This window comes from Typopeltis vanoorti, chromosome 18 (genome assembly GCF_054136105.1).
Source record: "Typopeltis vanoorti isolate ZY-2024b chromosome 18, IOZ_Tvanoo_1.0, whole genome shotgun sequence".
Classification (NCBI taxonomy): domain Eukaryota; kingdom Metazoa; phylum Arthropoda; class Arachnida; order Uropygi; family Thelyphonidae; genus Typopeltis; species Typopeltis vanoorti.
This window is the reverse complement of record NC_143566.1, coordinates 35,128,331-35,200,419: the sequence shown is the minus strand read 5'-3', so window position 1 is coordinate 35,200,419 and position 72,089 is coordinate 35,128,331.

The following is a 72,089-nucleotide window of genomic DNA, read 5'->3' as shown; positions in this document are numbered from 1 at the left end:
GAATTAATATATCGTGTATTAGCGTACGAACAATTAATAATTAATATTACAAAGGTTATTAAATTTAAACTTTGATCAACATGCGACATATGTACAATTAAGCATATCTGTTTCTATATATGAATCACAGTAATATCCAAGCCTGTGAATTTTTTTTGTGTGTCTTGTAAGTGATGTCACGTGGGCGACTTGACGATGAGATCATCTCAGCACTTAAGATTGACGAATACCAATCATGTCCTATATAAAGGAAATTAATCTGAATATAAATAAAAACAAAAGGAATCATTTCGAAAGTACTCATGTTTATCAAATATTAAAATGTCGACACTCTAAATCCATATAGGGTTTGATTTAAAATTTTACAGATTGCGCTTCCCCTCCCATCTTGCTGTCCATGTTGTCCTGTTCGATATGCGCTTAATTAAAGCTATTCCGGTGTTTGCGATTCCTTCCTCCTCTAATATATTTTGGTAATTGCACTAGCATTGACTTATTAGCACTAGGCTTCACGAAGAAATCCTGCTTTAAATTTGATTATACTTACCGACTAGAGGAACTTTCCTAAATTTCCTTCACCCTATTCCCCAGTAAGTCGATCTCTGGAAAAGCAACTAGTTTTCCCTTCAAAGAAACTTGTTTTAGTTTCATTCTGAAACTCACGGAAATCGATCCTACAACAGACACGATTTCAGAACAATAATATAGCGTTGGGAACTGCGAGATGATAGCAGTTATTTGAAGTAGTCCGGTTGCAATTTAAAATCACGATAGCCTTCCGTCATTTTCATCCACTCTTAGCTAATGAACTAAGAGTGGAGATGGATGCCTCTCCTCCTCCACAAGTTTCCAAAACTTAGTCAGGACAAACGGCCTCATATTTTACAAATAAGAATACTCTGACTGAAACCATAAAACCATTTCGTGGGCATGTCTGGAATAAATACCAAATCTCAAATTTTGTGTAGTTTAATTCAAGTGAGGAATTATTGAAATATAAAATTTTCACCCGTTTTCTCATTTCGTGTCGCTACAAATGGACCGATTGAACTTAAAACTAGAAAGGCTGGAGAATTTTTAAGAATTCAATACACTAAATGTGTCGCTGAATAACATTAGTGTGAAGGGTCAATAAGAATATAATAACTGTTTCGCATTTTGTGAAATGCACTTAAAATGTCGTTGGCTGCTAAGGCCTCAGGAGCAACGAGTGAGGAATAACACGTTTGCCGTATATGACCAGAATTCTTGCCAGAGTAAGAGGAAGCACTGACATGATACTATTCCTTTCCTTCGCGCCATATATGGAGTCATTTCCGGCTCACAGTCTCCCTATTGACGCAGCACAGCATCTGAATCGAAGTGCTGGTTTACTGTTGTTAATTATAGTTTCCCTCTGAAGAGCTGAATTTTATTCGGTGGAAATCGCAAAGTGACAAAACACAATTTCAAAAACGGAATTGTGTGTTATTTCTTAACAAAGCAAACCCCATATCAAAAATATACAGAAATGACCAAGCTGAATTTACTGCACTTGAATTTAGAGGAGAGAAGACCTATTTAAATGCAATAGTGCAAATGACGATAAGGAAGGAAATTTGAAAATGCTGTACTCCTTTCTGTGTGTGCGTGTGTGTGGGGGGGGATTGCCTCTGTAATCGAATTATCAATAAATTCATTGAACTTGAAATTTTTTATTCACTGATGATGAACAATAAGCTTTAATGCACTTTCTGAACCTTCAAAAGTTAGAATTAATTTGGAAGATACCCCTCCCCCTCCCAAGTAACTGATAAATAAATTCTCTAATGGCTTCGCCTTGAACTAAATTTTTGAAGAAATAATTGGACAGCCAGTCTTCACCCTTCAGTCCTTTTCTGATAATGAGTACAAGTTATCAAATCAAAGCTTTTTAAGAGAGAAAGAGAGAGATAGTACTGTAGATAACTGCAGTTATCTCGTTTCCCTAAATTCTAACACTCATGTTGTCACGTATTTTGAATTCCGCGATCAGTTTTCCTAGATACTGAATATATTACTTCAAAGAGTTTTATTAGAATGAAGAAAAATTTAGATTTAGATTTTTAGATTTAAACTATAAACAATCCAGCAATACCCATCTGCCAAATTCTTCGCAGTCGGCTTTATGGTATTGGAGAAGATAATTGTTCGCATCAGTTAACGACTGAGGGTAAGAATCGGTGTTCTCAAAGTTAAAAACAACAAAATGGCCATAACTGAAATTATTTTCTAAATATTATTTCTCTTGAAATACTAGTGCAATTATGGAGCACCCAATATCAGCACCGATGAAAACAACAGTAATGTATCAAAACTGAATTGTGAGATCGACAGTTGAATGAATCTGGATAAGGATTACTAATTAATCTTTGTCTTCCCCCCTTCTGACCAGAATCTGGTGATGATATCTGGAAAGATGTGGAGACTGCAGTTGTTATCATAAGCAAAGCGAAAATATTTTTTATGAGAAAACCAAATATAGATTTAATGATTTTCTTTAGTGTTAATAAAGCGACAATATTATTTGCCCGTATTGCAAAGGATCTGGAGATTGCTATGGAACTATAATGCAACGCTTCGAAAAAGAGAGAGAGAGAGAGACAAAAAAAAAACAAACCCGTAACTATACTGTGATTAGTAACTTAGGACAGAACTTCGTAATCGATGAAAGTAGATTTTGATATTTAGAAAGGACAGAGTTAATGAACTAGCAGAATCTTTATAGCAATTCCATCATTAGTTATTTTTTCTTCAATTACAATCAGTAGTAAATGAAACAAGTCTATATTCTTATCAATTAATGTTTACTAGTCAAGCATTATGAGACAATGTATTTTAAGTACAAAGCAGCAGGGGCTTAGAATACAACGCGAAAAGAGAAATCATTAAAATTTTCTGTGAATTATTTTTAAATTACATAATTAAATTTTTAATCAAATTTTAATTTAAATTTGTTAGAATAATTCCGAAATTTAAATTAACTTAGAATACGATGACGTTTTCTTCACATCGAGAATACTTTTTATAAGTGGGTTACACATATAAATTCCGCTTTGCTTTGTTCATCTTCTTCACTTCATTCTTAGAAGCGATCCCCTCGTCACCAGTTCTTCTTCTTTTTCTTCCTAAATGAAAAAAAAAAAAAATGAAAGCGGTTGAATGTTTATTCATTTTTGTCATGATAATTTATTTTGTTTAACGTAAGTGAAATATCTCGAACAACATAGATAACCCCAGTCACATTATATTTTCTGATTACACATGAATTCGACTAAATAGTTGTCATCATTTTGCTTAGACGTTTGGCTTTCTCTGCTTATATTTTTCCAGAGAGATGATAATTTTAAGGAGGATTCATAATCACGAAATATTGTCCGCTCGTGTGAGTCGCTATATTTGAGTGTGATGTGTGAGTCGCGAAGCACATATTTAAGCATTTTTCAATATTGCTTATTAACGAAAGTAACTTGTATTTCTATCCAATGAGATATCGTTAGATTTTTTCTTTTTTTAAATCTTTTTTATCTTCTTTCTTTTATCTGTTGATCTATAGCTTCTTCGAGGTTGATTCCAGTAAGTTGTTTCCAACATTGTTCAAACTTTTGGATGACTTTTCCTAATTCTGCGTTCAAGTTTTAACCATGTTATCAATAATTCTCTTCCAAAACTATATGTTTTGGTATAGTCTATGAAAGACGTTGAGACCCTCTTCAAAATCGGAGTTTTTTTTAAAAAATAATTATTTTATATTATACATATTTAGTCTACTGGGGACCGACCTCTCTTAAATTCACGTTAGCAGTCGCCAGAAATTTCATTTATGTAATTACGTTAATCAACTAAAGTACAACTCATGAGTCGCAACATGAAGACCTCAAAATTAAATTTGTACAGTGTAAAACAGAAATGGGTATTAAATAAATAATTTTAATTAAATAAATAAATTTTCTAAAATAGAATAAAAATGATAATAACATTAATCTAACCTGTCTTCCAAGTGAATAGCCATCCAATAACAGGAGACTCTTTCTTTGCCTTAGATATTTTGGATGTTTGAAAGTACAGCATAACAATGAGCGATGTCGCCTAAAAAAAACAGAATACATTATCATATTCATAAAAACAGGCAATACTACTACTACTACTACTACTACTAATAATAATAATATCATAACTTTTTTTTTATAAATTTAATAGCACTGTGAAAATGGTATTTGCATTTTGGCTGCTGGAAGAAAGATGTTCTAAGTTCGATTCTGTGCTGACTAGAGGGATTAAGCCGTCTTCGTACGTAGTATTAGCAGAAATGCAGCCAACTGTTGTGATGGTGAAACTTGGAGAAAGAGCAGACTACGGAATTTCAAACCTTACGAGTAAAAGAGTGATATTCTTTTGGAGAATGTTAAGGCCCACGTTATGACTGCATGATCACTCTCCCAAAATGGAAGCAGTATGGCATAGCTATCTTGGCTATCTATTAGCAAATACTCTATCACCAGATCCATTTATTAGCATTAAATATGATAGATAACAATCTCACGAAAGGACCCCGTTATGAGATTAAATCTTGTGGAGGCTCCGAGAGTAAATTCTAAGTAAATTATTAGAGTTGCTAAAGAAGTGCATAAAAGGCTTCCTTTTGACAAAGCTAAATAACAGAAATAGAGGATATTATAAATCCGTTATTATGTCGCTGCCAAACAATAAATATGACTTAGAAAGACACAGGCTTGGTATGGTAATGAAGGAGTTTCTATCTCAAGGTTTCAGCAAATACATGTGCTCTCGGGAAGAGCTCGTGTCTTTTAACAGTGCAAGCCAAGGCAACTCCGATGCAGAGAGTTCTATGCTCATAAATCTGGTTTATTTTTGAAGCTTACTAAATTGTCTTGTGAAACTTTTTGATAATCCTATCTTCCCGTATGTTTTCTAGGAAAATCATTCGAAATGATACACAACCAAAAACCTACATCATAGTGAGATAGAGTTAAATAATTCACCTTCAGCTAAGTTGAACTGTAAAAATTTGAATCCAGGTCTTTCAAACATAGGAAGTCGTTGAGTATGGCCGAAATCTAAGATATTTAAATTTAAACGAGAATTAAGATATTTAAACGTTAAATATTTAACTATTGAAAACATTAAAATAAATTTATTAAAAATTGTGAATATCTTAAGTTATCGAAAATAAGTTTAAATATGTTTAAGATAATTAAAATATATTTAATATTTTTAAAAGAAGGCAAGATACACACAAGATATTCTCACAAGGTCTCTCATTATTTGCTTTGCTTGGTTAAAAAATAAATAAACTAAAGGAGAATTATGAAGGTGCAGTTAAAGAAAAGTAAAGGTGACTTGAAAATTTTCAATTTCGATATACTATTTCTATATTACGAGAAGGTTGATCACATGGTTTAGTAATTTTTATTAATTTCAGTTAAATCTTAGAATACTTTTGCAAGTATCCAAGTCCAATAAAATGCTTGTTTGTGAGTAATGAACTCCACCAACCCATTTTTCAAATGCTTTTGGTTGAAGCTGAACGCTGTGATCAACCCCCCTTTTCAGTGAATTATGTATATTTTGTCCAGATCCAATTGAATTACCTGCAATAATTGGACAACCGCTTGAAATATTGCACATTGCCTAATTATAACATTTCCAAAATACTTCATCAGGGCATCTCTACAACCAGTCTTGTAAACCCTGAAATCCTTTTTGTTGTCATGTCCATAATGATGATCATTGCTTAGCACCTTATAAATAATGCATGGCCAGGAGCCCGAGAGTTACAACAGCTAAATGGCACAGAGTTGGATTGTGTAATGCTTTGTCTTCCTTGGTTGTTCTGGATTTCTTGCATTTTTGATGTACGTAGATGACTTCCATTTCCTTTTTTTAGCGGGCTTTCTAGCTTTGTTATTTCGTCGCTTGCTGCTAGAATCACATTAATATTAAGAATAAATATTGGAAAAACAGTAAGAACTTCAAACTATCAGAAATATCAGCATTTTTATCAATGTCGAAACACTGCATTCGTACACCACGGTGTTTTACTGCATACTGTGTGGCCGCAAACGCAAGAGGGGATAGTTTAACAATATTGGGAATATTTAGAAACATGATTGAAATATTGCTGTACAGTAGCTAAATTCGAATTAGCCATTAAACAATACTACTACTAATAATAATAACAATAACGAAACATTTACCCTCTATCGTTTAGGACCGAGGCTTTGGTACAATGGTTAGAAATACTGAAAGGTTTATGAAACAGGGTTACTAAGCATGTATTTTATTTTAATGAAGTTTTAATTGCAGTTATTACACATACTAATCAGTTATTTTGAAAACTACCAAAAAAAAAAAAAAAGTCGTTAGCAATGTTGAAAACTCAAACGTCCACACTATTTCATTTATATGGATGAAACATTCAAATCAGTATTTTGGATTCATTTTAGCAGTTTTATTATTATCATGACGCGATATCAAAAGTGTTGCAGTTAGAAAAAATTATAATTCCTTTGCAGCTGTCAGCCGACTTATTTTTTCGTACCTCCGTGGTTGTCTAGAGACGTCTCATAAAAGGATTCTCCTCGCTATTTTCATTTTCTAATTAGGTTCAATTTAAAAAATAAAAAATAAAAATAACATTAAAAATAATAATAATTAATATAACATTAAAAATAATAATAATTAATACTTAAAAATAATACATATCTTAAAATGCTTAAAAACAATAACACACGAATCTAACAGCTGATCAAGCCCAGCCAAATGTAATCCGTTAATGTAAAAGAAAATTGTCACATTGTACGTACACAACGATTACCTCAAAATGCTCTATTTTAGGACAAAATAATAAGGAAAACACATACTGCTAGCCATTGAAATGCATATTTTTTATTTACCAATACGCATCCGACTTGCAAATGTCGATTTTGGGAACGAAAAAAAAGATAAGAAATTAGAACGAACATACAGAAAAAATAAATAAAAGCGTACAGCAGATTGTTATCTTCTTATAACAATCAGAAGTGCATAAACATTGATGGGATATAAGAATATATATAATGTATATACAGAAACACGTAGTTATTACTGCAGCTTTTCTGAATGTAGCACAAATCTAGTATAGAAATATTTCAAACAGTTTAAATATTTATGTTTATATACTGTATATATATATATATATATATTTCGAAAAGTCCATTAAAGTCTAAAAGGAGTTTCGCTTATCCCTTTGGAGGAATAAATGTAGTTTTTTTGGGTCTCTAGAGTACAGTTTCCACTCGGTAAAAAATAAATAAAAAATACAAAAATTATTAAAACGTGATTTAAAAAAATGAAGAAAATTCTTAGTTCCCTGATAGTACACTACTAGACTATCATAGGTTTACAACTTTACATGGGCAAGAGTGATATTTAAAAAAAATGGTCTAGTTCATAAAATACCCCTGATGCTCTCTAGTTTTGACAAGATTTGGTGTATTTGCATCTACGTATTCAGTATAGTGATACTTACCCTTGTGTCTTCTCTTCAAGATAATCATTTGGATTTATCCCATTACTCCCGCGAATATTGAAACCAATCTTCAAACGACGTGGTACCGCGACACTCATATTCAATCTGCAATTGGTCTATTTTCTTTTGATTATGTGGTCATGTTTGTAGTGCAGAAGGGCATCTTTCAAGCATAAATGCAATGCATCCTCTAATGCCCATATCTTGTTGAAGATGTTGGAACCGTTCCAATAAAGGTTAGAATCGCAGCAACGACTGTAAAGATGAAGTATTTGTAACACGATTTTTCCAATTTCATTACCATTATACTTATATTCCTTCATTCCAACAGACAAGCCTAAAATGCAAGATGCAAACATGAAAAGTCCGGCAGATACTAAAATCACAGGAACAAGGAATCTAAGAAGGCAACCATATCCATCAGTATTGATCTCACGTAAAATGCTATAAAAACCAACACTACACTGATGCTTATTCCCAAGAGATTTAAAAGTAGAATCATCAGAAGTAAATAACGCCTTTTCGGTCCATTGAGCTTGACAGCTAAAATACGACTGATAACTATGTAGAACCTTGAACAACCACGTTGCTTAATATTTATTTAAAGTCACATAAAATTATCGAAATTATATGCATCTTTCCTATCGCTAATACCTCATTTTATTAACCTTCGAACGCTTGAACTCACTAATATAATAATGAAGAATTTCTGAGTGGAATATTGTGACATAACAATGTCAGAGAATGTGCGCTAGAAAATAGAAGGAAGTGGGGTCTAATAATATATGATAACAATGTCAAGCTTTATTAACATGTAGCGTATTTACTTAGACAAAATTAAACAATATTATTGAATTATGCGTGAAAATTCAGCATGGAGTGCTGAGTAGATTTTATTTTATTTTTATTTATTTTATTTTATTTTATTTTTACAGTTATGCAGCTTTATCATAATATTGTATTAACAGATATTTACACAATGTAATGGTACCATTCCAATTTTATGCGGAAAAATGAGAGTGATTATAATGAATATAATTTTTTTCCAATCAAATCTTTAATATTGAATATTTTAATACTTTATTTAAATATCTGGACATTTTAATAAGAATTTTATACATTTTAATTGAGATTTCATTTCACTTTCTTTTGTGTATATACACTGGATTTCCATAAATTAAAGAACAAACAGAAAAATAGCGATTAGTAAAGGGGGGGGTGTATGAAAGTTAGGCACATTACTAAAAATGAGGCTGAGTCTGGTTATCGCATAGAAAGGAGAGGTACTATCATATGCAAATGAGCCACGGCATAAATTTGAGCGTTTTGGAGTGATTTTCCGTGTCGTGTCTGGAATGAAAACAAGACATTTCGTGATAGCAAAATTCTTGAATATAGAGCTGCAAAACATCACTTAACCGATAGATATCGTGTTAACAGATACAAGACCGAAGACCGGCCAAAGTCAGGTTTAGATTCACATACTGAGGAACCAATTCTAAGTCATCAACAGCATCCTGGGAGATACAGCGAACGAGGTCATCAGCTACAACCGAACTTGATGACCGATAGCTCCGATTATCTGTTTGCCGAATCAAGAATCAGCTACGATCTGACCTCGCATCACCCTACAGGAACATTGGCATGTACATCCACTGTGCGCAAGAAGGCTTCACAAAAGTGAGATGTATGTTACGCGACTGGCAGCCTGCGTGCCCCTATCCACACGCCACAAGAGAGAAAGTTTCAGCTGGGCGAGTCAACTCCACGTCAACTGGACCAAATACCAATTGGGGTTGGTATTTTTTAAAGACGAGTGCGTCCCGCTTTGCTCTACAAAATGATTTCAAGTGCGCTATGATCTGAAGAGAAAAGTGTCAGTGTCATTTGCTAGGTCAATAATGTTAAGTAACTAATAATAACTATCTTAGGTAGAAAAAGCGGATTAAAATTTTTCTGGCAACTTAATTTCTATTAAGTTGCCAGAAAACTAGCCGTTTGGCTTTTCATTTTAACTATCTTAGGTGTTCTATTTTGATTATAATTAGATTATATCTCATGTATTTAAATTTGTCATCTGCATCGTAAAGAGATATAATAACCATCAATATTTACCAATATTTTCAAGGATTTAGTAATTCACGGCAATTCAAAACGACACAATTGAAGTCTCTCAGTTTTATACAGTACAGTCATATCAATGCAAAACACAGTCTGTAATCTTGTCATTCTAAAACGCAAAACCTTATTATAAACTCTTCCCTGCAAGTTGGTTCATATTATATTCGTTTTAGGACAAAATCTCCCAATTTGTTTTATTCTACATTAAACAGTGTTTTGTTTTATTCCTTTTACTCTGGCTTTAGGTGTTATTAGTATTTTTTTTTCCTTTCTGGGATTCGCCTTTTAAAGAGTGAAAAACTCAAACGACTATTTTTAGTACCAAGTGGGTTAACACTAAAATTGGTCAAATGAGGTCTCTTTCTCTCATTTTTATTCTCACACTCTTTTTTCCTCTGCTGATCCGTAGCGAATTAATAAATACGTATTTCCCCTTCATAATGTAGGAACAATTTGCTTATATACAAGCGATCTTGCTATATTGCATCGGCTGCTTATATGAGGAATATTTAATATCGACCTCAAGAAACATATTGCTCCAGCTAGCAACGTGATAGTCCTGCTGGATGTTTAAAAAGAATTACTCGCATTCCAATACTTAAAAAACCCAAAAGGCAGTGCGATGATCATTTAATATTTCCCCTTCGAGCATATACTATTCATTCTAATGAAAAACATTTTAATTTTTCGTTACTTGAAGGTCGGAACGCATTAGTATTTAATATTAATAAGTACATAATTTTTTGTGGCTAAGGTCGGCGATGTTTCGTATAGGAGAAGTGTCAAACACATTTAAAATATTAAAACCATAATAATAATTACACTAGTACCGATACGAGTGAATACTAATCTGGCTAATTAAATTCAGTTTTGAATTCATATTTTGGCAAAGATTTTCGGTTAAGGAAAAATCTTCCATTGGCAAACAACAAAATTTTCATACAAATGTTGTAGTAACTGTTTGAGGCTCTATTCTGAATCTCCAATATTAAAATAATGCAATATTTATTCTTAATCAGAGGGGATTCTACTGTTGCTTTCGTCAGAGTAAATTCGTGCATTCAGACCCAAAAATAAATCCTGAGTTTTTATACGACTAGTAAAGCTGTATTTCTATTAATCTGCCTAAGTGCTCTTGTGCTCCATATAAATTCGAGATATAATCGATAAAAATATACCTGAACGCCAGAAATTATATTAAATACCAGCAGAGTAATTCCTTAAATAAACAAACTATGCACATGCATGTATATGTTAAAATTAAAGAAAGTATTCAGAAGAAAGTAGGTTACCTGCGAAGCAAAACTTACGAAGCTGTTTCAGGATTTTAAAATGGAAAATACCAAACCTCCGTACACCAGTTAAGGGAGTATTACAGTGAAATATTGTTTCATTTGTAGATAGCATATATTAGAGTGAAATATTTAATCCAAATAAGCCACTAAACATAGATATTCAATAAGAAGAATGGAAACGTAAAAATAATATATTTAAGTCATTGCTTAGCACTACACTGGAATAGACCCTATAATGTGCTGTCCTTGTAATAAGTTTGTTATGCAGAAGGAAAAACATCGATACTTGTTAAATATAAAGTCAATAAACTACTTTATTAGTAAATATGAACAAGCGAAGGTAGACAACTATGTCAAATTGACAGTAGAGTACAAAAAAAAAACTATAAATTTAGAAGCTTTTTTCCCAAGTCGTATGTAAGAACTAAGATTTCATATAGTTTACTTAACTGTATTAATTCGCAACGCAGAATGAAAACGAAATATTTATAAACTTATTAGTTGATATTTCGCTGGTATTATATCCAGCATCTTAAGAGAACAAGAACAATTTGTCACAATACACGAAACAACAGAAATTTGATATAGTAATGGGACTAGTTTAAAAAAAATGCTACGAACAACACAAGAACTAATTTGCGCCATCTATTGTTGAAGAGAGAGAGAGAAAGAGAGAAGTATCACTTAGGTCTCAAAACGACTGTCTTCGATATTTTTGGTAAATTGATACAGCCATAGTTGTTGAGGTTTGGAGTATGTTTTAAAGCTACAGCCGATTCCATAAACAATCCCTCTGACATATAATGACTTCTGTGTAGCACTTTTACTTTCTTCCATTTGATCCTGTGTGAAACGATAACCAAGGCGTGGTCTGCTAGACCCGATTTACATAACGATAATGCCGGATGTATTTTAATTGTTCTACAATTCGAATATCAACAGTTATTCCTATTAACTATAGTAAGCCAAGTCAAAGAACAGGACACATACTCCTGGATGTAATAATGCGAGCTGCCAATTTGACATGTGATTTAAATATGGTGCGAAGCAGATATTTATTAAGCACTATAGATATCTTTTCAGATGAGTCTTGAATGTATGGGATGATAACACATTTGCTGCAGTCTTGTGTAATATGCAATTTACTGTTATTCGAAATTAATGCTGTTTCGTGTATTGTGACAAACTATTCTTGTTCTCTGATGATACTGGATATTATACCGGCGAAATATCAGCCAATATCTTAATAAATATTATTTTCTTATTATTCTGTGTTCAGCATTGTTAAATAAAATAACATGTACTGCCAACGCATAACCCTTTCTACTCGTAAACTTTCAGATATTTCAGCCACGTTTTCTCGTTCTAGTGGTATTTTTTGGACCAGTGAAATCCATCGAGAAGGATTTCACTGGTCCAAACTGTCTTTAGTGAGGCTTAACTTTTCCATAGTATTTTATTTCAACTATTAAAGTGTAAGCATTTGATCAATAAAAGTTTTTTTCGGCTTATGTGAGTAATACACGAAGATTAACAAATAGATACATGTACAGAATGCCGATAATGGAGGGGATAAACCAATTCTTTCTTTCTCAAAGAAGTAATTTTGATAGAATCTTCTCCTATCTCGCTCAATGAAAGAAGAACATGAGAAGACAAAAAAAAAAAAAAAAAAATGAAGATCTTGGATCAGAACGACTCGACATATTTCCTATTCTAGAGGATGCACTATACACAATTTTGGTATTTTTATATAGTTCGAGGTAAATATAGCTTCTGCTATTGAGAAAAACCAATATGCTTCTAAGGTAAAGTTTGCGAATTGTATTTCCACCCGCTTTAACCTTTTCGCTTTTTAATCATCATCATTTTGCTTTCCAATCATTGCGAGCAAAACAAACTGCTCAACACTTCACAATGAACAACTCATTTTTTATAAACGTCGTTTGATAAGACATGTTATATTTCAAATTTTACAAGGTTATTCAGGTCGAAAACATTTTTCTCCTCTTAAGAACAATATCTGTATAAAAGTAAAAGTGGCAACCGTTGACTGATATCTAGTAGTGGATGATGACTGGATTAATGTTGATTAAATTTAAAACACGCTCGCGACGAAGCTCGTAAGAGAAAAAATCTAGATCACCTTCACTGAATTTCCTAACTTTGTGGTCTGCTTTCTGTGTTCAGTTCTCTTAGCAATTTATGGAAATTAGTTACGCGAAAATGAAAAAAATTCGGCTGTAGTTACTCGGATATCTTGGCAAAGATATCCGAGTAACTACAGCAGAACTAATATCGAGTGATCCATTATTAGATATGCATGTGTGAAAAGAGAGAATGCAAGAGAAAAAATATACAAACAAAAAAGTTTCGTAAATCGGACCTCATGTGTTGTTACTTGATTCAGTTAAGCATCGGCATTTCTAGAAAAGTTTCAAACACTAACTCGCTGCATTTTATGAATTTTTTTAAAACAATTTTCGCAGTGTACTGTTATAATCCTAATAATTTTATTGTCTAAAATTATTCTAAAATATTATTATCATATTATTCTAAAATTTCCCATAATGCTTGATGGTGTTACAATGGAATTGATACGCGAAGGAGGTGATATCATCATAGACACCTTTGTAAATTTATTTCGGGATGTATGGAACACAGAGACTTGGCCTTCGGTTTGGTGGACTTCTGTTCTTTTAGCTATTCATAAAAAGGAGAACAGCAATAAATATAGTAACTATAGAACCATAAGCCTTATTAGCCATTAAAGCAAAATCATGTTAAGAATATTATTGTCAAGAATCGAAAAGAAAATAGAAAGCAAACTATCAGATGAACAAGCAGATTTGCGTAAGTACAGAAGTACAATCGACCATATTTTTACAATACACATAGTAGGTGAAAAACAATAGAACATAACAAAATAATCTGTCACAACTTTTTAGATCTTCAAAAAGCTTTTGAAATATGGCACGAGGCATTGTGGGAAATTTTAGAATAATAAGATAATAATATTTTAGAATAATTTTAGACAATAAAATTATTAGGATTATTAAATTTCTTTATACTTCAACTGATATGAGAACTGAAATTAAAAATTACAGCAGTGAACCGTTCCGGGCGGAACGGGGGATAAAACAGATGCATCTTGTCCCCTCTTATTTTTAATTGTTTTCTGGAATATGTCATAGATGAAGGTCTTCATGAATATGAAACTGGAATAGTAGTTGGCGGACTAATAATAAACAACTTACGTTTTGCAGACGATATCGATCTTCTGGCAGAAAGTGAAGAAGAATTATAAGAGATAACCAGCCGCGTTTTCGGAACATTAAAAAAATATGGATTATACCTGCAAGAAACAAAAACAATGATGACCTCAAAATCAGACTTTGAACCCTTCAAGATACAAATTGACAATAAACAAATTGAGAATGTAAACAAGTTCACTTATCTAGGAAGCATGCTGAGTCAAGGTGGTCGCTCAGAAACCGAATTGCTAAGCCAAGTGAGGCCCTACAGAAGTTAAAACCATTGTGGAGAGATAAAAGAATAGCAACCAGAACCAGACTAAGACTAATTGACACTTTGAATTCTATCCTCTTGTATGGTTTTGAGGCCTGGACTTTATTGAGGGAAGATGAGAGGAGACTCCTGTCTTTTGCAATGAAAACTTACAGAATACTTTTTAGAATTCCTTATACCGCTCACAAAACCAATGATAATGTACAAACACTGGTTGATTCAATAGACGGGAGAAAAAGGGAAAATATTCTGACAATCATCAGAAGAAGACAGATGAAATGGTTCGGACATGTGGAGAGGGCTAATGGCATTCCAAAGCAAGCACTTGAAGGAATCGTTCCGGGATCAAGGGTTTGGGGTCAACCTCGATTAAAATGTGCCTATATTTTAATGCGCATATTTAATTAATGTGAAATGATACTGCGATTGTACATTTGTAGATTATGGCAGGCAATACCAAATAATGAACTTATCTATACCAGTGATTATTTAGGAATAGGAAAACACGACAAAAATAGTTAAATATCTAATAAATGATAAGAGATTACGCTAATTCCCTTTTAATTATCCTGGCTACTTATATAAATTCAGTTCTTCCCGACAACTGCTAAGCGACGATTTAATTAACATCAACAAAGGTCAAAACGTGTTCAACTCACTGTTGATGAAAATTAAAATCAATTTCTGTATCTGTTAATTATGTAACAAACTTTGTACTCTTTGCTCTCTTATTGGCTTGATTCTGAATAGAGCAATAAGCATGTAATTGATTTTATTTATATAAATAACGAATTTTAGGTTTCGACAAGGTAACGACTCATCAGGAAAAGAAGTACACATTATAAGCATAATATTAGTAATTTCGAATGCGACTACTTCTTCCTTAGGTTGACTGTTCATTAGAAAGTGTCTAAGATTCCTCATTTCTAGGCAAAATAATTGTTTTCCTTGAACATTGAAAATGCAGTCCACTATTGACATGCATAAGCCCTCTAGTACATTTTATGTTCCGTTGTTTTCGAAAAGATATTTTGAATTTTCCCAATTGTACGACATATGAACTTAAGCTCTGGTTAATTCCACTGCAAACTAGAATCCACCAAGATATATCACGTAACCATCATTCATCTTCTTTGAGTAATCGAAGAAGACACATAATATTGCCTCATAAACAGAGTTGATTCCCATATTTGAACGAGACATCAAGCAGGCAACAGAATTGATTTCAATTCTGTTGCCTGCTTGATGTTTTCAAACAGTTAAGACTGTTTTCAAACAGTTAAGATTTCAATGCTTTGAGGAATTCTCCTTCTCCTCCTGCCTCGGTGTTCGTGTTTATGGATATTAACTATTTGTGTAGTAGGCTTCCTTATAGCTTGTTCCCGAATGTGACTGTGAAAGATGAAATATATCTTATTGCTATGTTCCCTTTAAAATACTCCATTTGAAGAAATGTGTTAGTGAATTTATTTAATATTTATGATATGAGAGCAAAATATTATATTTTGAAATTCTAATACCTTTATTTCATAAATATCGACTTTCTAAGTTGGCGTTATATTCTGATGACTTCTCATGAATCAATTCCTAATATTGCAATAAATCCCACTTATTTAATGACATTTATTTTTCTACCAACAACAAAGCTGACATTGAAAACTAGAGATGACATGAATGGAATATATTGATAAACTGCCATTTTAATCTACTTTAATCTATTTTTTAACGATATAATTAAAATACAAGCTCAAAAACATTCAATTATTAAATATATTTTATTTAATAGAAAAATACATTAATCAGAAAGAAATACATTCTTTCGAGATATACGTTAATGCAAACGTTCACCCCTTTGTTACTGTATTAATCATAAAACGTACTCAAATATGGAAAAGAATAAGATAAACGTAAATCTTTTCATTGGTGCAATAACTGTCTTAGTGTCCGCGCGGTTAGCCTAGTGGCTTTGGCTTCGCAACCATATGCTTGGGGAAGGAGTGTCCTAGGTTCGATTCCCGTCAGAGACGTGAGGAGCTGAAGGATCTTCCTCAGCCATAGCCAAGTTAGCCGGTCTTGGGCGCCGGCAGTAGGGTTTTTTCCGCCAGTTTATCTGGTGTTTTTCATCCCGCAAGCAGGCAAACCGGCCCCGTGAACACACAGGGATACAGCCAAGAATACCTTGAGGCATAGGAATGACCATTCTATCCTCGTATTTCGGTTACGAAATCCAAGCATGCTTGGAAGGTTGTGGGCCTTAAAGGCCTGTTAAAGCCATGGGGATAGGAATAACTGTCTTAATATAGCAGAAAGGAGTAAGCATGCCGGTATCTGTACGACGAAACCTTAGAAATATTTGTGAAGTTGAGGTGGCAAAGAAAATTTGAAGTTGAATTCCTGGCCCCAAAATAAAAAGGAGAGGCATTTCTACTGATTTGATGGCTGATAATTTTAAAACTAAATAAGGAATATTTTCTCTCACGGACAGCGTAAGAAGTGTCATTTTTACAAGAGTAAATATCTTCATTGTGGCCTCTGATTGGATGTCGCTGGTAATCTAATTTAATTTAACTGATCAGTCTTAAAATATGGTTAAATTATTTATATAGAAAGATCACTGCAACAGTTATAATCGGTGCATGTACTTTATTCATGGACAAAAACAGAACCTGATGACCAAAACGTTTAAATCAGCTAAGAACGATTTATTTCAGGAGAAAGAATTCAAAATAAGTGTAAAAATATTCACATTAACAATTTTATATTTAAAAGAAGCTCATAAAAGTTATGACTAGGAGCAGTCTTTCTTCCAAAGATTTAACCTTATGTTTTTCGGCAATTGTGAACGGTAGTTGTCTAGGATTTCACATCGACTAAATATGGATAAAAACTTTGTTCACTCCTTAAACTCGAAGCAAAAGCGCCAAAGAAAATGCCATGAATAGTTGATTTTGCAGGTTGTAATGTATTTTAAAGAAATATTTTAAAATTATATATACTGTATTCAGTATTGCAAAACTGTGAATTTCCCTTTCTAAATACGTTTACAGTACGGAAAGGTCAACGCAAACAAAGAATTAAAAAAGCGTAAAGAAATCCGCTTTGTCCAAAGAAACCAGACTATCTACAGTACGGGCAAAAGTTGGCCAAACTATTTTTCTCGACGATACAAAAGAAGCTTCTGAGAGATATGGTGAGTGGGGAAGATAGAACAAAGATGACTATTAACTTGGCCAGTTTCCATAATTTGGGGTATAACTGCGCATCTGTGTCACCTACTGAATACCGAGAGCGAAAAATGTCTAGAATCACGCCTGCCATTCTTGAACAGAATACCTATAGAATAAAGAAAGTGGTTATCTACATATTTTGTAAGAGATATTGCAAGATACTCTTTTAACCCACCACTGATCAATGTCCGAACGTACTACTTACTTTGTATCTACAGCCATCGACTTCGTCTTAAACCAGCAAGAACAAAATGTGTGGATTTCAGAACATACTCTTTTACTAAACAGACTTTTTTCAATGATTAATCTCTTTTAATTCAATAATCATGGGAATTATTTCTTTAAATTTGATATTTCCTTCACCTTTCTTCACATAAACGAAGTTGGTGTTTATGAAAAGGACTAATAATAATAATAATAATACAGTTCTGTATAGTAATATGATAATATTACTACAGACATAATCATAGAGTCACCTAACAAAAAAGAGGTTATTTTTTTCCTGTACTTTGTCTAAGTGGAACTTAGTATGTGATCAAGATTGGCTTGGAACTGTAGCATTGGTTTGTTCTGAACAGGAGAATGTTTAAGGCTGGCTGATTCCTTTCGAAATGCATGCCACCAACTGTTTGGCTGCTTTGCTGTTTATTTAATTAAAACTAATATTTAAAGTAATTAAATACACATGTTTAGTTTCAACTTCTATATTATTACTCAATAGATATTCCGATCTTTTGTGAATTAAACTAACTCGTTATTTATGCTGCTATCTTCGATTGTAATAGTTTAATATGAAATGTTTTAATTCGTATGCCCTTTTTATTTTGAAGTTATGAAAAATATTGCGATTATGAGTTTATTTTATTTTGGAAATAAATATAAATTACATTGGTTAATCGTCAGTATGGTGTTGTTCGTTGTGAAATACTCCTCTATGGTGAATACAAAAATTTAAATGTACAGCTAATCCCCTCTAATGTAACACCTTAAAATTATCTTATGAATTAATCGTGTCTCCAAATATAATCTGATTCATCGCATCACACTTTCTGATAGTAATCACAGCCCGCTACTGTTGCATTGCCTGCTGCACTAGATGGGTGAATCATGTAAAACTGCATTCAATGCTTTTCCATTTCAACTGTTAATTGAAATTTATACTTAAAGGGATTGATGGTACCTGAATTAATTTCTAATTTAAAATGGAAATAATGCGCTTGTTAACCAAGCGTTATGTTAAATGTAATTGGTGAATCTCTAAACCAATGACATCGACCACTTTTGAAAAATTGATATTAACAAGGTTCTAGTGTCATTGATTGTAATTTACTTTTTAGACATTTCTATGGGACATGTCATTAGGATAGAATTTTTTTCTCTCAAAGAAATTTGTTTTAAAACTAAATTCTTTTTGCTCAATAACATCAATCGAGAACACACAAAAAATTACATGCATAGACTAGTTATGCGTGATGCCAATAGATGTCGCCTTTACAGAAAGCACATTCGTTCTGTTAAGATGGTGAAAAAGATTTAGCTTATAAAAAGCCTTTACGCCTATAAGATTTAGCCTATAAATTTAAGTAAAAAAAGGGAAGGGAAAAGACAAAGCTAAAAGGAGGTATTCATACTATTTGTAGGAATCCATTCTGGAGAAAGAAAAGTGATTAGAAAAAAGGCATCTCGTATTGTCTTCTGCCATTCATTTTAATTACAATTGATCAATGTAAAATACCATTAAAATTTTCCGCAATGTAGTAATGTAGTTAGTATATACGTATACGTTGCCAGTAACTGAGAGCTAATATGGGCTTAACGAACACTCGTGATTTTAAGTCAGTGGTGACCTCAAAATATTAGTGTATGCCTTAGCAATATTTCCGGGAAAACAACACATGTATTTTTCTTTTATTGCTAATTCCACATCGCAGTGATTTTGAATTATCTCTACCATAGTCGGGGATCTCTTGATTTAGTTGGAGCTGTCTTTCTGACGCGAGACTGTTCGCACATAGTCTTAACTCAATATTTTAGATTTACTTGTAGTAAATTCATTGTAGGATTTTATTTTTCGTACTCTTAACTTCTTTATGGTACTGTAAAAGTTTTCCAACAACAATATATAATTCATTTATCAACACCTATTTATCAAGGGGATATTCAGCATTAATATTTAAAAATAATGTTTTCTCCTTTTCTCATGGATGGAAATAGTTGATTCTCGTAGCAGTTTCATTTCCACATCATTCAAAGTTGCTCATCCAATGTAAAAAGGCTAAAAAAACCTTTTATCGTTGTTATGGCTATTATACTTGTCGCGATATTCTTTATGGAGGCCCGAGACTTCGTAAGTTAAGCCTAAAACGAGGTCTAGCAAACCTAATTGAATTCGCTTTGTGCTACAAATGAGAGAGACCACACAAGACAACTACGCTTTTAGCAAGGATTGCAACCTCATTCCATCAGATATTATGGGAACAAGTGTTAGAACGATGATGTCCTGTGCATAAGGCGTGGATAAAGGAAGATAGATATCGACAATATTTTCTTTGCAGAACAACAAAAAAAAAAAAAAAACAGCTACGCATTCTGATTCCGTAGTAGTTTACGGATGAAAAGTTTTCGTTAGGTTGGCCAATTTGAAAGGAGTATGTATGAAAACCCTTCAGTAAGAGGGAATGGGCATTACGATTTGGCAATAGACGACTTCGAATATTCCGCAGGGGGAGGGGGCTGATTGCCTGTATCAAAGAAACCGTAGAGAAAGATATTTATGTGTGTTGTCACAAGACTTCACTTTTACTCTATGATGGTAACGACGTATTTTTTTTTTCTCTTTGATACGGCGTTTGTTTGCTTCTGAAGAGTGGAATATACAACGTCATCATCATTTGTCTACTGTCAGGAGAAAAGAGAACCTGAATGATATTGAGTTATGACTGGATTTGTTGTTTTGCAGTAAGATAATCATATTATTGGAAACTATCACATATTCTAAAATTTCTAAATAAACGCTGAAGACGTTCCTTTAGAATTATTTTTAGCAATAATAATAAAATAGTCAAACTAGAAAAGTAAACAAAAATATATCGAATGGACATCATTTGCACTTGAATCGTATTTCCATTATATGTTATGATTAATAGTTATATTTCTTCCTAAACTTTTCAATATAATATCATGAATAAAATATTTCAATTTAATAATATGATTTATTAAAAAAGAAACTACGTCTAATATATCAGAAATGCTAAAAATTATTTACTAAAATAAAGAGCAAAAGGCTTCAGTTCGGTGATTCAAAAATTATAACAATCAAGTGGATATTAAATCCAGCATTCTTTCAAAGCTGAATGCAGAGAAAATACAGAGTGTTCACAGCGAAAAGAGGTCCTCCGTTTTATTAAGGAGGGCGACATGTCTGTTTGTTCCTTCGACTATGGTGTCGGTTAATTTCTTTCCTAGCAGTGTATAAAGAATATAGCCAGGTAAGGAAATTCAAAGTTTTTTAAACAAAATAATATCGGAACATAGATGATGAAATTAATATGTTTCTCTTTTCCTCTCAATATACAATTTGATTATTTCATTTAGATATGAAATAATCAAATTGTATATTGAGAGGAAAAGAGGAACACATTAATCGAAGGAACAAACATAGTCGAAGGAACAAACAGACATGTCGCCCTCCTTAATAAAATGGAGGACCTCTTTTCGCTGCGAACATTGCAGCAGTCCTAAGTGGCATACTTTCCACAAAGTACTATAGCGATCAATGGGAATTTCGGACCATAATTTCTGCAGGCATGTAATGTAATTGTTGTCGGACAGACCTCACCTAATGCTACAGTTCATCTCACAGATGTTTAATAGAGTTGAGATTGGTGCTCGATGGAGGCCAGTCAAGTTTGTTGATGATCATATCAGCAAATCACACAGTTAAAACTGCAGTCTTATGACACGGGTATTGCCTTGTTGAAAGAGAATGGTTAGTTCCGTAACGTAGGAAGCATTGCATTGTCTAGAATGTTCACATATTTCTCGGAGTTCAATGATTGTGACACCATAGTCAGAGGGCCGAGGCCAAAGGGCCATACCGACACACTACCACCTCCTAATTTCATAACTGTGGTTACACACTTTGGTAACAGACGTTGGTATTGGGCACACCAACACCCATCCATCTGCTCGGAGAGGGTGCGCAGTGGTTCATCACTCTATAACACAGCTTTCCAAGCTTCCAAGTCCAACTGTGCACACTGTTTGCACCACTCTGACGGTGCATGTTGGTTCGGGTAATGCGGGGCTTGCATATTGGGGTTCTACCATGATAACCCATGTTCTGAGTCATGGTTCTGAATTTTTTTGTGCAGATTCGTGTTGTAGTTAATGCCCGGAACTCTGCGTTCAATGTGCCGGCTGACGAATGGCGCTGTTCACATATTATTCTTCGTAGCATCCTACAGTCATGTTCGATCAGTGACTAGATCGTCCACTGCGGGTAGCACTTGTAATTGACTTCTGTCCTTCCATCTCATTATGGTATCACAGATTGTAAACCTCGGATGGCCCAATTTGTCTACCAGATAGGTCTACAACATGGCATCGTATCACAACGCCTCTTTCAAACTCCAGCAATTCCCTTCTAGCAGATATTTCACCCGGACATAGTTGAGCTGAAGTGGGAGCACCATATTCCTCCAATATATATCCGGCTACAAACACGTGACTTGTTACATGGCACAATGCATCTTGGCCATTGGGTTGTCCGGGGACTTCTTTCCAAGCAGTGGATATTCTTATGGTGGAAACTGAGAAAATGTAATCTACATTTTGCAAGGACTTTTTAAAATGAAATTCTTTAACAGTACGTGACAGCATTGTAAAAATAACTTCTTCAGCATATAATAAATTTAGTTTAATCCTTTATCCAAGTGTGAGCAAACAAAGTTTGCACCTGAAAATATCTTCAGGACTGGGATAAGATAGTACAACACCAGGCAACTCGTTGCAAAGGTACTATCACTCGTATCTCAGTATCTCCCATAATGCAAAACACATCTCCTTGCGGATATGTATAATGTTATGCATTAAGGGAAGGGCCACTACCCAGACTAGTTTCGACCATTATCGAGGTCTCTTCAGTGGGAGCCAGGCCCAGAAGTGAAGATACCAGGCAGATAATACAGGCAATACCTCGCTATTGCTTCTGCCTGGTATCTCCACTTTTGGGCCTGGCCAAAATATTCGTCGGGAAAATATTTTATAATTATTTGCATTAATGAATCAAATATTGTTATAAAATCAGGTTTTCTAATTGCTCTTTTAAACTTAACATGTTTAGGAAACCGTTAGTTAATTTGGATCCGCCCATGAATAAGTAAGATGCTTCTCCTTTCTAAGTAACCCACAACGTTGATAATTTCTAGGGCAACTCAACCAGATTCCAGATACTGTCTTTAGGTGCTACTGAGGTGATCATGATCACCTCAGTAGCAACGGATAAATCCTAATCCTAATCATGTGGCTTCCTCTCTTTGAGACTGTTGCAGTTGATTACTAGGGAGATAGTGACGCAAGGTGGGTTCCCGTTGCCTTCCTTGCCGAACGTATTTATGGGTGTAGCCTGTGTGTGTTCACGGTGCCGGTTTGCCTATTTGTGGAAAGAAAAACCTCAGATAAACTGGCGGGAAAAAAATCCTGCTGCCTACGTCCAAGATGGGCTAACTTGGCTATGGCTGAGGAAAATCCTTAAACTCCTGACGGGTCGACGGGAATCGAACCTAGGACACTCCTTCCCCAGGCATATGATTGCGAAGCGCAAAGCTACTAGCGGATAACGGGTAAATATGCACTCGAAAATAGTGGTGAACTGTTATTTCTCTGTGCGGTGCTCTCCTGAACAGTTGACCTGACCTACTTATTGGAAACGGCTTTCACGTAGGTAAGAAAAAGGAATCCACTTGATAGTGTTTATTTTCTATACTTCTACGTTTCATTTCGTTTTTTTTTTTTTTTTCTTTTTTCATGTTCACGAGTTTTTTTCTCTTCTTTTTTCTAAAGGTTTCTAAAGAAATTCGGCGTCATCGGTTATTTTAGTCATTTGATTTTTAGATAAGGCTTTATTTTAAGGAAACAACTGATACATAACAATTAGTTATCTGTTAGCAGTTAGTTTTTATTGCGATCGGTTATTTATTAAAGACACAGAACATATTTTGAATTAAAAGTCCACAAGAATACGGTCTTCTTCACAATGTTGCAAACTTGTGAAATATTATTCCGCAAATGTTCATGCAGCTGATAATGAGCTTAGGAATATCTACAGAGGTTTATATTCGGATTGAACTGAATAGAAGATATCGTTTATTATTCATTTCTGGGAAGTTTCGCTTTTGTTTTTCTACACCTTTATTTTTTTATCATCGCAATGTTTGGAATCTGATATCTCATATCGACTACCTTCTTCGATCTTGTTTATTTTCATATTTTGACTTTCTTTGTTTCCTTTCTTCTTTATATACCTGCTGTTTTAGATGTATATTGCAAAATATATAAGAACATATTGAAATTCATTTTTCTCACTACGTGCAGATTTTAATGAAATTTGGTATTTTTAATCGATATAAAATTTCTCTAATTAACCTGATTTCAGTTTAAAGTATACCGACCATATTTGTTGTAAAATGATAAATGGAAAAATGATTGGTAAAACTCTGTTTGGGCTAAATTAGGTACCCAGATCTATTCACGAAAATTTTTTCATTATGTGAATTTTTATTTCAATCTGATTATTTTCAGGATCAGTATTATAAAAACGTTTCAAAATTACACCATATAATAATTTCGTCCAACCTTAAATGAAAATTGATGAAGTTATTGGATGAATGAGATTGAAGATCAAACAGGGCTTTGTATTCTTTTTCTGATGATGCAAAGATAAGTAGGGAAATCTGGGATGCTACTGATAAACATCTTTTAGAGGCTGATTGGAATAGGCAAAGTAGGAAAATGATACTGGATACCAATTCAGTGTCAATAAGTGTAAATTACGCACATGAAGTGAAGAATTTCAATCGGAGTATTATATTGATGGGATTATGTGTGGAAAAAGCGTAAAGGCTGGAGACGTTTGAGTTCTGGTGGAGAGGAAGTTGAAGTTTAAAGGTCACATTGCAACTACTACTCAGAAGAGTACTTGCGATATTGAAACAAACATTATCATGTAAGGATATGGAAGTCATTTCGTCTCTTTGCAAAGCCATGATACGACAACCTCACCTGGACTATATTGTACAGATTTCGTCTTCAGAACGAATAACAAATTCTCGAAGTGCTGCAAAGAAGAGATACAAAAATGGTAACAGGATTACGTAATATAGATTAGGAGAATCGACTGAAAGGTCCATTAAAACAGTGGATAATTTACAATAAAACAAGAATTCAAAGATGACTCTCTACACTTGTCTAGCAATTCATTCATTTCATTCGTTTCGTATGGTGATTCAACGGCTGTGATCCCCTTTTTACGGGAAGGTACGGCACCACCTTATTCCCCCTATTTTTATCCGGGCTCGGGACCGGCATAGCTGACAATTCAGACCTATGGCTGGAGGGATTGTCTTAAGTATTCCTGACTGTATCCATGTGTGTGTTCACGGGGCCTGTTGCCTGCTTGCGGGATGAAAAACCTCAGATAAACTAGGGAAAAAACCTTGCTGTTCACGCCCAAGACCGGCTAACTTGGCTATGGCTGAGAAAGATCCTTAATCTCCTTCGTCGTCGACGGGAATCGAACCTAGGACACTCCTTCCATAGGCATATGGTTGCGAAGCGCATAGCCATTAGGTTAACCGCGCGGACATTAGCAATTAAACATGAATGATGCAAAACTTTCCCTACTCCATCAGAAATTTGTGAACATTTATGTAGAATTTTGGTTGAGTAAATGAAAACATTCATAATAAATATCATTGTAATTGAGACTGAAAAAAAGATGCTATATCTCCGATAATGTAAAACTTAAAGAAGTATATCTGTGCGTGAGTGCGTGTGTGTGTGTGTAAGAATACGCGCAGTCTTAATTAAAATGTGTTTAGTTTTGTAATTTTTAAATTGACGATAAGTGTAACATAGTTCCCCAAATTAAAGATTGATCCGAATTTTCCTAGGATAATACTGTGCAACAGAAGAGAGGTATATAATATTCCTGGTGCATAGAAGATCTCTGTTAATAAAAGAAAGACACATAACCTTCTTCATGTAATCCGGCCGATACTCTAAAAATATGATTGCTCCTAACAGAACAACAGAACTCCTGTTTAGTGAGTTTATTCATTATTGCTCCCTTTTAAATGTAACGAATACATTACTTACATATTTTTTCTCAATTTTCCCAAGAAAGCACAGTGGAAATCCGTTCCTCTAAATATTGACTAAATTCAGTTTTATTCCAAATGCATTCAAGCAAGAAATATTTTTCTTACTGTAAAGCGAATCACGCTTCACAAGACAATAACAACATTGAAAGAGATCGCTGCAAGAACATGGATTACAAGTATAAAGTTCCACCGCCTTTAAGCCATTTTGTTTGTACGAAGTTTCTTTTCTTTTCTTACTTAGTGCGTCATTAGCGTTTGTTCGAAGATTATATTTTTTTTTCTTTCTTTTACCCTAAGGTCCTCTTATAGCAGTTTTCTCTGGATTAGACTTCTTGATTGGACATCTATGGTTTGTTTTGATTGTGCTTGTGAAACTTTGTACGAAACGCCAGTTTGCGGAAACGAGAGCACAGAAAACCCTGGGATGTAATTTGCAGAAATATTTTCGATGGATTGCCTCATTCAGAAGAAATAATATAATTATAGGATAACTTTTTATGGGTGGTTTATTAGTTGAGAAAATAGAACGATCAGTATCTGATGTATGCTTACTCAATATATTAAGAATAAATAAAAAATGAAAAAATAATAAAGATGATTAAAATAAATCCACTCGAGCTACATTGTTCGAAATGTAGCTCGAGTAGATTTATGAAATGAGCCGAAGTCTTGAAGTGAATACATCTCAATCTAGGTCGCACAGTCAGTGGCTATTTATAAAATAGCATCTGCAGATCAACCGACAGTTGTTCTTTGGTTCCATCTCATAAGATGGAACATCTCTTCCTCACCACATAAAATAGCACAGTATGAAACTATATGTGATCGTTATACCTTACAAAGAGTTATTATTATAAACCTCCCGGGAGAGAACAACTCCTCGCGGAAAGCCACGTACAGTATAACACTTGCTCTGGAATTCATTCACACTATCTGAACTTACAACCTCCAAAGGCAAGCTATTCCAGTCAATGCACCCTCTATTTTTAAATCATCAGCAAATAGCTGCGATATCTCCTGTTAAATTATTGCCCTAAATATAATTCAATCTCAACATTAAAGAAATTCAACTGCTGACAAAGTAAATACATTTTTAGTCGTATTTCTTTTAGATTAAGTGAAATATTTAATGATGTTGCTAGATGAATACAATTAGCTGATTAACCCATTTTGTGATTACGTTTTTTAATCTCAGATATTAACATCTAGTAGAATAAATTTACATCTTAGTATGGTGTATACTGATTCAACAGTGATCACTAGTAAACAATAGTGGATATTGTCAAAGACTAAGGAAATATTCTTCCTCTCTAATATGAGTTGGAATTTTCGGAAAGTGACCTAAAATTCGTTATATAAAAATAGTTGTGACAAAAATTCATATGAACTGTTTGGAGGAATATTTATGGATAACATTGAAGTTGTTTTCAACATTTAGTGGATTATGAGAGAGTGCGTTTGAGCCTGGCAGAAAATCCCTTCCTCAACATGCGTTCCGTGATTCATATTCCCGTCTGTAAACAAAACTCTTAAGAGGCGTGTTTCAATCTATTCAGCCTACCACTTTTATTGCTTCAGTTCTGGTAGAATAATTACACAAACGTGGTTTAATTTAGGAGTTTGATTATTTTTATTTTTTATTTACGTAATTAGTCATACGTACGCATCTTGCCTCCCGCTGTTGGTAGTTTATGAAACTGTAAAAGATCACATTGCATGCGGATAAATCTGAATCTTAGCAAATAAACTACGATCTGGAAATGTGGAAATAGCAACTCGCAATGTCCATGGTGTTTGTGTCTTGGGGATGGAGTCATCATTGCGTCTCAGTTATTCTTGATTTGCATCCGAAAATTCTAGCTCAATATCCGAAAAATAGACCGTTGTATAAGAGTAATAATTAAAAATCTGAGCATATAGAACATCCCACGTGCAACTTTCTAGTAACATGAAAATAGCAGCGTTTAATTTTTGTTCAGCTGAATTTCTGTGGTACAAATTCAAAAGCGACTCGAAGGGGATTATTATAACAGTGAATGGGCAAGACGAAGATAATCAAATAAAATAACGATCTAACATTTCATGCTATTTATTGTCAGAATAGTGAAGCGCAGGAATTATCCCTTCCTGTATTTCGAAATGAGACGAATCCTTTCAGATGCATAAAAGGATTAAGATCATACTTCGAAGATTAAATTCCTCCCAAGTAAGGCTTGGTTTTCACAGCTATTACCCCGCACACTTCTTAATCGGAACTTCAATTTTTGGCGACATTAAATTACACTGACGAATCGTCCAAAATGTCCAAACTAATAAGCCCTGTTATTAAAACGTTGTCCCCTGTTTTAATTGATCTAATAAAATTAAGACTAGGAAAACCTTTAATGAATTTTATTTGTTCCAATTATTAAAGAAAATTTTTATTTATTTTAAATTACGCTTGGGATTGAGTTAAAAAAGGTAAGCAGTTGAATTTTCGCATTAGGTTCTGCTTGCTTAGAAGTCGACTTCGCGTTCTTTGAACATTAACAGATAAAAATTGAACTACTTCTGTGAGTTTCGTTTTGGCTAGCAGTCACTTTCAACGAAATCAATAGATGGCCCCGTTTGCCATCAGCAACTTTCACACCACACTCGCCATACAATGTGTTCCCTACCTTCATTTTCTTCACCACTGGAAATACATTTTCTGAATCAATTTAAAGAAAAACTATTGCCTGTTTGCTCCGATATATTTCAAGATTTCTGTTCAACCATTTTTTTTTTGAATAAATCATATAAATCAGCAGTCAGATTTAAAATTATGTAAAGTTCGAATCGCTTAGTATAATTCTGTTGAAAAGGATTTACAGTATACATCCCGAACTGTGCTAGTGATCGTTAAATGAAAACAAATCGTTTCATATATTGTGCTTACTGCATTTACAAATCCATTATTTTAGCAGAGAGTTTCACCGCTCACCTTGCTCGGTTAGCTTCTATAAATGTATCTTCCCAGGAGATCCTACTGTATTGTAGCATAGCTACTTTTTGTGCGATCAACACTGTTCTATGTTGGAAATGGTGCTTACAAATTAAACTCAGATGGCCCTGGCCTTTCAGTAGCGCACTAATTAAGTAAACAAACATACCGTCCTTTGCGATTTTAATTAATAAAGCGACTAATATTGGGTTATTAGGTGACGTCGAGATTCAATTGGTTAATTATTCACGGATTATGAGCAATTGAATCTTGAAACATACTATTACTGTAAATTAATTTTATATTAAGTTAATTACAAAATTTTAATATGAAAACGTAATTTCGTGTGAAGAAAACTAACTGTACTATGCATGCATGCTTAGTCTCTTACGAATGATAAATTGGTAAGAGACTTTAATAATGAACTTAAGTGCTTTATTTTCTGCTCTATTTGTTGTTTCTGAAACATACACCTGTCTTCTTGTTTAATCTGTCGGAGAAATGGGTACTTCTGAAAAATCTTCAAATATCCGATTCGTTTCTATTCGTTGATTTACTACAATTTGAAATGTCTTTTAATATGCACGCAAAATTTACATATCAAACATGAGAGAGAATATTTACATAAAGGTCCAATAGGTCTATTTAAGGGAGTATTCAACAAAAAATGTTGCGGGTTAAAAATAAATATCAAGTCAACCTATTCCTCTACAGTTTAACAGTAACTGAAAAAAAATGTATATTAAACGAAATCTTCCGGATCTTTTACATATGACTGCGTTACCTGTGATTCTGGTAAATAAAACACACCAAGGAGAACTAACAGAATTTATTATTAAAGGATTGTTATATGTGAGAAAAATAGCGTAAAGATATCTAAAACGTAAGCTATCTATTTAATGTCATCTATATAGATATAATTCAGCATGAATATTATTACATTAACCGTGTACTGAAATTCAAGAAATATTTCTGCACATAAATACCAATATGTATTATACGTTTTTGTATATTATACATATTATACAAATGAGTTATTGCGCATAGTTACCTGTGCTTTTTAATTTCTAGAAAACAGCACCCTTTAATTGTTTAGTCAGAAAGTAACAAAGGTTGTTATTGCTCGCTACAGGTTCACCCTCTCAGGAGTAACTAATCGATGCTTTTCATAACCGACTTCCTGAGCAGACGCAAGAAGAGCCCCTGACGCAATTTTATCACCGCACGCACACGCGTCTTTGTTGTACACCCGTGAGACATGCCCGTAACGAACAAATGTATTGCATTTCTGCTGTTGCACATTACTTCAGCGTGTGTTACCCACTGGCAGTCGGTGGATACTACAGGCAGGAGCACAAAACATAAAAAGAAGGATAATAAATTTAGCTCTCTAGAAAATATCGAGATTTTATATCATACACACATCAATACTCTCGTGAGAAATGTTGGATGAATCGGAGTTTGGCAGTGATTACTTCTCACTTGTCAACTGCAACCGGTCACACATTTTATTGGAAAAGTCGCTCAGTTCCTTTGTGCAATAGTGGGGTTTCTGCATAGTCGGATTTCATGGCCATCCATCGATTAATTGGATCTTCAAAATCTCGTATTTTTTTTATTCACCTGCAGAAATTCTACACATTGCTAGCTATCTAATAATCGTAAATTAGCAGATCGAAGATATAATCTGCCTCAAAAATCTTATGAATGTTGGTATAATTTGAAGTTCCGCGCAACTCGATATTTTTCCGTTGTTATAAAGTAATGAACTGACAACAACCGAGTTAAATTGATGCTAAAGCCAACCATATTTTGCATAGATTAAAGTATTACATTCCTAGAATTCATCGCATATGTTTAACGATTTCCTTGATTTTTTAAATTAACAAAATACATTTCATATGTCAATTTATAGAAGTTCGATTGTACGGATTTCTTTTTTAAATTAAATATGCCTAAGAAGATCATTGACGTTTATATTGTTTTCTATAATTTTCAACTATACCCAAGTATTTGAAATATCGGATACCCAATCTTTCTAACTGCAGGTCAAATTTCCTGGACATAATTTTATTCTATATTCATTTGAATGATCTCCAAATTCATAGTTCATATTTGCCTTCGTTGAAAAATTTTCCATTGTCCATAGGAACTGATTTATTAAAAAAATGAAATACATAATTGAATTTAAAAAACATTATGCGAGAAGAAACCATTAAGCTCTGAAGGCACCATCTTAACCCATATCCACAATCGTTCACCTAAACAATACCATATTTTGTTGAACTCGACAGTTTGCTGAAGAGCAGAATTTTCTTTTTTTATTGTCATAATTATTAATATCACTTCCATCTAATCTTAAAATACTACGTAACACCCAGATGGTCCATTCATTAATTCTGTCTTCTTCAGACCTTAAGAATTCTTACTTGTTAAAAATAATCAGAGCTTTTCAAAGAAGATCCTGAAAATAGTTTGATATTCCAAGTTTTTTTCAAACTGAGCACATTGATAAATTTAATATATATGAACTAGAAATCATGAATATAATATATAACCAATATATGCTTATTAAAATTTAAACTGTCAGAATTATCCTTCTTTTTATAGAAACCATTCTGTTTTAGAGGAGTGAGTGCAATATATATTTTAGCTCCTACTGTATGCTACGCAATACACACAAAGGCTTTTTTTTTTTCTCTCCAAGTGGAAAACATGCTTGAAATGAACAATTGGATAATCAGTGTCCATTAAAGTGGCTTATTTGGATGCTCAGCAACCATATTCCTTGTTAAATTACTCGCATACTATGAGGTAATTAGTGATATATTACATAATAAATGTATTGAGGCTAAGTATTTTAAAACGTGCGTAATGTCTTTTGGAATGGTACGAATGGCAAGTATTGCCCTCACTAGACTGAGACAGACGATCTCTTCTTAGTCGTCTACAAAATAATTTAATGCTTACAGAGTGTATCTTTGCTTCAATTCATTAATATGCAATTCCAGCTTTGTGCAACATTATTCAACGCATCATCATCATGCTTGCGACTACATGGGAAGTATTTAGGGAAATGAATGTTTTCGCGCAGTCTCTCTGATAAGGGTAGTCGTTCTGAGTTAGCCAAAATAGGTCTGTGTGTGTGTGGTGGGGGGTGCCCAATGAATTTGTGGGGCTAAGTTATGGAGGGAGTGGCACATTTGCTAGGATCTCTATATGTTCTTTTTATCTGAACTGACATTCGATTTTTATTTTCAATGCATATTTTTCTACTAGAAAATTCTACTGGATTTGCTAGCTGTATTTTATAAAAAAAAATTATTATCTCTGGTTTAAATCATCTACGATATTATTATCTCCTTTACTAAATAGATCAGAAATAACAGTTACTGTCATTATTTTGGGCAACTCCAAGAATTCTGACGTCTATTTCGATGTACAAGTTTGCGCATGCGCAATTGGCTCTTTTTTTTCTCTGCCACTTAGCTTCGCAAACAGAAGTAATTCCCTCTGCGTAAGGGCAGATTAAAATATAGAACAGAATTTAACTCATCCGTAAAGTATTGAGATTTGTAATAGATTAAATGATTCTTTTGAATGAAAGGAAGATATTTTGTACAGTACTTTAGAATTGTTTAGTCTTTAAGATGAAGGGGAAGATAATCAATATACGAGGCAATGGCTTTTATTTTATCAAAGCACCTGGAATGAGATATGAACTTGTCTGCTAATATCGGAAGATGGATAATATTTTTGAACCACTTCGTCCTCCCATATCTGTTGATACGTTTTCCTACTCTTTCGTACGACATGACAGCCAACCAATAAGCTAATGGTGTTCCGAGAATGGAGTTCTTGTGTCGTAGGAAATGCACTAATAGCCTTGCCCTTAATAAAGACAGGGAATTGGATGTGATTGCAAGGGATGGCCGACTGCTACTCTCCCAAGAGACCGGAAGGTGTGCTCTCTCTCTCTCTTTTACTTTCCCCTTTCAGCAAAGTTAAACGTGTCAGACGCAGCTAGTAATTGCCATTTATTGAGTCAGTTCACTGATTGCTGATGACTTGACAAAGATTCTGCTTGGTCTTTCGTGTCAACGAATCACAGGAATTAACAGTGATCACATATATGAGTATTTCCGATGGTATATGCGTTTGTGAAGCTTGTGATTTTCTCGAGTTCACAGCTCGCAGTTGAAGCTTCCTCTCTTTACTTGTTGCTCTCTGTATTGCAGTTAACAGTTTTATCAGTTTGACATTTTTGTACGATCAAAGCGAGATGGTATTTACAGCTAAAAGTGGCAATATGTATAATGTAAAGAAATATATTACTTCAATATTATCAAATATGATAATATGTATATTTGCACTTTTTTATTTTTTATTAAATACACCTTTTAGTATAAAGTATATATTATAAAGAATGTTTTTCGTGGAAATATTTACGACAATGGAAATTAGGATTATAAAAACTAAGATATCGAGTAGGAGTAAGGAACTAATTTATCTCTTCGTGGGTTATTCGCGTTTTTATCAATAATTAATGTTTCAGTAGAGCTCTATAGCAGGATGAATTACGCCTATGCAAATGATATGATGCAGGGCTATATAAATTGGTGCTGCGCTGTAGAGAGCTTGTAATTGAGCGGCCTTTCCTTCTATTAATCGTTTGTAATATGCATATTGCTGTCAAATGGTATTGAAGTATGGTGTGATTCATTAACAGCAGCCACTTAACCAGCAGTTTGTTATTAGAGGCATGTTTATGCAACAGGTTACCATTAAAGTTATTTATTGGATGTAACAGGAATCTCACTAGGTTCTTAATTTATTTGCTGTTTTAGCGGTAAACTTTGCTCGAGCTTTGATCTATACTGCGTGTGCATTTTAGTACGGAGTGTCATGCAGTGGATAGCTATTGCAAATACATTTTCTGAAAACGTTCTGTTATGTGTACTGAGCTAAATGATATATCCATGTATTTTCGTACAATACATAGTAATGAAGTTATAATTCCTACGACGTCATTAATGAAATGAACTATATATTTCACCAAATAAATATTGCAGTAATTCATTATCATACAGTATAAAATACAATAGCTTTCATTTTGATATTGGTAGTTTAAATTGACAACTTGGGTCCTCAGTGCATTAAAATAGAAAGTTGTGTCAATGATGCAAAGCCAGTTCTTGTCTAGAATTGCTCTTCTACTTAATGCCAATATAGTAAGGTCTGAGTAATGATGGTTCAGAAATGTATATATCCGTGCTTATCATGAACGTCAATTTTCCGTAAAATCATATCCGGTTGGTCGAATGGACAGCATTCACCGGCCTAGATCAGTGCTTCCCAAACTTCTGGATGTCAGGTCCCCCTTTGCAAAAATTAAAATATTTCACGGTCCCCCCTCGAAAAAAAAATCGTAATAGAGAGATATATTATAATAATATTTATTGTATTTATATTCGATACAAAATACACAGCGAATATTGCAAAAATCAAATGCATATATTCAAATGCGTTTTTTGCCTCTTACCGTTCGGTTCTGAAGACGATGCGGGCTGTTCTGGTAAAATATGAAATATTGTCCTTTTTTTGAGTCTGTTTCTGCTTCTTCTGATTGTTCGTGGGGATTTTTTTTAATATTTTTTATGAGCCACTTATCATTCTCAGGATTAATTTTTTTAACGTAGAATAGATCAAATAATATCACCACAGACTGATAACATGAAATTAGTGAATATTACCTGATTAAGGGATCCCCGGAACAGGAACATTTTTCTCTTTTGTGACTCTTATTTTACCGCTCCCTTTACGGTAATTAAGCCTAACGCGAAACAGACAGCAAAGTCAGGTTATTAAAACGTGCATATGATTGGTGCGGTATTAACAAAAGATCGCGCAACCGTAAGATAAAAGCATAGCTGACAATTGAGTTGAAATGCTACTAACTCTCTTCAACCGAATTCCATATGTGAAACTGCCATAACATTCGTTATATATATATATATATATTACTTAGTTTTAACACTCACGAATTTTAACACGTTCGGTTGAATTTTATTGCTGCCTTGGGAAATCGAACTCACACACATCTAATTAATAACAATAGTTTTAATTAGATACTTTGTTTGCCCATGCAACATATGGTTTTGTTTCAGTCTATACAGCATAGTTTCTGTATGAGGGAACATGTGATTCATTAATTAGTGTGTTTTTATCCCACTTGTCTCTAATTGCACTATTTGTTGAGAAATATATTACACAGACTCCTCATACCTTATTAACTGGCATAATAAAAGTACTTGTTTTTATTGCTTCTGCAGGCTGTTTGGGATGTTGTTTACCGCTGCAAATAAGTTACTATCTCCCCACATGAACTTGTTTAAGCTTTTTTTCATGTGTGAAGTATATGCGAAACTTTTATTGGTAACAGAAAACTAGCTCGGATGACAGTGATAATATAAAACGAGTTTTGATATGTATATAAAGTCAATATCAACAGTCCCTGATTACGAACGCGTGATGAAGGGGACAGGAAGATTTGGAGCTTCCCTGGAGAGCATTCGAAGTAAATACAATTAACCACTGCTTTGAAATGAAACATACGAATAAGCAATATTTACTAATATTCATTAAACGCCGAAATACGCAGGAAGCAAAGTTTGTGAACCAACACCAATGTGTGAATTTTTCCATTAAAATATAAAAAAATAACAAAAAAGAAATAATAAATAATAAAAGTTAAATACGTTTCTTTTAAAATAAAAAAAATCTACTTAGTCTTAAAACATTTTAAATTTCTTTTCATTATTTCACGGCCCCCCTCAACAAAACCTACGGCCCCCAAGGGGGCGCGGCCCACAGTTTGGGAAGCGCTGCTCTAGGGGTTATAGGGTCCCCCAAGAGATCATTCTATCTTAATCACTTATATTAACATTTAAATTACTATTTCATACATCCTATTTTTCATCTATTTACAATTATATATATGCTGTACAATAGTATTGTCATTCTAATTGTGTATATTATCTGTGTTTATACAGTCTTTTTTTTTTTTTTTTTTTGCATGATAATCTGCTGAGTCATACATTCTATCTGAATTATTGTTGTCCTTTTATCTTAAGCACTCATATTAACATTTTGATTACTATTTCATAAATCCTATTTGTTTCAATATGTAGTTACATTTAACTGTTTGCTGGTAGTATATTACGTCTTCCTTCTTGGGTTTGTGCTATATTTTTTTTGTCGTGTTAGGAAACCCTTCTTAAATAATTTCTTCTCTAATAAACCTGTGTAATGTTTGTTTTTAAAATGTAAAGGTTTGGTTCATACATTATGAACTTTTCGAAGAACTTTCAGTGCTATTTACATATATCGTATTTAAACAAATACATATAATAATTTTCATATCATACATCATTAAAATGTGGTCAAGCTCCTCCATTATATATATTGTCATTGACATTTTTGAAACATAAAACTAAACTACAATCTCCATAATTGACCATTATTACACACAAGGCTATAACCAATTATAGTATAAAGCAATTAATATGCAGGTGGTTATACAGCTTAATGAGAAAGTATATTATATGTGTTTCTTTTGCTTATGTATATTTATTTTATTTCTTCGCGTTCTACAAGAAGTTTTGTATGGTTTTGTTTTAAGTTTTGTATTTATGGTGGGTCTTTTATTTCTATGATCTGCAGTTGTTCTTCGAATTCTGAGATGAGACCCATTTGCCGCCATTGGTGTTTGGTTATTTTGTTTCTGTTTATGGTATCTGTGATTGTGTCTTTTAATATGTTGTTTATTTTCCTGACTATGTCTGGTCCTGTTTCCCTTCCGTAAATTTTGTCGCATCTGTATGTCCATATCGAGTACATGGTGATGATGATTGCTTTAGTTGTGTTAATGGTACCTTCGCTTAATCAGAATAATGTGTGTTCTGTTATGGGTTCTTTGTATTTTATGAGTGTTTGAACGGTGTTCCATATTCGGGAGGTGTGTGGGCAATATATCATTAAGTGATGAAGTGTTTCTGGTTGGGGGAAAAGCTGACACGTGGCGGGGCCTTGAAGCGGGATCCCTTTCGCTGTGCACCATATTTTTGTGGGCAAACAAGCGTGGTGTACTTTGTAGTAGAAGGTTTTTAATCTGGGATTTATGGGCAGACTGAAAGCTTTTTTAAGTGCGTTTGATAGTCTTAATATGCCTCTTTCAATCTCCCGGTGTTGTGGTGGGGGTATAACTGTGCGCGTGAATTTGATGTGTGCAGCTTTAGGTCTCATCTTCAAAAATTCGTTTATTCCTATGTATTTATTAATAAAGTTGTAACCTTCCGCGATCTCGTGGAACATTTTTGGTGTTTTACCACTCGAATACGGAAGGGAACATTACTTTGTCAGGCATTATCTTTCGCATATAGTATAGTATATATGCGCTCCACGCTTTTTCCTCTGTGTAAGCTCTCTTCATGATTTTCTCTCTCGCACTTAGAGTTTTTAGGTGGACGTTTATTAAGCCGAGTCCTCCAGCCTCAATGTCGTGGAATATTGCGGATCTTCTGATGGGTTCATATCGGGATCCCCAGATGAATTTTGCGCACTATCTGTATATTCTGTCTACTTCTTTACCGTTGTAGTTGATGTTGTTTATGAGGTACCATATCTTTGAGAGTAAGTATTAATTGCAAATTTTAGCTTTACTTCGTAGTGATACCTGTCTATGTCTCATCTGTGTAAGCTTATTGGTTATTTTTTTATGTGCATGCTCCCATTGTGTGTTGTGTTGGATTTGTTCCCCTACGATGATCCCCAGAAGTGGTAAGTGGTTTATTTTTATGCCGTTTGTCATGGGCGGCCTGTCTGCCCACCTACCGACGAACATCGCATGGTATTTTTGCAAGTTTACTTTAAGTGCTGACACTGTTTCAAAATTTTTAAGTATGATGTAAGCGAGTGTGAAGGACTCGGCTGTAGTTACGGTTAGTGTCACATCGTCGGCGTAAGCGAGCACTTTTGTTTTTCCATCACCTCCTATGTGAGTACCCGCTATGCCAGGATGTTTTGATATTTCTTGTAAAACAGGTTATAAGACGAGGCCAAAGAGAATCATGGAGAGGCTGTCTCCCTGTCTGACCGAGCATTTAAGTTTGACTGGTGCAGACAGTTTTTTGTTTATGATCAGGCGTGACTCTGCTGTGGTGTAGATATTTGAAATCAGATTTTGAAATTTTTTCCCAAACCCTGCAGCTTGGATGATTTCATTTAAGTACTGATGATTTACTGAGTCAAAGGGCCTTTTCAATGTCGAGACCTACCAGTAGACGCATGGCTGTTGTGTTGCCTGGTAGTGCTCGTATATACATCGAATTTGTAGGACAGTATCCTCTATTTTTCGGCTTTTATTCCGCAGGTTTGGGATTTCGATATGATCTTGTGTATGTGTCTCTGCACTCTTTCAGAAATAATTAAAATTTTTTGGTCCGTATTGAGGAGTGTGATTCCTCTCCATTGTGTCTCTTCGTTGTTTGTTGTGTTTTTCTTTTTTGGTATTAATGCTATGTAGCTGAGGTTGAAATATCCTGGGATGCTCTCCGAATTGTGTATTTCGGAGAGCATTTTTACAAATAGTGTCTCAAACAGTGGGTAGTAGGCTTTGTAAAATTCTGCAGTGAGGCCATCAGGTCCTGGGGATTTGTGTAATGATAGGGATTTTATAATTTTCTTGCATTCTGATGTCGTGATTGGTGAGTCTATGTTTTCGGCTTCTTGGTCTGTGAGTCTTGGTAGTTGTTTCAAGAAGTGTTGTGTTTCTGTTTCGTCATATTCTTTTTCAGAGAATGTATTTGTGTACTGTGAGTGGAAGAATCGAAGGAGGTTTGCATTTCCTTCGATTTCTTTCCCCTCGTGTGTTATTTTATTAAATGTCGCTTTTTTTTTTGTTCTACAAAGAGCCACGCAGCTTTGGTTCTTCCTTCACCTTGTTCCATTGTTTTGATTCTAGCGCGAACCCAGGCCCCTTCAGCCTCTTTTGTTTCAATTTGTGTTAGTTTCGCTTTGTATGCTTTAATCGCTATTTTATTTTCTGGGAGTGTTCTGTCTGTGTTGTATCTCTGTATTAGTTCTTTGATTATGTTTAGTTTTTCTTTGTTTGTGTTGTATTGATTGTGTTTCCCTATCTTTATGCCGGCTTTTTTTACTTGCATTTTGAATTTGTTCCATGCCTCCATTGAATTTGTTATTTTTTTATATCATCTAGTATTTGTTTAATTTCCGATGTAAATGGTTCTGTGTTAATAATAATGTTATTTAGTTTCCATAGCGGGTAATTTCTGTTTGTGTATGTATTGCTATCTATGGTCTCACGGGACAGTTTGGCCTTGACCAAATGGTGGTCACTAAAAGTTAGTGGTGCGTGGCAAACTTCCTTTACAGTGGACTTTAGATACTGGCTTATGTATATTCTGTCTAGCCGCGAGGCATTGGTGGGGGAAAAGTATGTATATTCCCTCCGTGTAGGGGGATATAGTATGCGAAATGTGTCTTTTATAAGACATCGCTGGATTATGTGTGTGAAGTTATTATTTTTTTGAAATGTTTTTAATTTCCCTGTCTAATTTGTCATTTTTTATGAGGTTCATATCCTCGGCGGCTATAATATTTCTTATGTTTATCATTTTATTTTCAGGTATATCCCAGATATGTTTTTTTGTAACTGCGTTCAGTTGGGCCGTATATGTTGATTAACGATACTATTTGGTCTCCCCAGGCTATTTCAACCTCGAGCGCTTTGTGTTCTATTATGGTGCTGTGTGATATTATTTGTATGTTGCTTCTTTTTCTGATGAGTGTTGATAAACCTGCAATCCCATTGCCTTATGCTGGCTCGCCAACGATGTAGTAATGAGACTGCAGACTTCTGTGAAATTTTCTTTCTGTTTCTGAGTCTGTATGTAGTCTTGTGTCTTGTAGCATTACAATGTCTGTGTGGATTATGTGTGTGAAGTTATTATTTTTTTGAAATGTTTTTAATTTCCCTGTCTAATTTGTCATTTTTTATGAGGTTCATATCCTCGGCGGCTATAATATTTCTTATGTTTATCATTTTATTTTCAGGTATATCCCAGATATGTTTTTTTGTAACTGCGTTCAGTTGGGCCGTATATGTTGATTAACGATACTATTTGGTCTCCCCAGGCTATTTCAACCTCGAGCGCTTTGTGTTCTATTATGGTGCTGTGTGATATTATTTGTATGTTGCTTCTTTTTCTGATGAGTGTTGATAAACCTGCAATCCCATTGCCTTATGCTGGCTCGCCAACGATGTAGTAATGAGACTGCAGACTTCTGTGAAATTTTCTTTCTGTTTCTGAGTCTGTATGTAGTCTTGTGTCTTGTAGCATTACAATGTCTGTGTGGTTCTGATGTATCGTGTTTCTTAATAATTTCTGTGACTGCTTGCTGTTTAACCCATTGCAATTAATGCTCACTATATTGATTGGTTTCTTCATAATTTTTTTTTGACGTTAGCAGATCTTTCCTCTCTGAGGTTTTACTTTATCTCTTTTCCCTTTTACGCTAGGCGTAAATTTCATTTTGTTCCTTCTCACTGGGGTGAATGCCTTTGGGCTTTTTTTGTTTTCCCCCAGATTTTCCGGACTTGTAGGCTGCTTTTCATCATTCTTCTTGACATGTTCTTTTTTTTCTGCAATGTCTTCTCTACAGTTTGTTTCCGAGAGGATATGCAAGGTGGTTCCTCTTCTTGCATTTTATCTTCATCCTTTTCGGCATTTTCTTTATCTTCTGCGATGTCCTCTCTATCTTCTTCAGAGGTTGCACAGGGTGTTCCCTCTTCTTGCAGCTTGCTTGATTTTGGTGGTACTTTTTTGCTATTTTTGGAGGTATTTTCCTCGTTTACTTCTAAGCAGGCGCTATTTTCATGAACATCGTCTGCTTTTTCCAGCTCATTTTGTATGTTTGGCTGGTCCACGGCCAAACATACAAAATACAGTGCAGTCTTTTCTTAAATGGCCAAACTTTCTGCATCGAAAGCATACAGGGGGACGTCCTGGGATGATGACTAATCCCGACATTGTTTGTACCTTCATAACATAAGGTATTTTTTCTGTTTTGGTCCCTTCGTTCAGTGTGATGGTTACCTTTCTTTTATTAGAAAGGACATGTGCCCACTCTTTGTCCCTGCGTGTTCAATGCGCTCGATTTTTCCGAATTTCTCAAAGTGCACTGACACAAATCTGTTTGGATTTGGGGGGTAACCAGTGTATGATAATATAAATTTTACGATTTTTAGCAATGGGTATAATTTTACATTTTAGTTTACAGACATCTAGTTCTTTAAGATTTACAAATGACTCTTTTTACAGTAAGGGACTTAAAACTAATAAAAAAAATATAATTAAATTTGAGGACACCGAGGTGCCAAACATCGGAGCCTCTTACCTTGGTTTTGAGGCTTTCAATTATGTCTTCCTCAGTGTATGGGGCGCCAGCTGGGTCGCACTGTAGTATGCAGGCTTTAGTCCAATCTAGCTCTTCAGGTAGGTTTATAGATGACAAGATATTCACGTTGGTTTCCATGGAAGGGCTTGTAGTAGGTTTTTCCAATGAAGTTTTCTTCTGACCGTTCATTTGGCCGGACTTCTCATTAGCAGCGGCCACACCGTGTACCGTAGAATTACTGGATGTACCCGCGACATTAGGCATCTTTCCGGGAAGGAAGCGACTAGCAATCGCGTGGCATTAGCATATATAATTCGCTTACGCCGCACCCACTTACTTAGAAAGCACTAAACACTCAAAACGCGGAGCTCCACTAAACACGTCTGCTCTGGTCAGATTCCAAGCTTCGGAGAAGACATTGTAGATCAACATACCAAGAGAAAGATTTCTTAAAACCTAAGTGCTGTGAGCAGAGAACCTTCTTAGTCCAGTGTTTCACGTATTTTAAAAAAGCAACAATCTAAAACTTTAAACGAAAATTGTAATTTCCCAGACTAAAACATAACAGGAATGTTTGGTTTATCTGAGAGTGGATAGTTCAATTCTTTCAACTCTTAAATAAACAAACAAAGTGTTATTCTTGAAGCGAAAAAAGATGAAAATAATTAAACATTAGCGCATGTAAATGATGAATACTAATTACAAGGTAAATAAGCTGCATACATTGACTAATTTTCATTAAAAAACACTCTTTCGGCTACGTATTTCGCTTATCTAAGCCCAATAAAATCATGGTGATTTAATAGGTATTGCATGTTTTATAAATTTAAGGGTTCTTAACTGTTAATAGAAATGTAAAATGGCAAAGCTGGAATGATTCGTCCTGGTGATACCAGTATGACTTTCTCTCTCTCTCTCTCTCTCTCTCTTTCTTTGTGTGTGTGTGTGTGTGTGTGTGTGTGTGTGTTCAGGCTACATGAGCCTGATCCTAAGCAGTTTTATATCTCATCAAATGCCCGGTAACGTTATATGCTTACTCGCGGAGTGGAAGGATCTGTGTTCGAATTCACTCAGACATTTAAAAGAAAGACAGGGGAAATATAATTCTTGCTTCCCTCCGCTTTGCAATAAGTTAATCGGTCTCATGTAGATGTGAGGTTTTTCTGAAACAAACAGACAAACGAAGCTTAGAACACACACACACACACACACACACACACACACACACACACACACACACACACACACACACACACACACACACACACACACACACACACACACACACACACACACACACACACACACACACACACACACACACACACACACACACACACACACACACACACACACACACACCGAGACACAGATACGTGTACATTGCTTGACAAAGGGGAAATATCCCACGTAGGAACGGCAGTTCCTGTTGCATGTTGCAGTTTTATATTTCTATAAAAAGCCTTTATGTACAATTACGTACGATTTACTAAAACAGAAGAATATACAGATTGCCATATAGCTTGTTATTTTTAACCCTACACACATCAGTAAGGATAACGAGTTGTTTAAACTATTATTACTAGAATTTGCGTAATGTGAACAATTCCAACCATTGGAAGAATTAAACCTAAAGAACTTTTAATGTCTTTGCTGCAAAAAAATGACGAACATCGCATAATTATTTGAAGTTGGTGAATAACTAATCATGATTTGAAGAATGAAAAGAAAGAGGGGGAAAATATATAGCACGCATTATATTATAGATAAAATTAAGTTCGCTGATTACAAATAATAAAAGTTGAACAAATGAAAAAAATTGTCATAGATTGATTGTCATTTCGTGGTCTATGGTAAGATAGTGATATGGTAATAGTTGTATTCTTTTGCATGTGAGGAACACACACACACACACACACACACACACATGTGTGTGTGTACAACTATGAATACAACTGTGAATACAACTATTACCATATCACTATCTTACCACAGACCACGAAATGACAATCAATCTATGACAATTTCATCATAAAGCGCGTTGCAAGCGGTTTCCTTTGTCTCTCTATCCCATATTCAGCGTGTAGTTTATTTCTCTTCGTCTATCACCTCGTCGTTGTCATTCTTCGTTCTTTCTCTCGCTTCCCTAGATGCACTAAGAATTTCTGAACACAATAAAAATTCTAGTTGATAATTCTGAGCAAAAAACTGTTGCCATGGTGTGAGCTTGACATGTAGCCCAGCTGAAGATTGATTGAGACAAAATTTATAGCTCTGTTTATAAAATTGCATTTGTAATTTATATCTTCAACACACATTTTAAATATTTTAAGAACTGGCTATTCATAATAATTAGCAGATAGTGATTAACAAAACATCTCCAATAGAAGAAAGAAAGACAATATACGATTGAAATTTGAAAAACACTAGGGAAGAAAAACATTTGTGTTTCTTCTCTATATTCCACTCTATACATACATTGAATTATAGCAAACTGGCATTTTATTCTAAGAGTAATTTTCTTAAACTTTCCGTTAAGGGGAAACATTTTTATTTCAACCATCCAGCAGCGGATTATGAATATCATTATTATTCATAACTCCCGATAACATTCGTTTGCAGAATTGAAATGCAGTCTGTTCTTAAATATATGAAAGTAGAAGGATGGAAATAATCTTCCGCAAGAGTGTCAGGTGTAAACATTTTGCTAAAATTATGTCCAGAATTCTCCTTTAAACAGTTGAAAGAGGAATTCGCATGGGTAATAATAAGTCGCACATGGAAGCAATTTGAAGTTGGCTCTGCAGTTCGTCCCTTCACGCACCGCTAGCAATTAATTACATATTCTATCGGTGTTCTGCCTTGCATTTAAAATCTTGTAGATCAGTCTTTATCATACGCTTTGCATATTAAACCGAGCATTCTCATTGTGTGCACGAGGTATGTACTAAAAGATCGTATCGAAAGATATATGACGCTTGGATGAAAAGATATCTAGAGTTTACTCGCAACGCTATTTTTGCCTTAGTTCCTTTTTAAAATAAAAGTTGGTTTCATGGTGTAATTACTAACAAAAATAATTAAAGAAAGAATAATGAACTTCAGTGAATGCCGTAATCAGAGTTGATATTCATACATCTGTTTGAAAGAGTATTGAATATAATACAGGGTGTTTCAAAAAGAATGTCCCGATTTGAAAATTGTATATCTCTGCAAACGAACCACAAATTAATGCAACTTGTATCATTTGTAGTTGTGGTGAATGAAACTTTAGGCCTTACTCCATACTTGGTAATTTAATTTGTAACTGTACCACATTTTCATTATTAAATATAATTATTTGAAATCGGGTCATTCTTTTTGAAACACCCTGCATATGTTTATATTATTCATAACACCTATTAAACTAAAAGTAACCCGGAAAATTTATTTTATACCAGTTTTTATATATATGTTTAGTGGTTTTATTTAACTGTTTGATGAAGTAGTTCTCCAAAACAGTAGTTCTCTTCTTACCACCAAGTTCTATATATTAGGATCCCCCATCTATTCCTTAAAGTATTTTTTCCCTTTTGTTGTCTGTCCTTATTTTGGGGGCGAAAATTTCCATTAATATCAAAAGATGATCTGTTTTGTTTGCTTTTTGAAGGATTTCTTCTTAAAATAACAGTAAATAAAACTTAGACATTCGACTGAAATATAGAATACAAATTCGAGAGTCTTCTTCTTCTGTTTCTTCTTCTTCTTCTTCTTCTTCAACCTTCTGGTTCTGTCCACTGCTGGATGAAGGTCTCCCGCATGATTTTTCAGATCACTAATTTTTCTGTCTCTCCCATCCATCTCACTTCCGCAGTTTGTTCCAGTTCATCTCTCCACCATCTCCTGTCACTGCATCTGGCAGTGATCTAAGTGCATCTGGCCAGCACATTTCCACTCAGCCTGTTTAATGTATTTTACAATATTCATGACACATGTTTGAGATCTTATCCAGATATTTTTCTTCCTATCTCTTAATGTTATTTTTAGCATTAACAAAAAGCATTAACAACACAATATCGCATGGAAAGAAGTAGTTCTCAGCTTTTTGTTTAGGGCTTCTGTTAAAGTCCATGTTTCTTCTCCATATGTTAGGACAGGAAGTATGCACTGGTCGAAAGCTTTCCTTTTTAGACTCATAGGGATGTCACGTCTGAATATTTCTCTCATTTTCCCATACGCCATCCATCCAAGGTGAATTCTTCGTTCAATATCTTTTCTTTGGCACTTCTAAAAGAATAACAATTGGCCCAAATATACATATGAAATAACTTGTTCTATTTCATGGTTTTCAACTTTGATAGTTCTATGGTTTATGTATTTATTCATCATTATTTTTGTTTTTTCTGTATTTATTTTTAATCCAATTTCTCTGAAGGCTTCATTTAACTGATTTAGCCTTTCTTCCAGATCTTCACGATTATCTGCTATCAGGACAATATCATCTGCAAATTTCAGATGATGCAGCCTTTCTCCATTTATGTTTATTCCTTTTGTTTCCCAATCAAGGCTTCTAAAGACTTCCTCTAATGCAGTTGTAAATAATTTGGGAGATATGTCGCCTTGCCGGATGCCTTTTTATATTGGGAACTTTTCACTGTTTTAATATAATTTAATTACAGAAGTTGCATTATTGTAAATATATTTTAGTGTTTCAATATATGGTTTCTCAGTTCCCTGGGTTTCAAGTGCTTTTAGTGTTGCAGATGTTTTAACTAAATCAAATGCTTTTTCATATTCTATATAGGCCAGACATAAGGGTTTATTGTATTCACTTGATTGAATATGTGAATATGGTCCAAACTATTGTAATTCTTTCTAAATCCAGCTTGTTTACAGGATTGCATTCCCTCTAGTCTAGATTTTATTCTATTATTTATAATTTTTGTGAAAACTATATATAGTGGGCAGTAGGCTTATAGTTTTTAATTTCTTCCTTATTGCCCTTTTTAAAAATTGACATTAGAATTGTTCCAATGTGAATTGTTCAAATTTTTCGGAATTTTTCTCTGTTTAGGCATTTAATAAAGAGTTTAGTCAGCTGTTTGATGACAGGGCTTCCTCCCAGTTTTAAGAAGTCTACTATAATTCCATCTTCTCCAGGTGCCTTTCCATTCTTCATTTCCCGCTGTGGCAATAATATTGTTTTCTTTGCAAACTATAATAGAGTTTCTACATATCACGCATAAATTTTTTTTCTTGAATACAAAAATATTGTAACTCCCATTTTTCTTGAAAACTACGATGGTCTTCTTCCATTAATCGTTCTTTACTCATACTGGTTGAAGGTTTCGACATTATTTTTATAAATTCTTTATTAATTATAAAGAAAACGCTACACTTTCTTACAACCTGAAAATTGCTAACCTACGATTGCTGTGGTCAGCGGATGTAGCCGCGTACGTAGACTTGCTCGTTAAAATTCGGTAAAATTCGATATTTATGCAGGGGTGTAACAAGATTTTTTGAAATGACAAATAGAACTTTATTTCCTTTAGAAATCGCAGAGTAGTTTGGCGTATAAAATAATGTTAAGTGGAAATTTTAATTTTTTAAATATGTTTATTTAATTCGGTGTTGTCAAAAGTTAAATAACCATATTAGTTATAATGTTTGGCGAGCCTCATACGGCCCCCGCGTGTTTGCCATGCGGGGGCCGTATGAGGTTATGAGGTTTGCCGAGTTCCCTTTAAGAAAACATAATTCGATTTACTTGATTGGCTGAATTTTGTGAAACTAATTCACTTTGTCTAATTCAAAATGTCTTTTCTGTGGAAATAACAAAAGTGAAGAATAAGCTATAATGAAAGTGCATTTGCGGAAGTTATTAAAAATGGATAATTTTAAAAGTACACACAGAATCTTGATATGATGGTAAAGATATGAGAGTTTATTATGTTATAGAAATCAAGCGGGTATTAAATCCAGCATTATTTCAAAGCCGAATGCAGAAACTATGAAAGTTTCGTACGAAAAACGACCAGAGAGAGCTTAAGGGAATAAACTCACCGGCATTTACGAGTTTCCCCTAGCGCGGACCTAATAGGAGACATGATCGCTAGCCAAAACATCCATGTATTCGCCTTCTATTGGTCCATTTTGATAAAGTTTCACTGGTCTGACGGCTGTTTCGGACAGATTGGTTCTCCTCAGAGACCAGGCAGAAACCTTAAGAGAACAAAAACTCTCGTCCAATACTAAGGAACTCGAAGTGTCGGAGAGGTGTATTTTTCTTAAGCGAACTCTCGGTCGGTGGGTAAGGTATTTACTAAAATAAAGAGCCAAAAAAGCTTCACTTTGGAGTTGCAAAATTATATAAATCAAACTTGATTTATAACTTATGTAAATCAAACTTGATTTATATAATTTTTCATCGCCGAAATGAAGCCTTTTTGGCTCTTTATTTTAGTTTATTATGTTGTCTGTGGGAATTCGTTTTTTAATTTTCAATATCAGAAATTGAAAAGAAATCTTAAAATTGATTGTATAATGATCCTTTTTATAGCTTAAATACTTTTTGAGAGACCTCAAAACAAACCTAACATGTATTTCGTGTTAGCCTGGAGTCGTATTTGATCGAACATATGACGACGTTTACAATAAAAAAGGAAGGAACGATGTTATCAACAAAAACCCTTTGATATTTTTCATTCACCAGGATAATCTATATGTGCGTCTTCTGATTCTCTTTATATTTTGATCTGTTTATGGTTTTATTCTCATCCCAATCCATTGGCCTATGATCTTTAAATTCCGATTTGAGAAAATATTGTTTTACTGTAAAAAGAAAAAAGTGTAAATCGATAAAACCTAAATGTCACTTCTTCATTTTACAATGAGATGACTTAAGACTTTCGTCTTTTCACTACTACTCAACATTAAACAATCTTTTGATAAACCTATTCACTATGTGGAATCAGTAAAGTTTTGTTGTTAGTATATATGGCTTCTTGTGCATTATTTTGAAAAAGTTAGGTGATGCAGGCTTTGGGGGATGAAAATATCCCTTCGGAATAAGAGCAACTAGCACTAGAATCATCGATCAGATGTTTCTGGAACCATCGCACATCATTAATAATAATCTCTCTACTTTTCTGGTCTTTACTTAGATATGCGATGTTTTCGTATAAAATGCAGACTTATGTGAAATAGGAAATAGATTTCTTTCGAGAATTTTAACTTAAGTCACTAATAATAATTCATAGTTCTTCTTATCAGCAAACCTCGGATGAGCATTAGGTAGCCTCATTATATATATTACTACCTGCTAAGCTGTGAATCACATTTAGAAGGATTTTCTTTGTTTTGGACGTTGATTTCTTGTCTTTGCCTACGTATGAGATGTTCTTAGGACTCAGATGTCGTTGATGTTCTTGATAAGTCTGTAGTGACTCCTTGTTCACCCTTTTTGCGTTTCAATAATGTGACATCTCCCTTTGAACTGGAGAATTATTTGCATGAATTAGTTTGATACTGTTTTAGTTAAAGGATAATTCCGATTAATTTTGTTCTCATGTCATTCATCTTGCACTGTTCAGCAGTGTCACTATCAAGATATATTTCAGACTTAAAAAGAAATAACGATATTTCCGTGTCTACTAAACTCTCCAACCAACAAACTAGGTTCAAAGGAGTATATTTCTTTAGTCGTTTAACCGGTACTTGAAAAGTGAGCGAGAATCATCCCAAAGCGAAAATAATTAATGAGCATTGGGTTATGTTGCTAAACATTAATATTTACTGAGTGTATTAATGACGATTTGTGCTATTACGGATACATTTGTAGGTCGCATTTCATTCGCATGTTTGAATGTAAGACACAGTTATTAATATTTCGTATTAGAAATCTGGAAATTCTGTTCGTTTTTAAGAAATTGATAACGGTAGATTATTATTTCAGATCACATTTTTGCTCCGATGAGAAATGATAACTATTAATATTTATGGGTTTGAATTTTATTAATTTTCTTTCTTGGTTTTTATGAATTTTAAACTTCCAAACATGTTTTCTATTATACATTCCAGAATATTTTTAATTAGGCCTATTATACTTAATGGCTTGATAGTTAAGTAATTTTCCTTCATATTAAAGCAATTAAATGCTATGAGAAATCATCTTTTTCTCTTATTCAGGAAAAGGGAACCTTCCACCTTCTCAAAAGACCGGCTACCTCACTTATAATGAAAAATAACTTATAAAACTCTCTCGAGTCCTAGATAGAAAGAAATTTTTCTTCGCAAGAAAAGGACTCTCTACGGTACAGAGCACACGAATTTATTTTTCAAACATTAATGTTTCAATTAATTAAATTTAAATGATTCAGGAATTAGATAGATTTGGCGAATTGATAATAGTGTATCATGTATTTTCATGAATATTTTTTATGAAGCTCTCAAAGCAGTCAGTTGAATGTACATTTTCTCTCGCTCCAAATATTTTTCAAACGATTCCCTGTCATTTTGAAAGAGCAAAGATTTGTTGCGAAACAATATCCCGCGATATTTGTAAACTCTTCAAATGAAATTAATTACGGATTAGTTTATGCAAAATTATATTTATGAATAAAATTACATGCTATTGAATGGAATGAACAAAAATTATATCAAAATAATTTATCTTGGTATCGAGATATCTCACATGCTTAAAAAAAAAAAGTAATCCACATAGAAACGAGGAAAAACTAAACTCAAGAAATGGAGAACTTATAAAGAAAATATAGGTTAAATGAAAGATGTCATTTAAGTGCTCAAATGGCTTTAAATACTACTACGAATTCGAAATGTTCCATCTTGAGAAATGAAATAATAAATACAGGAAAAATCACAATCAAATAATTTTACTCAGGCTTAAAATTTAAAGTTATAATACTAAACACGTGATAACTGAATAAAAACACAGGAACCATTTATTATTTTTTTATAAAAATATAACTTGCATTGTATCTGCATATCCCTGAATTCGCATTGAGAAAAATGGACTGATTTTCGTTACTGTTAAAAGGATGTCAATCACGTGACGACGATTGGATGTTTTCAAAAGTGAAAATATCCAAGCCTAATCATCTGCATGAATTATAACAGTTTTTTTTTTTTTAAAAAAAAACAGGTGGTAATTTCAGTTGAACATTGTACAGAATACACCCCCTTTATACGTACGTGTCCAAAATATGGACAAACACTATTGCTGCAGATTACAACCTGAAATTCAGACGCATCACCTTGTAGTAATTTATATGACTGACGCTTTCGAGTAGGAAGGGGTATACACATTCAAAGTTTCGAATCGCGCTCAAGGGGATCACCTGAGTTCACTTTACACGAAAAAAGGCAAAAGGTTGCCTAAGCGAAGGAATGCGAGCTCTTTTCGTGAAGGAATAAATAAGTTGCAAACTGAGATGTCTTGCAAAGTCTCAAAGACACCATCTAAAGATATCATCATCCTCTCAAAGACATCATGATTAAACGGGTGGAAGTAATATTGGAGAGCTTGAAGAAAGTCGCAGAATTACGGATAGTTTGAAATCTCATATAGAGTTGTATCCAGGATCTGGGAAGCAATTAAAATAAATGGGATGTGTTCCAGACGTTTGTTAAGAGGTCGCCTCTCGCTCTACCACGGAGCCTGGTTCTTCGATATATATATCGAAGAACCAGGATAGGTCAGCTTGTAAGTTGGCTCCAATTCAAGCACAGCTACGCAGATAATTCGACGAATTGTGGCAAGACATCTGTGACAATTCGGCGTATACCTCAGAAAGTCTGCAGTGTGCGCACTGTTATCGACAACTCATCGTAGAGCACGTTTTCAGTGATGTCGTATTTATAAAAATTGAACAACGCATCAATGGGATACTGTACTCTTTATTTATGGGTGACAATGACACAGCGCATCGTAGACGAGCCATGTAGATACTTCTGGAGACCGGGGATATTAATCGAATTGAATAGCCGGGACGCTCTCAAGATCTCAACTACACAGAATACGTTTGGGACAAAATGGGGAGAAGTGTTGATACTCTAAATTCCTCTTCATTAAAAAAAAAAAAAAAAAAAAAGAAGCCTTATCCTTATGCACTCTAAAGGGGAAGTGAGCCAGCTTGCCCTAGAACTTCGGAATTACTTGGTGCTAAGAATGGTACGCTCTAGTGACAACTGTATCGCAGTTTGGGTGGATATATATTCCATAATGAAATGTCTCTGGGCATAGTTTTTGTAAGCACTGTAACATTAATTCCTTAACTACGTCCATCAGAAATTTGTAGCTTTTGCCAAAAACGTATTGAAATTTAATTTGTGTAAAATTTATTTCACATTTTTATGTATTATAATTTATTTGTATTCTGGGAATAAACTAATGTCCACATTTGGCTTTAGTTATGAAAATTTCTTCACATACAGGTAAGAATGTAGTTCGTCCTTAATTTTTGGACACCTAAATGGTGTCCAAAAAATTACCTTTGAGTCTAAATATTTTTAGTAATTACCAAATTATATAACTGTTCCCAAGGAACATGTTAGGAAGTGATTGACATATTTCGGAAAGTAGTTAATTCTTGTATCGTTACGATTGCTAGGGTAAATTTCTTCACTGGGTTTCTGAATAGTTGATATTATTAATAGGAGTATGCACACTTTCTCAAAGTAACACTGAATAAACAGTGGAGTTCGAGGATACAAATTCCACTCCGGTCATTTATAAAAGTTTTCTCAAGAGACGTATGAATTCTTGTTAATAATGACTATCCTTCGCCTTTAGTAGGAAGCAAGTGCTGTTCCTATACGCTGCCAGACTAATGGGGGAGAATAAAAACAAAACAGTGCGGATATATTAAGTTTCAAGTCAGGGCTATAAAGATCATACACGAGCTTATATATATTTCAATTAGATATCACGGAAGATACTGTTCTGCCGACATTCGTGTTCTTTATAGAGATAACACGGAGCATGTCGAGTACAGTACTGCATCATTTGTACACCATCATACCGTTGCTTCCTGTGGTGATGTTATTTAGTTGCTGCTGACTGACTATAAATTAAGGAGAGCGTACCGAGGTGACATGTAACACGTAATTAAAGAGGAGACCTGTCAGGTGATAGGAGACAAAAGAGCCACCTTTCATTAAGGTGATGCCACCAGAGAATTGTTATTATTTTGCATTTTAATGAATTTACTATTGAAGAGCAGCAAAATTCAGATAGCTTTGAAGAGCTAATAGCTAGGAAAGTTTTTTGTGTTGCGATTATGACATATCAGAACGCTCTCTGTGGATAATCAATTTAACAAATAAGTGATTACCAATATTTATCCAACAAATCACTTATAAAAGTTTTTTTTTTTTTATTATCATTGAATTATTCGAGCGATTAAAACAGAGTGAGATTTGATCCGCATAATCTTTAAATGCTTATAAAAATTAACTTAATCATGTATGATTAAATATTAATCATTCATTGAACAATATATAGGAAACATGTTATTTTCTTGTTTCAAAATGACTTTTGAATAAAATACTGTAATATATATTTCTTAATGTGTGTGTGTGTGTGTGTGTGTGTGTGTGTGTGTGTGTGTGTGTGTGTGTGTGTGTGTGTGTGTGTGTGTGTGTGTGTGTGTGTGTGTGTGTGTGTGTGCGTGCGTGTGTGTGTGTGTGTGCGTGCGCGCCGATAATAGTGTAGTATGTTCAGCAGCTCAATGCAGATGTGACACATTTATTATCATTCTTATAATAAAAGAAAAAAAAAATTTATTTGTTTATTCAATTAGGATGTGTATGAAGTTATATACTTGCATATCCAAAGCAACGCAGAATCTGATTACATCTCTACTCGGATAAAGGCACAATAGCTTTCGTAATCAAAAACGAAATAAGCGAACACCCTAACTAAGATATTCGTATTTAATTCAAAGTGTTGTCTGCTTTAGCCCAAATTATGATACAAATATGCCTTTTGGATTTCTATAATAAGGCAATGATGAAGCTATAGTTGATAATTAAATGTATTCAACTTAAAGGTTACAATAAATGTTAGAAAATGTAAAATACCTATTTGGGTGAAGAAAATAACGTATTGTTCTAAATCAGTGATTTTGAACCGGTGTGCCGCGAAAGGTCTTCAGGTGTGCTGCGAGATTTGTGAAAACAAATTAATTGAAAGAAATAATGTTGTAATTTTGCGCATTTATTTAGTAGTGTCAGGTCTTCCATCCGCACCTGAAGCACCCTTATTTATATTTTACGATACTTACAGTTGGTGAATCAGTTTAAAATTGTGTGTTAATTAGCTTTAATGTCCACGCTATTAGCGGAGTGGTTATGCGCCGCAACCATATGGCTAGGAAAGGAGTGTCCTGCGTTCGATTCTCTTCGCCGACGTGAGGAGCTTAAGGGTCCTTCTCAGACATAGCCAAGTTAGCCGGTCTTGAGCGTGGACTGCAGGGTTTTTCTCCCCAGTTTATCTGGGGTTTTTCCTCCCGCAAAGCAGGCAAACCGGTCTTTAGAACACAACGCTTCACAGACAATTACACATGGTTGTGCATGAATTATGAAACCAATAAATGGAAGGCCAAGGAAGAAGAAGAAGAAGAATTAGCTTTAATCTTTTGATAAGTGTGTTCACAATTAACTTCATTTAATTCTCTTATTTTTAAGGTAACTAGTAAGAGTTCTTTTATTGTTTTTTTTTCCCATTCAGTTAATTTTATTCAATAGTATTCCTTTAAGATCGATAAATTTGTAATAAAAAAACCAACCTTGAAGACAATTGACAAAGTGAAGCTAGTACGTCGAAAGAAAAAAAAGAAGAAAGTGAAGCTAGTTTTGCTCAGTACATCAGCAGCTGATACTATATCTAGTACTGGTTTTTCTAAAACTAAATTCTAAACTTACGTTCGCCATTACGGCGAAAATGATTTGTTATTTGGCTTTATTTCCAGTCAAGAAGATTTGCCATTTTCTGCATGCGTAGTTTGTGGCGAAAAAATTATTTTTTTCGCCACAAATGTTTCGCCACTATGGTTTCAAGTAAATTAAAAAGTCATTTACAATCTAAACACTTGAGCAAACCGGCTGAATATTTTAAAAGACTTGTACCGGATAAAACTATTCAAGCAAAAATATGGACTAAATTTGTAACTGTGTCCGAAAAAGCCCAAGAAGCCAGTTACGCAATCGCAGAAATTGTTGCTAAAAGAATGAAATCGCACACAATTGCGGAATCTGTAATTCTGCCAGCATGTTGTAAAATTGTTAATATCATGTTTGGTGAGGAATATGAAAAGGATATTTAAAAATTCCTATATCAGATATCACCATTTATCGAGGTATTCAGGATTTGGCCAAAGATGTTGAGTTGCAAGTGGTATCTACACATTAAATAAGCAGATATGTTTGCTATTCAGTTGGACGAATCAACTGATGTAACTGGTCACGCTCAACTTGTAGCCTTCAGTAGATTTATTTATAAGGAAGATATTATAGAACAATTTTTATTTGGTTGACCACTCCAGGAAACAACGAAGAACAAAGATATTTTTGATGTTGTTGATAATCACTTTAATTGCCATAACTTGTCTTGGGATTCTTGCATCAGTATTTGTACGGATGATGCCTGCTCGATGTCCGGAAATGTAAAAGGATTTGTTGTACTGGCTCAAAATAAAAATCCTTGAATTATTTTTATACATTGTTTTCTCCACAGAGAAGTACTAGCGTCAAAATCATTGGTACCTGAGCTTAAAAAATTACTAGACAAGACTATCAAAATTATCAATTATATAAAAGCCAATAGAGATTGCAGCACTATGCTCCTGAATGGAAACTTCTTACACGCAGTTGTTAATACATACAGAAGTGAGATGTTATCTCGTGGACCAGTTTTGTCAAGACTTTATGAACTAAAAGAGGAAATTCTAATTTTTTTGACAACTCAACAATCTAAGTTATCATATTTTCTTAGCGACGAGCTTTGGTGCAGTAAGGTTGCATTTCTTGCTGATTTATTTTCTTTAAATACACTTAATAAAAGTATTCAGGGAGACTGTGAAAACATTCTTACTTCTACTGACAAAATTAGCGCATTCAAGGAAAAATTAATGCTTTGGGAAGAAAGAATCAGAAAAGAAAATGCAGTAAATATGTTTGAACTAACGCAAAAGTGCAAACTGAATGAAAATCTAATAGATCTAATTTTACAAACCTTAAGATTACTAAATACAAATATTGAAAAATATTTCCCTTACTTGACAAATCATCTTTCGATTAGATAAGAGATCTGTTTGTCTTAAGCGTGTGTAAATTGGGAAATTTAAAGATTACAGAAGAGGATGAATTAACAGATATAAGAAATAACAGAGGTTTAAAACTAAAACATTTAACAATAGATGCTACTTCGTTTTGGTTATCTCTAAGAAGTGAATTTCCCAATATTACCAAAATATTACCAAAAACAATAGAAGTACTTCTTCCATTCTCCACGTCATATTTGTGCGAATCAAGCTTTTCCGCAATGAATATTATTAAGAACAAAAATAGAAGGAAGCATGCCTATCTAAAAATTGACCTCGCACAAAAGACATTCTGAAATAACAACAAGCTCAGATATCTCATTAAAAGTAACTGCAAATATGTATATTATTTAATACATTTAATATTCATTTGAAAAAATCAATAACAAATTTTAAAAACAATTTTGAATGTTGTTTTTCTTACTCAAAATGTCAAAAATCTAGTTTAAACTTGTTTTGGAGCAAAAAGGATAAGTAATTACTATTATTAATATCTTGTGTGTGTAAATCAATCAAAAGTATGCCTATTTTTTGGAAAAAAAATTAAACATTTTCGTGAAAAAAATTAAAAGAATATATTTTTATTGTGCCGCAGAATTTTAATAATTAGTCTAGGTGTGCCATATTTTGAAAAAGGTTGAAAATCACTGCTCTAAACGAAAGATGTCGTTCCATTCACGCGCCAGTTGTCTTTCGATATTATCTTTTAGTACGTACTGTGCACAATGAGAATTCTTATTATTAGAATGTAGGGCGAAAGGAAAGAAGGATCTACAGGATTTTAAACTCAAAGTAGAATGTATATGTAATTAATTATCAGAGGTGCATAAAGACGAGAACTGCTAACCACTTCCAAATTGTTTCCTCACCCTGCTTTTTATCGCCTTTAATTTATGCGAGTTACTTTTCAAATGTTGAAGAATTTTGGACATAATTTAAAAGGAGATTTTACACGCGACAGTCTTGGAGAGGATTATGTTTATGATTCTACGTCATAGAAGGAAAGAGCAGACATTATTTGAGATCCGCAAACAAATGTAACCAGCAGTTTATATGAATGCGAATAATATTCGCAATCCACTGCTACATCGTTCAAGTAAGAACTTTTTTTTTTATTTTAGCGAGTACCTTAACAAACATATTTTTATAATAAGTTACTAAGTTCCAATAATTCTTTTTTTCAAAAAACGAAACAAAAAAAAAATCGAAATCACTGACAAAGTTAAGAAGACTGTTTTTCTTTTCTAAAGTTTTATTCGTAATCTCTCTCTCTCTCTCTCTCTCTCTCTCTCTCTCTCTCTCTTTCTTATGTATGCATTTTAGTAAAGGTTGGGAGACTCCCATTTGTCATCATGTGTTCTCCTCAACAGTAAAAGGATTTTGTAAATCACCATCTTCTATTTTGATATGATTTTCACAAAGGATATGTTTAAGTCATAAATTAAAAACAAAAATCTACAAATAGTGCTATAAATCTTGTTTCCACCAGTCTTCAGTTATACTGTATTTCAGGCTGACTCCAAGACAACGGTTTTTAGCACGGAGTTATTCACTAGAAATTTTATTCTGTTTGAGATGTTTGCCGTTTCTTAGGGGTGAGAGGATGAGGGGTAACCAGCAAAGAATGAGAAAGCCGTAGGAACGACAATACCTCTTTCCTAGTGGATGATTGATGGAGATAAATAAACTACACATCTGACAAAGAATTGAAGAATTGAAAGAAGATAGATTGCTATGTATTTCATGAATTGATCGCATACAAAAACATGTCAAGTATGATAACATCCTCGATCTCTTTCTCTCTGAGTGTGAATGCATAGCTTAAAAAATGTGATAGCTTACCAAGAATGACTTATATTTGAGTGCACTTGCGTTTATATTTTATGCATTAGCACCACATAATTTCGATCTTTCAATGCAGGAAAATTAAATCAGTAACAAATCAATAATGAATGTTATTTTAAACAATGACTTACATGATCTCTCACTGTTGGTTTTTAAACATTCATTGATTTCGACTGCTGTATTATTGTTGTTCTCTTGTACTTGATTTAAAATTGAGCATTGTTATTCAAAGTTATCTTTTGTTCTTACAATCGACCATGTAAGAAAGAGACTTTATGGAGAAGTAGTTCATGTTCACTTATTTCTTTATGTATAACTTCACATTGCTGTTATTGAATATCCTTGAGGAAAAAAAATGCATTACGTTACTTTCGAAAACCCCTCTTATAAATAATAATACAAATTTATTCGCAGAGCTCAGTATTACCTGAGATTTTAATGCATCAGTTTCCATAAAAAGCGACAAATTATAATATAAACTTATGTTATAATCAAAGGTGTACTTTATATAAATAAAACCACATAATTACTTTGAAAATTCATTTAAATCGGCAAAATCTAGAGTACTCTTTATTATTCCATAACGATATACATTCTTATAATTAAAATCTAAAAGTTAAGAATTTTATTACCTGCAGTCATTTAATCCTCGATTAAATAATGCCCAAATTCCTTTGTCATGATTATAAAATGTTTACTTTAAAGATTTGCCTCTAGCGGTACTTGTTCCGGTTTTTGTTTGTGAGAAGTCCATTAGTTGTGTTGGTTCGTAAAATTTCCTAGGCACGAGTAAATAACTGTTCATTATTCACTGCGGAGAGCAGAACAAGAATCAACAAAGGTCTGCCAGCTCAGGCTAATTAGTAACAACCTATCGCGTATGCTCAAGCATGTAATCCCTGTTAAACCGTAGATCGTCTTAGATGTTAGATCTTCCACAAGCCTTGTCGAGTCATCGGTGATCAATCAATGAACTCAATAAATGACAATTGGCTGCCTCACAGTTTATTATTGTACGGAGAAAAAGTGAAAACACACTTCCCGGCCTATTGAAAGAATAGTAATTGGTGCTTCCTTCCTTCTGGACACATCAGCTTTCCTATGATGATCAAGAAGAAGAAGATTGGTGGAAGCTTCGTACAACAAATTCTCCGTTTAAGGAGTCTAATTAGTTTCTTTATTAGTAGTTATGCCGTATAAAAAAAGAAACATAAATAAAAACGGATGATTGTACAAACATGGGGAAACGAAGTGACTTGCACAATACTGTCTTACTCATATTCGTTAGTTGCAGAGAAGTTCGTATTCTGTTGCTGCCAAAGATGAAAGGAAGAAAAGTCACTTGCTCTTACTATATTTATTATATTTTTTCTTCAGTTGTACTGTGTATATTTACGATTTACACACACACACACACACACACACACACACACACACACACACACACACACACACACACACACACACACACACACACACACACATATGTGTGTGTGTATATAAATATATATATATATATATATATATATATATATATATATATATATATATATATATATATATATATATATATATATATATATATATATATATAATGAATGTTATGGCAGTTTCACATATGGAATTCGGTTGAAGAGAGTTAGGATTTCAACTCAATTGTCAGCTATGCTTTTATCTTTCGGTTGCGCGATCTTTTGTTAATACCGCACCAATCATATGCACTTTTTAATAACCTGCCTTTGCTGTTTCGCGTTAGGCTTAACTACCTTAAAGGGTATATATATATATATATATATATACCCTTTAAGGTAAGTGTATATATATATATATAAAACATATATGTCCACATATATAAATAAAAATAAGACCAGCCATAGCTAAAGATGCATTCTGGAAAAATAAAGATCTGCTCAGAAGTTCTGTGAGAATGGAGACAAAGAAAAGAATGATAAGAACATTAGTGTGGCCAATTTTCACATATGGAAGTGAGACCTGGATACTCAAGAAGAGAGAGTAAGGCAACAGATAATGGTCTTTGAAATGTGGTGCTAGAGGAGAGCTCTGAAAATCCCATGGACAGAACATGTGACGAATACAGATGTCCTACAGAGAATGAGAACACAGAGATCTTTATTCAGGAAATGATCCAGAGAATGATGAGATTGGCAGGACATGTGCTGAGAGGTTCAGCAGGACAGAGGATATTAACAGTTTTAGAAGGAAAAATTATGGGAAAAGGATCAAGAGAGCAAAAAACGAAGGACGTGGCTTGAAGATATAAGATCATGGATAGAATCACATGACTATGCAGAAACAAAAAGGAAAGCCACCAACAGAGAGAACTGGAAGGACCTGGTGCTGCACCATCTCACTGAGGAAGCTACATGAAGAAGAAGAAGAAGAAGAAGAGGATTTCAAAATATTTCAAAATATTGGATAATACATTCATCTTCTAGAGAAAGTAATTTAAATGTCATATGGGTGTTTCTAAGTATATTTAATTTAATTTTTAAAAACCTGCGAAATATCTTTTGTGCATTGCAGCAAAAAAGAAAAAAAAACAAAAGAGAAAAATACTTTAATATTCCATCGGATTTCAGACCATCTTTTTTACCACTCTAAATATTCTTGGTTTTAACATCAGTTACCTCGATTGAAGTTAATTGTAAATTTGATATTTTATAAAGAATGAGAAGGCCTACAGGCTATTTAATAGCATTTCTATGTTTGATAGTAGACAGTTGTTGTCAATATATCCAATTCATACGAATAAATAAAAAGATGAGATTTAAAAGATTTAAATGCATGATGCCCATGAAGTCACTCTCTGTAGAAATAAACTTGTCAGTTGTTTGCCACAAAACCTTGCGGCCGACCACTGCCAAACTTCCATTCATCCAACATTACTCACGAGAATATTGGCGTGCGTCATGAATCTGGATATATTTCGAGCTCTTGTCTTTAAGTGCCTAAAAACCACGTCTGTCAGTAGATAATGCACACAGAAAGAACTCTGCAGTGGCAGAAATGCCATACATGTGTACGTGATGAGCATGTCTCACACACACACATGAATTCCTAAAAGTTGTCTATGAGTGCGTGTGCTGACAGAATTACACCAAGGAAACTTCCTGTGTCTGCCAGGAAGGAAATCGTCTTTCATAAATCATCGATTTGTTACCCTCTATTACCCCACAGATTAAATCTGTAGAGAATATTAACATAAGTAACTTGCTGCCGTTATCATATTCTGACTACATGCGATTAAACAGCACGTTTTATTGGAGTGGGCGTAGAACACGCGAAAATGTTATTTACTCCAATAAAAAAAACAATAAAAAAATCATAAAAATTTGAAGATCAAAATAATCACTGGGGGAAATGACGGGTTTGAAGAAGCAGTATTTGCGATATTATGGCTTATTATCACTAGATATCTCTAATATTTATCGTAATTGTGTGTCCGGATCGCTTCGCGAATCGTAAATAATAATAAGAAATGAATTGCATTTCATAGCTCACATTTCAGTATATTATTACACATAATAGGAGACAAATCATGGTTGTAATTAAAGTGTAATTTTTCTCAATTACTGCAGTTGCCTTCAATGCATAAAATATGCAGAACTCTGTCCGTTTAATTGGTTGGAACAAAGTTACGTTTGGGTGCAATTAAAATTCCTGTGTTCTCGATTATTGTCTGTAAGGAAATTAGCATCAGCTGCATGACTCTTTCCTGCCAATTTGAAACTAATTATATTTTTAATTCGATAGAGAAATAGTCTCATTTGCTCACCTGTCTTCAACGCTGTACGCGTTTTGTTCTTGTATGACATATCTTTTTGTTACTTTATATTTGTTCACAATGTTATAAAAAAACAAACAAAACATTTTACATGTTGAGAGACTTCGTATTTGATATCTAAATATCAAATACTTCTAATTGACAAACTTTCTTCAAGTATATTTTAAACAAATAATGTTTCCTACGTTAATATATGATTTGATACGGGTAAATAAACTAACACATGAATTTCGTTTAGACACTGCACGGTCTTACAGATCAGACATTATGTTTAGGTCAGATAACTAAATTTACAGAAAATGTGTTACATTACTGTAATTTTAAACATTGTTTTAACGTTATAAAACAGAACTTTGTCACTCCATAGGACTGTTTTATTTATTTATTTTTTTCAGATTTCAATAAACTTCTTGCAAGACATATCAAGCTCCAATAATGATTGTTTCATCCGGACTATTCGGAGGGCTGGGTCGATTGTAATTACGCCACAATGTATTTGCTAATTCACATTTGCTACACAAAAACATCGAAAGTCTCATTTGCCGAATATTATTTATCTGTTAATCTGATCTATCGTTCCTATCATTAATTAATAATTCCTTGTTCTAATTTACACAAAATATAATGACATTTGACGCATTTTTTGCTTTTACTAAAAACATTATTTCTAAAAATCGCAATTATCAGAATTACCTCTTTGACAATGAAGACCTATAAATCTCAAGGAAGTGCGATAATTGAGGGAACATGTGCATCCATCCTTTAGTATAATTTGGATGGTAATGAACAAAGAGGAAGTTGCAAAAACGTGCCTTGCAAGTGAAATGGAATTTGATGGGGGGAATCTTATTTTTCCATGTGTTGAAATTCATCAGAACGGATAAATATTAATGATTCAGTCTATAATAGTTAAGTATTCTTACAAAGCAAGTACCCTCTTTTCTCTGGAATCAATTATTTCATTTCCAACGCAATGCAATAATTTTTGTATGGAGATATACAAGACCTTGGACTCAATCACGCTTGCAGAGTGTCATCTTCTGAAAACAGGATCATAAACCATCAGTAGTGCTTATGCAGTCAAGAGTTTCCACCCTTAAAATGTGAATACGTTTATAACTTCTAAGATTAATTACAGTCAGTCAGTCAGTATTAGGACTTAATTTCACTACTTAGTTTCGTATTTTGAGCATCAATGTGACCATTTGCTTGCAACTATGATGTCAGAATGTTCTCGCACGAACGTTGCATTTAGGGTGTTATTAACCACTTTTGTTTGGAAAAGCCTCCCTCACTCTCTCTCTTTCGGAAAGACTACAACCTTCATTTATTCAATTTCTTCTTAGTCTCGTACTAACCATTTAATGTACTGCATTCGTATTTCAAGATAATGGCTAAAACCCTGTTTTGGAATTTAAAGGAATATAATTTCATTTTAGCCCTAGGTCTCTTCTCCCTTTAGATTTATATTTTACTTTCATTGTTTGGTAGTCTTCGTTCTTCCATTCATTGCTAATTTCCTCTCCAAGTCTTCTATGTTATCTTATTTATTATCTGCATTGTAATTTCATATTTCATCATTCCGTATTCTAGCAATTCATCTCTTAACTGCTGTAAGAAATTTCATTTCAGCTGCTTTTATTTTATTTTCATTATTTTCTCCCTCTATCCAACTTTCTGAACCATATAATATTGTTGGTATTGTCATGATTTTATAAGTTTATTTAATTGTTTCCTTCCTTGTTTAATCTTTTATTGTCCGTCTTATAGTACGGAAGATTGTTTGAAAACGGTTTAATTTATTCTCCACAGCACTGTTTTTATCAAATATTATATCACATACAAAATTCAAACTTTTGGAAATTTGCTACTTGTTTTAGTGTTTGATTTTCAATTATTATTTTAGTTATTACCAGATATTTTCCCCACATTGTCATAGTTTTATTTAATGAAATTCGTAAATTGTATTCACTGTTTAGGCGGAAAATATTAAACAGATCTGAAGGTCCTCTGATTTTTCTATGATTACGGGATCATCTGCAAAAAAGCATCGTGTTGCAAATAAGTATTGTATGTTAAGCGATGCTTTACTACAACGTCCACTTTCTTATTAGGTCATTTCTTACTGGTGTTGTATTGTTATATAGGCTTTTAAATACATTTAATATAATCTCACTCTTCTATTATATTCCATACTTTTAGTCTATAAATGCCAGGTGAATCTGTAAGTAAAAGTATTTTCTTTTTCCATGATTAGTTTTAGTGCAAAAACATCCTCAATGCCCTTTTGACCCTTCATAAATCCTGCCTGTTCTAATAACAAACTAACAGCAACAGTGGCAAATGCTTTATTAAAAATACATAATTTATATTCTGTATTTTCACAAGTACCTCTGTAATTTTCATATAAACTTCTAATCTTCCTTCTTATAAATTTATATTATTCTATCCTTTCTCTATTTTTGGGATATATTGCAGGTAATAATTATTGCATTAATAATTTAACATATTGAGAATCTTACTTCAAAAGGTATCACTGTATTAATTAAACTTGAGTAAACTCCATCTGTTCCTGATGACTTTTTATTTTTGTTATTCTTCCAATTCCATCTTTTCTAATAAATATATTACTGTATTACTTGGACTACATTCTATTTCTATTTCTTCTTTTCAATCAACAATAATGCAATATATTTTTAAATTACCTCATACCATGGTGCACCCCTCAGAACTGATAACAAGGCTTTGATTCATGCATATCAGTCACGTTAATATATTTTTCATGATATATATTGCGTATGTATGAAATATATACATCATTATTTCATGAGAAATATTCAGTATATTAATATAAAACATGAAGTTCAGGTATTTAGAATTATGAGAGCTGATCAATATATTTCAGCCTTTTTTGTATCTATATTAATACGCATCGGTTAATTTTTGTTATTTTATGACGAGTATAAACTGCCTGATTGTCTGATGTGATTTTTCTGTTGTGTATCGTGTAATTATGGTCTACTTTTAAATCTTTAAATCGCTTGTAATTTTAGAATACTTTACGGGGGGCCGGGAAATCTAGTAAATCATCCAAATGATAAACATATATACTTGGATATTTAGTATTCTAATGTAGAAATTGGTTTGCAAAAGCATGTGATCACAAATAATTGTTTTGATAAGCACGGGTTTCCATAATAAATTGATTATTCGTTGATAAGCATAATGAAGAATAATCAGGCAGGATTGAAGCCATGAGAACCGAAATACATTTGGGAAGAATTTCATCTTTTTCATCGAAAGAAAAAGATTAAATTTAACATGTTTGTTAATTTAATCATTTAAATTAACAAACATGTTACGTCATTCATTATTGTAACAATCTAAAATAGCCCTCTTGACTTATGTATCAAAAGCAGTTTATTGGAAATGACAATTTTTTTGTATTGTTTGCATAAAGAATTGTTTGTTTTATAAAAGGAAATTCGGACAAACACTAAATGAAACTAAGAAATGGGTAATGTTGCTGAAGATTGCAATATGTAAGACATTGTATTTGCTCAAAATTTGCAGTTTTTTTTATTCTTCATGAGCTTACTATTTTTGAATATTCGAAATTTTCACACAAATCTTGATTTGTATTTGGTAACCAGACTGGCGTTGTAACAACATAATAATCAAGAATAACTAAGAAGCGATCTTATCACCCCCCCGTCCCACACATGACGGCCATTCAAGGTTGCAAGTAAAAATTTCATATCGTGAGCGTAAGGATATTGGGAAACTTGATCGGACTAACGGATTGCAACATACTCCTTTGCTGTTCACAGAAGGAGAATGGATATCTGTCACGGGATATATGCTGAGGGAGAAATCTTTCAAAATATCTTATCAGGCACATTGTCTCGTAATCTACGAGATGTTCAGAACATCAGCGTTATCCATAAAGAATCCTACAGAATTTTTTCTTTAATTCTTTATACGCGGCACTTCATTTATATTTGCTGTAAGTATATAGCTAAAAAAACTTACATGCGCTGGATGAAGTTTAATTATGCAAGGCTGTTCCCAATTGAATGACATGTTTTAGGATACTTTTCTGCAAATTTCAACTCTTACCAGACAGATTCTTCGTTCTTGATATCGTAGACTATTAGCAGTGACGTTTGAAACTATTTTTTCTGGTTCACGCTGAGATGCAAACTGATTCAAAATATGGAGTTTATCGGAATATTTTATTCAGCAGAAGAAATGCAATAATTAAATAAAATATTTCACACATTTTAAACTCGAAAAGAAAGTATTTTTGCAAGTAAAAACCTAATTTCAATGGAGAAGTAACCGGACTTTCTTAGCATTAAGTCATAGTCCAACAATCGTTATATATATCTTCATAATCTGCTATGCGTTTCCTAGTTTGTCTTTATTTTAAGGGGTGGGTAGAAACAATGCCTCCTGTTTGAGAGAGAATTTAGCCAAAGTTTAAAATCTTACTAATGTTGCTCGGGTTCTTTAGCAAAGAACACGTGTCAGATATGCCAACCGCACTTTTGGATATAGTATTTTTTCAAACACTGACGCCTCGATATGTTAATCTGCACTGAAATATATTCAGTTCAAGACTCGGTTCATTTTAATAATCGACAATCTTTCTCGAATAGATTTGTTTTGTTTTTTATTACTGAGAATGTTAACATTTTACTTAATCTAGTTGGCACATATGAGATCCATATCTTCATATTTACCAAAAACATCAACACATCCAGAAAAAGTTATCCGAGCAATGTTTCACTTTTCGGATTAGTTTATCGAAGCTAACCATCGAAAACATTTCTGTATTTGTAATATCAGTTTTTGGTTTTCCTTCTTGTTCTACTCAATACAATTCACTAGGAGTCCAGTCAAGGTGTGTAAGGAGAGAAAACTGTGAATATAAACCTTGGACTAAACGGAAAAAAAGTCTAATCTTTCACCATTCAATAATGATGCGCTCAGTTAAAGAAAAAACTTCGTACACACTAAATCCCTTAAAGGCGATAGAAACTTTATGCTTAGTGATTGATGTTGCTGCAGTGACCTCTTTCGATGATATTGTTGTTGCTCATTGTAGAAAATGACTTGCTTCACACATAAGAAAATGTTTCTTGCTTGAAGGCGCTTGAAATAGACATTAGTGCGCTTTCTAAGTTGGTATTCGTGAACAGTGTTCCAGAAAATATGGAACACAATGGAAAATAATAAGTTATATAAACGTTTGTTTATTTTTATAACTGAGCATTATGCACAACTCATTAAATAATATGCTAAGTTAAAGACTGATGCTGCTAGTACAAGCAATAACGATTTTTTAAAGTGTCGTTAGAATTGTACTTTTTTATCACATACAGAATGGTAAGTACAATTGTTTCAATATTTTATACAAAGTTACAAATTTTACAAGTATCTGTTTAATGAATATAGCTTTTCTCTACATTGAATACATGCACACGATGTTACATCCTCATCATCATAAGATTCCTGACGTACTTTCAAGAGGTGTACAGGATATTATGATAGTACAACATGAAAAACTTACATCATTACTAACTTTCTCTCAACAATTTTTCTCCAAATCAATCTGTTATCAGTCAAGACTTCAACATTATCAGATCTCATATTTCTGTCCGCCTAAGACACAATTTACTGTATCAATTCACCTATATCTTGGTCTTCCTCCAGGTCGTTTTTCTGTCAACCTGCAGAGAATACTTCTTCTGCTAATATTTACTTTCCCATTCTGTTTAAGTGACCACACCACCTGAGATTAGCACTGCTAACGCATTCCTGGATGCTAACATTGTCAAACTCTTTCTTAATATCCTTGTTTTTAATGTGATACTGCCGTTGATGTTATCTGTTCATGCTCCAAATCTTTCTCAGGACTGCCATATCTGTGATCTCTAGTTTGGTTAAGTGTTTTATTTGTAACCCAGCGCTCAGATCCATAAGTTAAAACTGGTTTGGACACGGCCTTGTCTAGAGCTAATTTAGTGTTTGAACTAATTTATTTATTATTCCACAGAAATTTATTCAGTTGACTTCCTAATATCCCGGCTTTGTAAATTGTGTTGTCCATTTTCATATTTAATTTACCATCTTCATTAAAAATCGTGCCTAAGTAGCTGAAAAGTTTTATTCATTCTATAGGTTTTTGCATTCACAACACAGTTGACATTTTCAACAATTCTGCCTATTTTCATTGTCTTTGTTTTGTTATTACTATTTAATATTTTTATATTTAATAGTAATAATTTTACTAAGTAGTATTTTTATACTACATTTGTTTCAACAGTTATTCGATTTAGCCAGAGAACTTGCAGGCTTGTACCGATTTATGTAGAAGTATAACATCATCTGCATGAAGAAAAGAGCTGAGGTTAACATCTTAAATTTTGATATCAGGTTCCTTTATAATGTGATCAATATAGATAATGAATAACAGAGGGGATAATATACATTCTTGTCTGACACCAGCTTTAACATTAAACCATCTTCCCATCTTCCTGTATTTCCTTCAATTCTCCCTGCTGACTTAAAACTCAACGACTAAGTACTGCTTGATATAATGCCCCATAAACACCATATAACTGTAGTGTTTTGATAACGTTTCCTCTTATATGCTTTGTTCAGTCTACAAAACCTAAATACAGATGTTTGTTATCTTCCAACGATTTCTCATCTATTTATTGTAAAGCGAAAATCTAATCCTGACATCCTCTATTTGGCCTGAAATTAACTTTTTCTTCACCAAGCTTTCCTTCAACAATCCTTCTCAACCGTGTTTCAAGTAAACTTCATAAGTTTTGCCAAGAACACTCATTAGGGAAATATCCCTGTAATCCTTAGAGTCCGTTTTATTTCCCTTTTTATATATGGGTACTATGAGAGCTCTACTCCAATAATCTGGAACTCGTCTCTCTGTCTCGGCCTTCTGAATTATGCAGTGCAGCCACTGCATGACTTTCATGCCTCCATACTTGAGCGTTTCTGGTTGAATATCATCTACTCCTGCCATTTCCACATTTCAGGTTTTTGATGAATTTTTCTACTTCAGGTATGGATATGAATTCTGATTTCATACCTGTTGAATGTCTTTTACCACTGTACTCTGATTGCTTCATTTAACAATTTTTCGATAATTACTCTACAAATCAAGTCTCTAATTCTATTCACAGCACTCATTCCTCCATTTGTGAGCTTTCTCAACAACCTCTAGAACATTTTTCCACCTTCCTGATATCTACATTCATTGTTTTTACCAAAGTCTTCCCATGACTTTTGTTTATTCTGTAAGAGAACAAGCTGACTTATTCGCCAGGAACTATCGATATGCTTTATTCTTTTCCTTCAATGCCTCTTTAACTTCCTGTGTCCACTCTGGAGTTCTGATTTTTCTATCCTTGCAGACAGCCTCACCACATGTCTCTATTTCTGAATCAATCGATGCTTTCTTCAGGGTTTGCCAATGAATCTCCACGGTTTGGTTCCTGTGCTCAAACGCTTTCATTTTTCTTGCAAAATGTTTGTGTATTTTAGACTACAGTTCACATATGTCAGCTTCTCAACTTTTATTCGCTTTAAAACTTTCTTACATGTTCTTCTTTTCAATATGAACACGTAAGAAAATTACAAATTACAAAGTGATCAAAATACAAAATTTTGATCACTTCCAATTTCAAATCCTCTGTACATTATAATGTCCTGCTCCAGTGGGAAAACATCACCATCAACAATAACATAGTCAATGATAAGAAATTGTGATAAGAAATTTTATATTTTCTTATCACCATGTTCCAATATACAAATACACATTTGTATATTGGAACATGGTGTTAATAATAACCATTCCATGTCCTGAGCAGAAATCCAACAGATATTTGTCATTATTATTAATCGCTTTGCTCTTTTCTCTAAATGTGTCCAAAATATTTTGTATGTCTGACAAAGATTTCCTGTTCTGCTATTTAGACTTACAACATTTTCCCCTTTTAATTATGTCAGTTGCTTTCTCTTGGCATATGTCTAGAGGAAGCAAATGACTAGAGAAAGCCTCAAAAATACCTCCACTTCTATCTTAATAGAATCTTCTGTGGGACCATAAACAAAATGTTATTGCCCAGTTCCCATTCTGATATTTGCACATATAAACCAACTTGATACTGCCTACCATTGAAGAAGATTAGCCTCGTATTAATGCTGAATACTATAAGTAATCTTTCTTTTCCCTAATGGTTATTTCCTGAATATAAAATTTTGTATTTATTGCTTAGAAAGATCTCACCAGTTTTTTTTTTTTTTTTGTCTGTGTTTTGTTTCACTCACCCCTATTTTTTCGATCTGGAACTTATCCAATTCCTTAGCTAGCTCGATTTCTATGTCATTCAAACTTCTTATGTTGATAGCTCCATTTTGAACTCTTGTGATGTTGAGTTAGGATGTGTTTCTGTATTTATTCCAGTAATAACTGACTTTTCGTTGTTTTACCTGGGGAAAATAACCGGGCGAAATAACACTCGAGCCGGCATGAAAATCTGTGATGTTGAACCATCATTTTGCATTGTGGTTTAAGCCATTAAGAAAAGAATTTGGTCGGCTAAATCCCAAATTGCGAGCCCATCCTCATTCGTTCAGTATCCCGCTAGATACCTAACAGGGTGGACCACGAGATGGTAAGATTGGACTAAGTCAGAAGCCCAGGTCGATTCTTCGCATTCCTTTAAAGGCCATATAGGGTTCTCCTCTCAGTTATACAGCTTTGACCCTTAAGCACCTCGCTTGATGTTACATATTAAATATTATTAAATGTTCTAAAATTAAATTCATGGCAGTTTAAAATATGAAGTCAAATCAAAAAATACTATTTTTAATTAATGATTTATATATATTAAATTAATTATTTAAAAAGCCTTTTTTACATGGTTTATTTTTTATGAATATAGCTTTTATATCCGATTTGATTTAAAAAAAATCTAACTTACGCGCATAATATTTTTATACTTCTTATCTTATTTTTAAAAGCTAGATCTTTGAAATGTTCAAATTTTTTGTTGGAATAAGGAATTCGTTTTTCATATGAGTTGAACAAGGTGAATCGTATATTGACCTCATAGTTTCAGTTGTGTCGAAAGTAACTCGCACATGCACACACATTAAGCCATTAAGGTAATAAAGTGTAACAAAAGTCAAGATTACCATTCGATCTCACATATATGCCATTTGATGTCATAGAATCTTTTTTTTTTACAAGTGCCCAGAAGTTAACTGTTATTTGTTTGAACTTAAAGTGGAGTTCTCCCCGATTTTCGAAATGTGTGTGTGTGTGTGTGGGGGGGGGGTTATATTTCGATATTCACAAATAGTTAGTACCAGAACATGAAACTTTTCGCGCCGGTTCAAGTTTCCTATTAGTGGGGAAATGGCGTTACACTAAGCAAATGAAATCTATCTCCCAGTTAAAGACAATCACAAATATTCATTACCACGAAGGAAGGGGAGGGGGGGGTGATACCAGAAGCCTGTTTTCTGGAGAGCTGATACGCAAATCACTCAATCATCTAGTGTTTAGCATATTAATGTTTAGTCTCGATAATCTGTAAACTTTACTTAAGAAAAAAAAAACAATTTTCCTCTTTCGCACTATTGGATATTTACTGATGCGAAGAGTTCCACGACTTGATCTTTCATATATCCATACTGTCTAGGCATTCTGAAATCTATTAGCATCATTCAATTATTTAATCTGAGTCGTGAAACGTTTTTGTCCAGAGTTCATCATTATAAAGGAGTGTGATACTTCTGTTAAAATTTTTAATTGATTATAATCTAATTAAAAAATGTTGCCTTTTATCATGGATAAAGGAGTAAACTAAATACTAAATTAAAACTAGATAATATTAAAACAAGAGTTCTAAGCCTCAACTCTAATATTTCAATAATAACTCAACTTTTTGTAACAAGAGAAAGAAGAAATAGCACATATTCCAATAATTTCTTATACAAAGAGTTCGTTTGGCCAGATGTATTTAAAAATCTTATCCTATCGATAAATCACTGGGAAAAAAGAGAGACTCCATAGCTCAGTCGGTAGAGACGAAGCACGTAGGTCCGAAAGACCTTTGTTCGATTCCCTTCCAAGACGTGAGGAACCTTTAACCGGTCTCTTTCAACTAAAGGTGAGTTAGCCGGTCTCATACGAAAATAGGATTTTTTTCACCCGGAAACTCGGGTTTTTCGTCCCCGAGAACAAGCAAACTGGCTCCTTGAACACACTTATCTACAGTCATAAAGTGCGTACTTCATCCCTCATTGGAAGGGCTCAACGCGTCCGAAGGAACGGGGAAGGAAGGAAGGGGTGATCCCTATACGAAATAAATACCAGGAAAAAAAATCACACGAAGTTGAAGTTGAGAGACCAAATTACTAAGATGACCGAAACAGAACATCAAATCAATTGGCTGTCGATGGATATACTGACAATCAGGGATAGGGATATTATTGGTGTTATCAATACGCCATCATCTGCACTTTTTGTGCACAGAT